Source organism: Malania oleifera, chromosome 11, assembly GCF_029873635.1.
Source record: "Malania oleifera isolate guangnan ecotype guangnan chromosome 11, ASM2987363v1, whole genome shotgun sequence".
In the NCBI taxonomy this organism is placed as follows: domain Eukaryota; kingdom Viridiplantae; phylum Streptophyta; class Magnoliopsida; order Santalales; family Ximeniaceae; genus Malania; species Malania oleifera.
In genome coordinates, this window is record NC_080427.1 from 83090326 (window position 1) to 83162414 (window position 72089).

Consider the following 72089-nt stretch of genomic DNA (forward strand, 5'->3'; position numbering starts at 1 on the left):
CATACATTTCATAGTTATACCGAATCATATTGTATTTCACTGTTCATAAAATCATCGGATATAACTAGTAATTCTAAAATTTACCCAGCATGAATAGCTAGCTAATGTTATGTATTACCCCCCATGACGGGTTGTGCAGCCCAAAGGCAAGACCCGACAATGGTTGGCCTACCACTGCTGAGTCAAACATGTTTGTAAGTACAATGAGCCTGCCACACCCTGATTCGGATTGTCGGGTGGACGTCTACAACTCTACACTGGAAGCCACATCGACTATCCATCTCCAACCCCCTTTACTGGTAGGGGCGGTTAGCATAAGTCTGAACTGAACTGAATTGTATAGCTATAGTACCATGCTCTTGATAACTGATCTGAACTATCATTCTGGTTCTGATAACATATAATACATGATAATATAGTGTTTAACGTAAATAGATTAATAGCATTTTTGAATTCTATAATAACATAAATAATTACGGTCTTGCATCGAATGCAATTATATCTGTGGCCTTGCGCCGAAAACATGCATAACTACGGTCTTGCGCCGGCTATCAATCACGGCCTTGTGCCAAACATATCATACATACTAATATGAATAAATGTACTATTTATCATATATTCTAAAATCATAGTTTACTGTATTATCACTTTATTCCTGAAAATAACTGAAACATTCTAGTTCTGTAAAATTGGCCTAACATAATACAATATGCATAAAATAATATTCATGCCACACAATACTAAATAAAATCATGAATTCTGTTCTAAAATCACATTTCCTGTCATTTGATACTTAAAAATATATACATTCCTTTGTAACAGCAGTATTTTACCAAATATACATTTTCACAAATATACTCATATATAATACATGCTTTCTGAAAATTAATCTGCTATTAAATAATAATGATTTTTATAGAAAATTACTACTTTAGTTTACTCCCTTACCTGACTACTGAAAAGCCCCTACAATGACTAGTCTTACACCCGCAGGGTTCCCCATTCAACACCCTGAAAACAACATCTCCCTGAACAAAACTTCAGTATTTCTTCGAGTACTACATTTTCTACAATTATAGGAAAGTAAAATACTAAATAAAAAGTCTTACCCTAAATTTGGGATGGAATCCAAGTTAGTCCCACCAACGATCCACTCCAGCAAACTTGGAGAGAAACTTCCCAAGAGCATTGTGGCGGCCTCGGATCGTCGAACCGGCGAGAGACTGGCCCAAAATATTAGAGAGAAGGGAGAGGGGATGAATAGGAGAGAGAGAGAGAGAGAGAGAGAGAGAGAGAGAGAGAGAGAGAGAGAGAGAGAGAGAGAGAGAAAGAGAGTGAGAGGTTCTTTGCGTGATTTCTACAATAAAAATCGAGTTTAGGGTATTTATACACCTGCACTCGTCGACGAGCCACATCACTTCATTGACGAGGCCACAAAAAGAGTTCTTCGATGAATGCTTATTCCTCGTTGATGAAATTGAGAGATGAAAATAGCCTCTCGGTAACTTCTCATTGACAAGACACGTGTCCCCATCAACAATCCCATCAAGCGTGTTCGTCGACGAGACCCCTGTTTGAATTTCCAAATTACAATTTATCTTCCTCGTTCCTTTCCCTTATTATTTAATTATTATAATTTCTTTGTGTCTCTACATTTGTCCTCGTCGATGATCCCATCAAGCGTGTTCATCGATGAACGTGTTGTGTTCGTCAACGAGACCCCTGTTTGAATTTCCAAATTACAATTTATTTTCCTCTCTCCTTTCCCTTATTATTTAATTATTATAATTTATTTGGGTCTCTACAGACCGTAGGGAATCAAAGGCCATAGATTGACCTTAGGGCACTTAAAGTTTAATAAACAATCCTTTTCCTAAAAGTTAAAATCGAATAAGATTTTTGAAATATCTATAGGGGCAAATTAGGGCTAGAATTAATTTTACAATGGTCGACCGACGTTGCATTTTTAGGCTTAATTAAAAAGTCTCGGTCGACCAACCCTTCATGCTGTATAACACCTTAGTCCACCGAACCTTGGAAAATTCAAGGTTTGACTTAGCTTGATCGACCGAACATCTTTTAACTTAGCTTCCATAGTCGACCGACCATGAACTTGACCCTTTCTACCTTCCTCGGCCGACAAACATTATAGGTCAAAAGGGCTCTAGGCAACCAACCATAAAGAATCGACAGACCAACTTTAGGCCCGGTCGACTGAACCTACAAAGGTTCAGGAAATCGGCTTGCACAGCCTACCAGACACCTCCCACGGCAAATTGAACCCAAAACCAAATTCAAAATCTCTGTGTGTGTTTGGTCGACCGACATTGAAGGTCATCCAACCGAACCTCTCGAATTGGGTTAATTTTTCAGCGCTAATCACATTTTAATTTTAATTAAACATTGTTTTAAATGATGAGCGTGTCCCCAATGGTCATCTTCTTCATAAAAACTATAAATACCCCTTCCATTTATTTAATTAGAAACTTTGACTAGCTTTCAAAACTCTCTAAAATATTTTTCTAATCAAAGTTCCCCCATATTGTTTTCATTACAAAAATTCTTTTTAAGGAAAAATTTTCACTCTCTCAAAACTCTCTTTCATTCATTAAAAATTTATTTTACAAGAGAGTATTTTATTTGGGCTTTCAGAAGCACATACTCTCACTCTCTTTTTTATTTTGAAAATCATTTTGTGAAAGTTAGCTTACTGGTTCTCCACATTGCATGTTGATAAATATTTTAGTGGAGAATTTCATATTGGTTGTGAATCTTTGCATACTCATTGTAAGTTTCACAAGCTCACTTGTGTTTATTGACAAAAATATTTTTGAGCTAAAAACCCAAGGTTCTCCTTGTTGGGAATTAACATGAAATTCCCATATCCCGTGAGACACAAAAATAGAGAAACAATCCACGCCAAAGAAAACAATCGCACGCACAAGACAATATTTATGTGGTTCGGCAATTTTGCCTACGTCCACAGAATTGCAGGGATTTCGCTATTATCAGGAAGAAAACTATAAAGAGTGCGTTGTACAATGATTTTCTCTCTCGCTCTCCAAATGAGGGCCTAACCTAATCAACCCAAAAATAATTGTTTTATATGTTGTGCATAGGGTTCTGAATAAGCTACGAAACGGGCCCAAAAATTTTTCCCGAGGGCACCCCCATGAGTACAGCTTGGGTCACTTAGTCCATGAGCACTGCAGCTTGGGCCTCGCTCCATGGACTAAGCCTTAGGATAGAAATCTCTTATTAAAATCCACGCAACATTAATTCGGGTTGGGTCATCATCTTCCAGATCAAACGAAACTAGGCTCCACAAAGCCCAACACTCCTATTATTCTTAAAAAAGGTTTTTGGGAGAAAATGTTTATTATAGTTAAATCTTTGAGTGTTTATCATATGCATATTTTCAAATATTGAAATATTATTTTTGAAGAGCACCCTTACTCTACTGAGCACAATTTCATATCATATTAGAGTGCATGTTTTAGAACTTCATTGCTGTACATCCTTACTTATTTGCAGAAGCATGTATTTTGTACAAAACTGTTTTATGTATTGGTTGGGTTCAGCCCGTTAATTAAACTAGGGAGTCTCCGCCCTGTAAAGGAGAACAGTTCGGGTCAGCTTGGTAATTGAGCCGGGGTATTCCTCGCCCCATAAGGAGAGGTGTGTAGGTTGGGATTAGCCCTATAATATGACCTGGGGTATTCCTCGCCCACTAAGGAGAGGATTGTAAGTGGCGTCGCTCCACCCGATTTAAGTGAGCATTTAGTGGAATCCTTATGGGATATGCCCAAGGCGAGGATGTAGGTTGGTTTGGCCGAACCTCGATAACAAATTTTTGTGTGTGTGTGTGTGTCTCTATCTTATTTAAATTCCCACACTTTAATTTTTACACGTGTATGTCAGTTTATATTCATTGTCATAATCATCTGCATACACACATTTAATTTAAATAAGATTTATAGCATACGTGTATGTTTGTGTTCACTGCTAAAGTTATTCTACGTACACGCATGTACTTTGAATGGGATATGATCTGTGGTGAATCGGAGAAATGTTTAAATTAGCCAAAAAGTTTTTTAAAACCCAATTCACCCCCTCTTAGGAATACACCATTTCCAACACATTGGATCCACCTCCCTTGCGACTTAAACAACCATAACCCATCGATCTTCCTCCATAACCCTACAAAAAAAGCTCACCATTCTTATACCATAAACCAATCGTTCCCATTTGTCACCTCACTCATTCCCAACTCCAGTGCTTGCCATTATCCCAAACATGTGAATCACATGTTGATGAATGATAAAGATTCAAGAAAATAGGTAAAGGTGATACTTTCCCTCACTAATGCATACTTTCCGTTGAGCGTACACCCTCCTTGTTATTTTTTTTTTAAAAAAAATAAAGGGCTAAAACAATAAATTTGGAGCAAAATTTTATCTCAAACCCGAGATGCACTCATGAAAATCTAGAAGGGGACTAAGAATACTCAAACCAAGTCATCTTTAACTAAATAAAAGCTTTGGAAGTTATTCAAGTTTCAACCAGTTAACACTAAAAGGCCCCTTAAGACTAGTCGTATTTTGGTAATTTTCCCCAATTAAGGGTTAAAATAAGAAGCTCCAAAATTTAGCCTAGCATAAATGGTCATCAACAACCTTTTATAAGTTGTACAATTTTCCCGCTGCACTTTCTAAGGACACAATTTTCCTATTAGCTAAGTATCCTTCATTCTTAGTTTTAGCAATTCTATGTTTTGCAACTTTGATGGAGTGGCAATAGGCTCATGAGCGATTTATGGGTGTTTGTGGGGCATAGAATTTTTTGGGTTGCCTGCACATAGGTTAAAACATATAAATAGTCACAAGTAAAGAGGAAATGGTAAAAGAAAAAAAAATGCACAAAGCAAAGCTAGAGATATTATTGCATTCATTATGACCACAAAATATCCTTGGATCCTTGATTTTGTAGTCCATATGAGGGCTTTTTTTTTTACCCAACGGGGAATCAACTACTAATTTTTTCATGCATTCAAGAGCGTTGGATATTACCTACTAGCATCACATTACTTAAACTTAATGAAGGTATGGGAATAGACTCCTTCATTGACTATTTTAACTTCATTATGATAATTGATCATTATGGAAGAGTTCTTGATTTTAAGCTTCAAACACATTTGTTTTTCCTTTTAAATAATTCATTACATGTGATAATATGGAAAAAACTCAAGTACATGGTGTCGGTGTTAGCTAGGCTCTGATGGGGTTCAACATGCCCTACTTGTGTCTTTTATCGACATGGTGACACGTGGACAGCCTCCTGATATCCATTCCTTTACTGACATGGTGACACGTAAACAACCTCCAGATGTCCACTTTAGTTCATAACTGTTTTGTAGGAACACATGAGATTAATGAAAATCATACTTGAAGACCATCTAACTATTTGGATGGAAGCCTTGTTTTGAAGACTTTGTTATTATTGTGTTGACTTTATAATTTTCTTGGATATGTTATTACAAGACTATTAGGTGCTTAAAGATCATATTCGAAGATCCAAGAGAAGTGTTGAAGTAAGAAGACCCATGTGGACCCGACACGAATTTGGGCCCCTCTTTTGACACATGTATTCTATTTAATTTATAAAATTGCAACTTAGCTTGCATGTGCTCCTTAGTAAGTTGTGAGAGTGTTAGTAATTAAGTTGTGCTAGAATTTAATGTGTCTAGTAAGTTGTTAGTATTTATTATGTTGTCTCCCATGCTTGTGTGGGGAGTGTAAGGTAGTTATTGTCTTGTCTCCCTTTGCTAAGTCTTTATATGTCATTGTAAGAACTCAGATAGGAGTTGATATTGATATTGAATAGAAATCCTTTTGTTGAAGTTTGTTTTCCTTTGTCCAATCTTACGATTGTGTAGTGTGAGGCTACGTCATTCTCTTCGGAGATCAAGTGGTGAGAGACCACAATCTATCCAGCGAGTTCATCATAATAACCCCAGTCATCCCTATTATACAGGTCAAACTTGTTATAAAAATGATAAAAATATTTCCAATACATCCAACTAATTCATTTCCTAAAAAACCCTTTCTACTTTAAACCTCCAGTAATCCCTCTTATGTGGGCATATGCTTTATGGTGTGGCTATTCCTTGCAACTCTCTCTTGCGACACTTCATGACAAAACAAGATGGTATTGTGCAAGTGGATCACCTTAAGATATATATTAGTCTGCACTCATAAAAATATCATCCCTTCCAAGGGTGGTTCAGGTACGTGATAAATTCAAGACTCTTCTAGTTAAATAGTCACATTTATATTGTTGGGAGCTATGATTTTTTATTTGAAATAATACCTTGATATTTAAGTGGATAAAGACAGAAATATAGGTCCATTATTCCAGTGGATTAGTTGAGTGTCAAAGGATTTTGGATACTGTCATTTCAATATATATATATATAATCCCTTCCATAGAAACAATACATTTAAAGAAAGGAACCAGCAGAGGGCAAAGAAACAAAGCTCCTAAAATTCTGTAATAATTAGGCATAAAGTAAATTCTTACAAAAATATTAAAAGAATTATTAACGAAGATATCATGTTTGATTAGAATCCTAATAATAATATTTATTAGTTTGGAGATTTGAATGATTGGGATAGCATTTAAATCTTTCCGTAAAGTGTGCAGCATTTATAGTTTAGGTTGACTTTTGTCCTCCATTAGTGTGCTACAAATAAAGGGTGCAAAATATCATCTCTAAAAATTTAAGGCAATAAGAGATAAATGAAAAGTATTCATGAAATTACTAAACTAAATGGGATGAAGAATAGTTTGTCCCAAAAAGTTTTATACGGTTCATGATGAAAGAGTTCATTCCTCAAACATAGGCTACTTAAGATTTAATAAAATTTTAATTTTGTTAAAAGATAAAAGTGAATATTTTCCCAATTAATTTTGCTCCAAATTTTTTAATTGAGGGAATTCTTGGCATTGAACATTGTGTCACAATGTAATTTAGTGACTTCTGAAATTTTCATCTTGTGTAACTAATTTTGAATGAAAAATCTTACTTTTTGGTTAAAAAAGTTTGTTTATCAAAGACTAATTTATTGTAGTAGTTTGTAATTTAATTCTTAGTGTTTGTACTAATTAGAATTTTTTTTTATTACATAGGAACTCCAACCACCAACGACCCCTTCGGATTCCCTAGTACGACACCAAACTTACGGATCAGCATCCTCCGCCCCCAGGTCTCACGATCAGGGTAAAGTCTGAATGTGGACACGACTTCTGTGCATCAGTTGGATGTTCGGCCAACCCGACTCCCAGGACACATCTCCATTACCATCCACGGTCCCCGCTGGCTCACAGAGAATTCTCACCATCCACGGTCCCCGCTAGCTCATAGAGCGAACTCTCACCATCCACGGTCCCCGCTAACTCACAGAATAAACGCTTACCATCCACAGGTACCGCTGGTTTCGTGAGTTTATCTACCTGGAATTGAACCCCCGATACTCCTTCTTACTTGCCGATGCCTTTCTACCGTGCCATGCCGTGGGGGCACTAATTAGAATTTTATGTTTATAATTTGTGTTTTATTTAATAAATAAGATATTATCCATTTGTCTTAAACATGTTTTATGTTAGATGCTATATTGAAATTTTAAAAAATTGTGATCACATTTAAATTATATTTTATTTGGTTAGTGTTTTTTTTTTTTTTAAAAGGTTGCCGCAATTGTGGTGACAAGAATATCTTCTTTTCTATTTTCGAACAAGAGTAATATTTTCAATGCAACAATCTTATTTTTTATGAAATCTATATAATATGTAAAAGTAGGGAGTTATGCAAACATCTAGTTAGTGGTGAAGTCATCTTGTTATTTATTCATTCAATAAAATATATAAAATTAATAATTTTAAATGTCCAAACTATTGTACTTGAAAAAATAATAATTGCTTTATGCCTAACTACTATCTTATTTTTATGAAGTCTATATAATATGTAAAGTAGGAATTTATGCAATCATCTTGTTACTAGTGAAGTCATCTTGTAATTTATTAAATCAATATAATATATATAGGAATTTATTAAAAAAACGATATAAGGCCACAATCTCCGGAGCAACCATCGTCATCTAATTTTATTTTTTATTCCTTACTTTTGTAATATGCACAAAAAGCTAACAATCAAAAATAATTTTTTTTAGAATTTCATAATATTTAAAAAATTCAAATAATTTTTTTTTCATTTTATCCTTTTAATTTTGTAGTATATAGAAAATCCATGAAAATATTTTTTTTCTGCTTTTAATCTCATAATATACACAAATAAAAAAAATAAAAAAAGTTTTGCCTATTTATTTCAAAAAAAAAAAAAGAGAGGAAAAAGTATTGTAGATCAACAGATCTGCCTCCACACACATTGGATTCACCTTCCTTGCAACTTACATAACCATAATCCATCAATCTTCGTCCATAGCCCTGTAGAAAAAACTCATCATTCCTATACCAAAAACCAATCGTTCCCATTTGTCACCTCAATCATTCTGAACTCTAGTGCCTGCCATTATCCCAAATACATGAATTACATGTTGATGAATGGTAAAGATTCAAGAAAATAGGTAAAGGTGATACTTTCCCTTGCTGATGCATACTTTCCGTTGAGCGTATACCCTCCTTGTTATTTAAAAAAAAGAAGAAGAAGTAAGGTTGGTCCCACATCTCTTTATATCATGAGCACGTCTAGAAATAGAATTTCCAGCTTGCCCTCTAGGATTTTTGGGTAACACTCTACCCCCAATCTTATAAAGGAAATGCTATTAGAGCTAGGGATAGCCATCTATTTCAACAATAAAGGGCTAACACAATAAAATTGAAGCAAAATTTTATCTCAAACCCGAGATGCACTCATGAAAAATCTAGAAGGGGACTAAGAATACTCAAATCAAGTCATCTTTAACTAAATAAAAGCTTTGGAAGTTATTCAAGTTTCAACCAATTAACACTACCCCTGAAGACTAGCGTATTTTGGTAATTTTCCCCAATCAAGGGTTAAAATAAAAAGCTCCAAAATTCAGCCTAGCATAAATTATCATCAACAACCTTTTATAAGTTGTACAACATTCTCGTTGCCCTTTCTAAGTACACAATTTTCCTATCAGCTTAGTATCCTTCGTTCTTACTTGGTTTTAGCAATTCTATGTTTTGCAAATTTGATGGAGTGGCAATAGGCTCATAAGCGATTTATGGGTGTTTCTGGGGCACAAAATTTTTGGGTTGCCTACACATAGGTTAAAACATATAAATAGTCACCAGTAAATAGGAAATGGTAAAAAAAAAAAAAAAAAAAAAAAAAACAAGGCACGAACCAAAGCTAGAGATATTATTGCATTCATTGTGACCACAACATTTCCCTGGATCCTTGATTTTGTAGTCCATATGAGGGTTTTTTTTTTCCCAATGGGGAATCTACTACTAATTTTTTCATGCATTCAAGAGTGTTGGATATTACCTGCTAGAATTACATTACTTAAACTTAACGAAGGTTGACTACTTTAACTTCATTATGATAATTGTTCATTATGGAAGAGTTCTTGATTCTAAGCTTCAAATACATTTGTTTTTCCTTTTAAATAATTCATTACATGTGATAACAAGGAAAAAACTCAAGCATAGGGTGTCAGTGTCAGCTAGGCTCACACTTCTCTGATGATCATATATACACGGCTTGAGTGGACCTACTAGCTAGTTGGATTATAAGATCTTGTGTCATCAGGTTGTTGTGCATGGTGTGGAAAATAGTTGTGACTATACACTACAAAAATTGAGGTTATTAGTGAAAGATCAAAATCGTCACTATTAATCAAAAAATCGTCACTAATAGTATCAGTGACGGTTTTATAAGTATTAGTGACAGTTTTAAAATAGTCGCCATAACTGCCGTTACTAACAATTATTAGTGACAAATTTTAAAGTTTGTCACTCATACTAGAGTATTAGGGATGGATTATTACTGTCACTAAAACCCTAATACTATCTCTATAAATTATACATCAGTTCGACTTAAATTCGTCACTAATAGTAGACTAATAGTGACGAATTTAGAAACCGCCACTAAAAGCAAAACCGTCACTAATAGTGGAGTAGTAGTGACGAATTTAAATCTTCACTAATACTTGGGCTTTAGTGACGGTTTTGAAATTCGTCACTAATATTGTACTATTAGTGAAGATTTTAAAATCGTGACTACTACTCTACTAGTACTGACACTTTTTAAATTCGTCGCTATTAGTCTACTATTAGTGAAGGTTTCAAAACCATCACTAATAGTAGAGTAGTAGCGACGAATTTAGAATTTTCACTAATACTTTGGTTTTAGGGACGATTTTGAGATTTGTCACTAATATTGTACTATTAGTGAAAGTTTTGAAACCTTCATTAATACTCTACTAGTAGTGATGGTTTTTAAATTTGTCACTATTAGTTTACTATTAATTCTTTTTTTAAAAAATAATTAATTCTCGTAAAAATATGTAATTATATTTTCCTATACATAACATTAAACCAAAATTACTAAAAAATTCATATATCATTCAAATTTATAAATAATCCCAATTCATATTCAAATACATTATACAAATTTAAATTCAAGTATAGAAATTCCATCTGTTCGGATGAAAAAAATACAAAAAAAACTCAGAAGCTGCATCCGATTGTAGCATGTCGTCGTGCCAATGTCATCAAGAAAATTCTTGGGACACATGAAAACACTTGAATTATATAGCTTTAAATTGAAGGAGTTAACTAAAAACTGAAACAATTAAGAGAATTTACAAAAGCTTTAAATGCAGGGCGATGAGCGGCCATCTCATACATATAGCAGCCTCGAAAATAAGAAACAAATTAAACCGAAAAATTAAATAATTGTAACTATAATAGATATGCCATAAAAACACATACCAAGTGACCAAATATCAGATTTGAAGCCAAATGGAATATCTGCGAGTAGTTCAGGACATATGCATGTTTGACTAGCATGCAATATAATAAGTTCTTAAGCATCAATTCATTAGAGATGAAGTTCAAAAGTAAAACAATCAAATAATATGTTAGAATAAGAGGTGTATAGCAAGTATTTCATTACAAGCATGCAACATTCTATAAAGGAATTTCACTCATCCTTTCAAAAACAGTTTTAGCAAAATTATTTCTGATTTCATTTTTGGGAAAAGTTTAACAAAATTTCGGTAGCATGCCGACTGTAATTTGAACAATTTTCCAAAAAAATTTGACCTGAAAAGGAGTTCATATATATATATTTCGGCAGCATGCCCACTGTAATTTGAACAATCTCCCAAAAACATTTGACCTGAAAAGGAGTTCATATATATATAGAAGGACATGCGAGAATCCTAGATTCACTACTAGCATGCAATACACAAATCTACATCACCCATATATATATAGAAGGGCATGTGAGAATCCTAGATTCACTACTAGCATGCAATACACAAATCTACATCACCCATGCAGATGACATTTATACAACCAGTATCAACTCAATCCAGTATAATCACAAGATATTCAATGAACATGCAATAGTTGTGACTAACATGCAATATAATAAGTTCTTAAGCGTTAGTTCATTGGAGATTGAAATTGGAATAACTTTACCAAGAGGGGGGTGAATTGGGATTTTTAAAAATTTATCTACCTTTTTAATACTTTTGTGTTATAACAATAATCAATGCTCAACCACAATCACAAAATTGAATCAAAGAAATTACAACCAAAACAAAATGATCAATCACTTAATAAAAACCATGTAGTAATGTGAAAAGCTTGCTGAATTTTTATAAGCCCTGTTGTATAAATTTAACAAACAACTTTCTTCCCAATGTTCAGATTTTAAATAAACTTTTAGTTTAATAAGTCAAGGATGATCAACCAACGTAGTCCCTTTCGATTTTTGTAATCAATGTTGATCAAACCAAAACAAATTAACTTCCGGTCTATTTAACAACCAAACACTTATAATTTAGAGTTTGATATAACATCCACACAGGTTGTCAATTTTTCTGAAAATAAAGAGTAGGGAAGAAAGAAGAACACAAGATTTTACGAGGTTTGGTTTCAACACAGCCTACGTCCTCGCCCTTGGAAAAACCACCTAAGGATTCACTATCACCGTTCCTTTACCAGGTAGAACAATACCGATTACAACACTCCTTGGTTAAGGCTAGGGCCCGCCTTCTCCAGACAATATCCCCTTATTTGGTCCAACGATTCTACACTTGAATCGTCTATCAATCTGCTGCAAAGATTTAAATCAAGGCATACAAGAATTGCTCCTCAAGAGCTGATTAGTACAGATAAAAATTATATACTTCAGTAAATTCACAGAATGAAACTCAGATTGAAGCTCTAGATTTTTATCACCGTAGGAATCTTTCAATAGATGAAAGAATTAGCAATTGAAACACGATCTCAGTGAGACAATCGGCAGAACTTCTGAGAATTTCGTGGATGTTGAGAGCAATAAAGAACTTTCAGACTTTCAAAGTGCTTGAGAGAGAGTTTGATTGCTGATTCAAAATCTTGGTGTGTAAATCAATGCATTTTGAGGGTATTTATAGATGAGGAAAGGTTTTTAGCGTGATCCTCAAGTTTACTTGGAGTAGGGTCCAAGTTTTAAAATAATTTAAGTTTCAAATAACTAAAATTTTAAAAATATGCCTGTTGAGAAATTTGAAATTTGCCGTGAGCCAGACGACTGTGTGCACTCTGGCAGTCGTCTGTCCATGTGTTTCTAATATAATTTTCATAAACAGATGGGTGGCAGTCGTCTATCACTAAACAACTCAGTTTTAAAAACAACTCATAATGGTGGCAGTCGGCTGGCAGAACACACACAGATGTCTCATTTGTCACCGGAAGTCGTCTGTCAAGACCTTGACAGTCATCTATCAGGCTTCTGACTTCTATTTAAAATCTTTTAAAAATATACTAGTCGTCTATCACTAGACAGACAGTCGTCTGTCTAGTAGACCTTCCTTTTTTAAAAAACATTTTTAACTCTCTCATTTATGCTTAGATATTCTTGGAATATAAACTTTTTTAACTTTGAAAAACATGTTCCAATACTTTAAAACTTCAGGTTTCTAAGTGTGTCTTTTCCTAATGAGCTTAAAAATGAAATTTCATACTTGAATCAACTTGAAGTACTTACAAAGCTTTGTTCTAAAAACAAATTTGACGTTTTCTTTTCTTTGAGACATTTCTTTGCTTTGAGTTCTTTTTGTCATTGATCTTGGATCTTTCAAACTTCTCTGAGCTTTATGGATCACTTTATATGAGTCTTTCCTTGTTCCTTGATCCTTGTGAGCTTTTATGCTAGGGTATTTGAAGTTTGAGCAAATCATCTTTGCCTGAAATAGTATCACTTGGAACCACATTAGATAACCTTACTTTGTTATCATCAAAATCAAGAACTGTAAGCCTAGTTAAGCTAACAGAGATGAAGTTAAAAAATAAAATAATAAAACAATATGTTAGAATAAGAGGTGTATAGCAAGTATGGTACCTTCAAGCATGCAACATTCTATATAAGGAATTTCACTCGTCCTTTCAAAAACAGTTTTAGTAAAATCATTTCTGACTTCGTTTTTTAGAAAGGTTTAATAAAATTTTGGCTGCATACCGACTGTAATTTGAACAATTTCCCAAAAATATTTGACCTGAAAAGGAGTTTATATATATATATAGAAGGGCATGCAAGAGTCCTAAATTCACTACCAGCATGCAATACACAAATCTACATCACCCATACAGATGACATTTATACTACCAGTATCAACTCAATCCAGTATATTCATAAGATATTCAATGAACACACAATAGTTGTGACTAGCATGCAATATAATAAGTTCTTAAACGTCGGTTCATTGGAGATGAAGTTCAAAAATAAAACAATAAAATAATGTGTTAGAATAAGAGGTGTATAGCAAGTATGGTACCTTCAAGCATGCAACATTCTATATAAGGAATTTCACTTATCCTTTCAAAAATAGATTTAGCAAAATCATTTATGATTTCATTTTTGAGAACAATTTAACAAAATTTCAGCAGCATGTCGACTGTAATTTGAATAATTTCCCAAAAAAATTTGACCTGAAAAGGAGTTCATATATATATATAGAAGGGCATGCAAGAATCCTAGATTTACTACCAGCATGCAATACACAAATCCTGCATCACCCATGCAGATGATATTTATACTACCAGTTTCAACTCAATCGAGTATATTCTTAAGATATTCAATGAACACGCAATAGTTGTGACTAGCATGCAATATAATAAGTTCTTAAGCGTCAGTTCATTAGAGATAAAGTTTAAAAATAAAACAACAAAACAATATGTTCGAATAAGAGGTGCATAGCAAGTATGGTACCTTCAAGCATGCAACATTCTATATAAGGAATTTCACTCATCCTTTTGAAATCAAAAATTTAGCAAAATCATTTTTGATTTCATTTTTGAGAAAAATTTAACAAAATTTCGGCAGCATGCCGACTGTAATTTGAACAATTTTCCAAAAAAATTTGACTTGAAAAGGAGTTCACATATATATAAGGGCATGCGAGAATCCTAGATTCACTACTAGCATGCAATACACAAATCACCCATGCAAATGACATTTATACTACCAGTATCAACTCAATCCAGTATATTCACAAGATATTCAATGACCAAGCAATAGTTGTGACTAGCATGCAATGTAATAAGTTCTTAAGCGTCAGTTCATTGGAGACGAAGTTCAAAAATAAAACAATAAAAAAATATGTTCGAATAAGAGATGTATAGCAAGTATGGTACCTTCAAGCATGCAACATTCTATATAAGGAATTTCACTCATCCTTTCAAAAACAATTTTAGCAAAATCATTTCTGATTTCATTTTTAAGAAAGGTTTAACAAAATTTTGGCAGCATGTCGACTATAATTTGAACAATTTCCCAAAAAATTTGACCTGAAAAGGAGTTCATATATATGTATAGAAGGGCATGCGAGAATCCCAGATTCACTACTAGCATACAATACACAAATCTGCATCACCCATGCAGATGACATTTATACTACCGGTATCAACTCAATCCAGTATATTCACAAGATATTCAATGAACACACAATAGTTGTGACTAGCATGCAATATAATAATTTTTTAAGCATCAATTTATTGGAGATGAAGTTCAAAAATAAAACAATAAAATAATATGTTCGAATAAGAGGTGTATAACAAGTATTTCATTTCAAGTATGCAACATTCTATTAAGGAATTTCACTCATCCTTTCAAAAATAGTTTTAGCAAAATCATTTCTGATTTCATTTTTTAGAAATGTTTAACAAAATTTTAGCAGCATGCCGATTGAAATTTGAACAATTTCCCAAAAATTTTTGACCTAAAAAGGAGTTCATATATATATATATAGAAGGGCATGCAAGAATCCTAGATTTACTACCAGCATGCAATACACAAATCTGCATCACCCATATAGATGACATTTATACTGCCAGTATCAACTCAATCTTGACAGGATATTCAATGAACACACAATAATTGTGACTAGCATGCAATAAATAAAATATTAGTCATACGCAACCTAATAGGTAACCAAAAAGAACTTAGTCATCATTTCGGAGCACTTAAAAAAAGCGCTTATAAAACTTATCACTTAAAATAAGCACTTTTGTAAAAAAGTAGCGTTTGTTTATACTACAACAAACACTTATTGTAGAATATATCAAAGTTACTCATACCTTATGCACTCCAGTTAAAATTTCAATGATGCCTAGGCAATTCCATATTGTGAACCATTCATTTGTTTTTCAATGTGTTATCTTCTTTACATGCATAACGTTGTAAACTATAAATTGTAAGTCTGCTTGGATTTCAGACTTTTGAAGCAAGGAATATAAGGAGGTTCAAAAAGACTTAAATTTTTCAAAAATTGATTTGCATTGTTAGTATTTTGAGCTTCATCTTTCCCTCATAGGCTCATACTTTCCAAGACCCACATAAATGCTAATTATACCAAGTAATATTAAAATTCAGAATACAAATGTACTGATTTCATATTATTACTACGAAACCCCATGATGGCAAATATGTTGCAAACTCAAACTACCTTTTACATACCTTCTAATGAGAGGAGGAGCCACCTATATTATCTCGATGAGATTAGTGCATCATTTGTTCGAGCTACGCTTGCCTGCTCATAAGGAACTCCAGCTTGACTTCAAAGTTGGACACCTTTTTTAGCTTCTAGTTCTCAAGGCTATAGCTGGACATGGTATCTTTCAATTGATGGTTCTCCATTTCCATCGTCTGCATACAATGAACCATTTGATCCGCTCGATACTCGGCGTCTCGACGCGCTCGTTCAAACTTAGCTTGAGACACCGCACTCATAGAAGATTATGCTGTTGGGGCGATGTATCCACTCCCAAGACCTTGCACCCAGCCCCCCCACTCGTTCCCTAAGCACCTGAGTGGAGATATCGTAATCCATCAATGGCTGACTCCCCTCTAGAACGGGTGCATCCCTCAGCTCAAGCATCTTCTCCTATTTTCAGTCATGAAAATGATAAGAAAGAAGAAATAAGAATACAACGTCGACGTTTTGAATAAAATAATGAACTAAATAATATATTTGAATTACATGTATGCCCTACGCACCTTGGTACCACTGCCCCAATCACCTTTGGTGTGTTTTCTGATAAAGATCCAGATTCGGCTCCTCTGCGCCAGTCTCAGAATCACACTACATTATCATATAAAACATTATTAATATTAATTTGGCAGTGTAAACATAAATAACACTCGTCAGGTAATAGTCATATAGTTTTATCCCAATTATCATTTGATGATTTATGAATGACCTCGACCAACTGCAATGCATCGTAGGGAGTTGGCTGCGGTTCTCAACATTTTTTTCACATATACTCTAAAAAAATATGTAATGACTTTTTATTAGCTACATCAATTTGAAAAAGTAGTTATTATAACACAAACACATCACCTGATAGTGTGGGTCGCGGAAATGGCGACACACCACCTCCCAATCCACTTAGGTTATCTTATCGTAAACGTGCACTTCTGCCTAATCACCCATCGCCCTAAGATGTTTGCGCATTTTGGCGCGATAGGTCTTAACTTTGTTGTAGAGTTGCACGTTGACCACCTTTTTTACATGGTCGGCAAGGAGAATGTCCATATCGAACTCCTCCTGCATATGAAATACAGTTAGAATGTTAGACAGTTATTTGACTAGTATATTAAAAGTAAAAAAAAAAAAAGTTTGGAATTACTTACCAATATGCGTCTGTACAAGACCATGCGCTAAGCCTTTGTCACCTATGACCAGCCGAATGCGGTGACTGGAGCATATTATTGGCATATAATGCTGAGCTCCCGGGTCCAAGCTTTGCACCAAATGCTGCCACGCGGGGCCGTGAAGTCTGGAGGAATGTCAATCTGTATCCGCTCCCTAGTCCTGTGTAGGTGCTTTTGTAACTTGGTGTTCTTTGCTACACCACGACCTGACCTCATTGTTTGTGTTGTAGAGGTCGAAATTGAAAGAAGAGTTAAAAAACAAAATCATTCATACACGTAAATGACCATCAATAGTTTAATTTATCCTAACTCAATTACTCGTAACCTTACCAACATTGCTCACTATGGTGTGCAACTCACCCTAAGTTTGATCCCCAGCTGATGGATCCATGTCTGGACAGGGTCTCGAGGGCTGAGATGGTGATGGTGCCACATGAGGACCAACGTCCTCCGCTGGTCCCAAGGATGTCGGAACATCTGCCGGCGACGATGTAGTAGAAAGTCTGGACTGAAGTAGGCCTTGGCGATCTCCTGGTGCCATGTCTGTAGAATATTACACAAATAAATATAAGAAGATTGGATATTATATGGATCCATAATAAATATATTTTCAGTAGAATACACATGTCAGATACATGGTGACAACATCACATGCGTACCTAAACCTATACGTCCTCAATATTGGTATCATCCTCACTTTCCAGAGTGTCTTCCTCTTCACTACAGTACTCAACTACAATTTCATCTTCCCCATCAGTTTCATCATTGTTGATGAAGTCAACATGTATAGATTGTTCAATTTTAATGTCAGTAGTCCCTATGTGTTCTGCCATAGCACCAACCCTATTCAATGGTATAAGATCGGCTCCTTCCTCGACAACATTAAAAGCAGATTACATTGTTGCACTAACAGATGGCTACTCTTCTTGGTAAGCCTCATCGTTGACACTTTTCTCCCCATCTACAACTTCTTTAATATCATATGAACTTCGAGGAGGAATTTTTTGGGGCAAAAGCCATTCACCCTTCAATTTTGTGTCCTTAAGGTAGAACACTTGTTCTGCTTGCGTTGCTAGCACAAAAGGGTCATTTTGATACCATGTTTTGTTAAAATTGATACTAGTAAAGTAGACATTCATTTTTATCCCACTTTTTTTATTGCTAAGGTCCCACCATGTACACTTGAACATGTGGACAAGTCTGTTAGCTCCATACTGAAGCTCTATAATATTATCCAAGACACCAAAGTAGTCAATTTCTTCATCTTCTTATGTGCCTAGCAACGCAACCCCATAATTTTGGGTTCTTCTATGTAGTTTGAGAGATTTCGGATGAAATCATAAGCCGTTGACAATACAACCACTGTAGTGGTTCACTCGTTGATCGGGGCCATATGCCAACGTATACAAATCTTTATTCGTCTTTGGTTCTTTATTATAATACATGACTTTCATTTATTAATTAGAAGTAAGTTTAGATGAGTAAACCATCGGTATTGAAAATATACATTGCGTACAAATCACATAAAATTTGTTACTTACATAGCTCCCAAACCAATTGACAAATTCCTTCTTATGTCTTTCCTCAACATTCCTTTCATTTTGTGCCAGAAGTTATCGTAAGCCGTTGACAATACAACCACTGTAGTGGTTCACTCGTTGATCGAGGTCATATGCCAACGCGTACAAATCTTTACTCGTCGTTGGTTCTTTATTATAATACATGACTTTCATCCATTAATTAGAAATAAGTTTAGATGAGTAAACCATCAATATTGAAAATATACATTACTTACAAATCACATAATGTTTGTTACTTACATAGCTCCCAAACCAATTGACAAATTCCTTCTTATGTCTTTCCTCAACATTCCTTTCATTTTGTGCCAGAAGTTATCATAGGCCGTTGACAATACAACACTATAGTGGTTCACTCGTTGATCGGGGCCATATGCCAACGCGTACAAATCTTTACTCGTCGTTGGTTCTGTATTATAATACATGACTTTCATCTATTAATTAGAAATAAGTTTAGATAAGTAAACCATCAGTATTGAAAGTATACATTGCTTAAAAATCACATAAAATTTGTTACTTACATAGCTCCCAAACCAATTGACAAATTCCTTCTTATATCTTTAGTCAACATTCCTTTCATTTTGTGCTAGAAGTTCAGCTTTATGTTCGCTGTATGTAATAATATTACATGTTAATGTCAACTAAGTATATATACATACATACATACATATATATATATATATATATATATATATATGCATATGTAAATACAATGCAAAGTAAGGAGTTTGGAACCACGTACTCGATATATGGAATAATTACATAGCCTTAGTGACTTCTACGTACAAAGAAAGTGAGGAAATCACGTGAACATTGTAGAAGGAATTTATAATTTACTTCTCAATAGATACATCCAACGATATTGCTCCAGTCCTCCAATAATAGCCTCCTTTGGTAAATGGATGGCTAGGTGGACCATCACATTGAAGAATGCTAGCGAAAATACTTTCTCCAGCTTGCATAGTATGATCACGATGTCCTTCTCTAACCGTTCAAGTAAGTTTATGCTCAATTTCTTGGAGCACAACTGTCGGAAGAAGATCCCGCTCAATTAGCACTGAGCAAACATCATCAGCCAAGTGTCCATGAAGGAAAATGGGTAGAACCCGTTGCAGAAGGATGTGATAGTCATGACTTTTCATTCCTACAATCTTCCCTTCTTTTGTGCTTATGCATCGAGCTATGTTTGATGCATATCCATTAGGGAACTTCACTAATTTCAACCATTTGAAGAAATTATTCTTCTTGTCCTTTGAAAATGTGTAACAAGCTGATGGCTTGAGAAGTTTGTCCCCATCATGAATCAGATGCAACTCAAGCCGTATTCCTATATCTTCCATATCCCAATGAGCATTTGCGGTGTCCTTTGTCTTCCCATTTATATCCAACAATGTACAAATGACATTCTCAAAAATGTTCTTTTTGATGTGCATGACATCCAAGTTGTAGCGTAGTGGAAGATCTTTTCAGTATGGCAACTCGAAGAAGATGCTTCTCTTTATCCAATTCAACTCCCACTCAACACGTTTTCTTTTTCTACTAGTCAGTGGTCTCCCAAATTTCACATCTCCGATCAACCTAAGCTGGTTTAATATCTCTTTCCCACATAGTCTCTTTGGCTGCAACTTTCATTCAAGTTTTCCATTAAAGCCTTTGACGCCATGAGTCCTCCAAGGATTTCCAGGTCGAAGAAAATGACAATGACACATAAAACATAACTTATGTCCATGCTTTAAGGATAAGGACCCAGTATCCTTATTACAAACTTGGCATGCTAAGTAACCCTTTGTGCTCCAACCCGATAGGTTGCCGTAAGTGGGGAAATCATTAATTTTCCACAACACTGTAGCATGCATTCGAAATGTTATCCCGATTTTCACATCGAATGTCTCCACTCCTTTTTCCCATAGTTCTTTTAACTCATCAATTAACAGACTCAGGTAAACATCAATATCATTACCAAGCGCCCTTGGTCCGGGAATAAGCAGAGACATATAAATGAAGGGTTCTTTCATACATCGCCATGGTGGCATATTGTATGACATCATCATAACCGGCCACATGCTATATGAGTTTTTCATGCTACTGCAAGGATTTAACCCATATGAATCAAGGTCAAGTCTGATGTTGCGAGGATCACAAACAAGTCATGGATGCATTTTATGAAAATTGGCCCAAGCTTCGGAGTCCACTGGAGGGCTAAGGGTGTTTCAATCTTGAATATGTTTCTCTTGATGCCATCTCTTATCTGCAACAGTCTTTTTGCACATGTACAATCATTGCAGAAGTAGTATTAATGGAAAATATCACAAAAATTTTTGGGGGATCTTTTTACCCTTCTTCTGATTAGTTTTATACCTTGGTTCACCACATTCTGGGCACTCGTTCACATTTTCATGTTCACCATAAAAAAGTGCATAATCATACCTACACGCATGTATTGGAGTGTAATTGAGACCCAATTCATGCATGTATGTCTTCCCACATAAAAAGACTTCGAAAATGTTTCACCATTAGGCAGGGCCGCCCTGATGAGGTTTAAATGTATGTTGAATGTACTCTGAGATAACCCATGCATTGTCATTGCATGAAGCAACTTTATCGGGAACTCTAATTTTGAGAGCTTTGTATAGTTTGGATATAGAGGCACCTATGCATCCCTCATGAGATTAGGCAATGGTTTACCAAGTCAATTTAATGTACTAGGATTGCAAGGTATGGTACCTTCTAAAGTAGATCCATCACCAGTACGCACCACACTGACATCGCCCGTGTCCACTTTAATTGTAATGACCTGCTTTTTCATACCATTTTTTTCACTTAAACATATATAGCAAATCTCTCTGTATTATCTGCTAACACATCTTAGGCCTCAAGGGAGCACTGAGGAAAATTTGTTCACATTACATTTCTAGGCAGCGGTAAACATAAAACTTACAACTGTATTTACAATACCAGAAATCTAAAAGTCCCAAAATATACATCACAAAATACCCAGTGACATCAATCAAAAACCCTGGGATCTACCCAAACAACCAACACCCCAAAAACACTCACTCTCCAAAAGGGAGCAGCGCAAGAACCTCTCTACCTGCGAGCTTGATCAGCTCGCCTAGCCAAGTCACCTAAAAAATGTTGAGTCACTGGGATGAGACAACGCTCAGTAAGAGAAGATATGCTATCACTAGTGTGTGGCTACCAAGTTACACATTAAATATACTGATATAATACTGAAACTGTAAAATTGTTAGTCTAGTATACTGTACAAAGTACATTTATTATAATTTAAAATACAACTTTATATCAGAGTTTTCTAGTTACACATAATTATAGTATTATAATAAATCTGTTGTTGTACTTTAAATCTGTTTATATATAGAAACAACTGGGATAATACCCTGGGAACTGAATGTCATGGTTTAACCTCTCATGACAGGGTTGTGCGGCCCGTAGGCGAGACTTAACTCTGGTTGGCCTGCCAGGTAAGTCAACCTGAAACTCTACCAATCAACAATTTGGCCGACTGCAGTCTCTCTGGACACGATACTAATCTTTACCTCGTCAAACCAACCACCTCAACCCAGCTCTCTAGGGAGACTGCAATCTCTCCCGACACAGTAGGTTGAATCCACACACTATTTGAGATATGTGGTTGCACTCTGATCTGAAATAGCAATGGTACCATGCTATGCTGTCTAAATTTGACTGAATATCTCCTCAGGGTCTGATACTATTTAGTACTAATATTTATAATTATCTTATTGTTTTTACCATGATTTTGAAATAACCATAACATTTTTAAACTGATCTGCATAATCTGTATATCTGACTGTATAACTGAATAACTGAGTGTTATGGTTTTGAAGTTGTGACATTCTGAAAAATACTATAAATCATATTTTCTGAAAACTACATATTGATATTTTCTCCTTATATACTGTACAACATGATATTTGTAAAACTGTATAAATACCATACTAAATTGTAATGAACTCATGCCACACAATTGAGTAATCAAAATCTCATGCTCTAAAATCTGCATCTCCTAATATAATAATAATATTTTGGAAAAACTGAATAACAAACTGATATATATATATATATATATATATATACATAATTTTCTGGTAAACTTTAAAAAAAAAAAAAAAACTCCTAGCATAGCATATCTCCCTTACCTATCTGACTGGGAGGCTGGCCTCCACCCAAATCTCGCACCCTTGGTGTACTAACCCCAAAAACCTGCATTTACATATACAAATTCTCTAGTAAATCAGTACATCCATATTTCCTGAGATTGCCTAGTCATAATTTCTTGAACTATAATTTACCTGGACTCCTGAACAGATACTTGCTGGGGTCCTCAACCCATGACTATAGGTGTAATGACCTGCTACTTATTAAGCATTTTTTTTTTCATCTGCATATGATAATATCATTTGTTTGAACTAGAACTAAAAATAACTCAGGCTCAAGAGAGCACCGGAGAAACTCTGTCTGTCATACATAACTAAGCAGCGGTACATAAAACCGGGAACGACTAAATACAATACTAGATAACTACTCTGTTATGAAATATACTTTACAAAAATACCCAGTGACGCCACTACAATCTGAGAACAATCCCAAAACTATGATATCTCAAAATACCTACCCTTTCCTGTATGGGCAGCACTAGCTAATCTCTATTCGCAAGCCTGATCTGCTCGCCTAGCTGGATTTCCTAAAAAACAGTAAGTCACTAGGATGAGACAACACTTAGTAAGTGGAAATATGCTATTACTAGTGTGTGATGGCTGATTTAATCATTTAAAATACTGTAATAATATTGTAATCTAAGAAAACTAATAAATTGTAGAGAATATATATCTATCAAGTAATCTTTAAAATATAACTGTGTATCTGAGTTTATTATTTAAAGGTACTAGTAATATAATATTATAAACTGCTGCTGTGTGATATATCTGTACATAGAAACTTCTGCTATACCCTGGGATCTGTATATTATGATATATCCCCTCATGATAGGGTTGTGCGGCCCGTAAGCTGGACTTACTTTGGTTAGCTCTCCAAGTAACTCAATCTCTATCATCCGTCAATCTGTATCGATCTATGTAGATCCTAGCCCACTGCAATCACTCCGGGATGTCTCAAACCTCTGTCATCGTCTAACCGGCTACCTCAACCCAGCATGCTGGGGAGACTGCAAATCTCTCCTAGCACAGTTAGACGGAACCCACATTCTATTTGAGTCATGTGGTCTCACGTGTCTGAAACTAGCATCGATACCATGCTTTGTTGTATACATATCTTTCTGTAATTTCCCCAGGGATCTGATATCTTGTAATACTATATACACATATATAAATATATAATCATCTTGCTGCTTTTAACATGATTTCAAAAACAACCGTAACACTATAATTCTGAACTGTATTATCTGAGATATCTGACTGAAATATAAATATTATCTGTCTGTAACATCTGTGTTTTCTGTCTGTACTATCTGTATAAAATATCTGTAATCTTTGAATAATCTAGTGTAGTATCTTGATGCTATCACTGTATAATCTGTCTGAATAAATTTTCGGAGTGCTATGGTTTAGAAATCATGTTTTTCTCTGGGAAATACTATTAGTCTCATTCATTGCTAATAATCTAAAATATCGGAATATCTGTATATCTGTAATATTGTAAAATCTATATATTGTACTGTAATAAACCCATGCCACACATTTGAATAAACACAATCTCATGCTCAATTTCTGTAATTTTGCTATAAAAATAATATTCATAATTCTCTGGAAAAATAATCCAATCTGCATGCTTGTAAATACACATTCATAATATTCTGTATACATATTAAAACTGCTAGCATAGCATATTTACCTTACCTTAAATTTGAAAAGCCCCCACTAAATTCTAGCCCTATACCCGCAGGGTTCCTAACTCAACATCCTGAAAACAATATCCCCTAGAACAAAATATCAGTATTTTTTCTATATACAACACTTCTTATAACTACAGGGAAAGTAGATTCTAAATAAAACACCTTACCCCAGATTTGGGATGAATTTCAAACCAACTTTCCCCACGATCAGCTCCGACAGACTTGTAGAGAACTTTACTAGGAGCGCCGTGGTGGCCTCAGATCTTCAATTCGACGAGGAATGGGGCTAGGATTGAAGAGAGAGAGGGAGGGGGTCGTGAGAGAGAGAGAGAAGGGTTTCTGTGTTGAATATTTGATTAAAAATTTGAGTTTTAGCTATTTATAGGGTGGGATTCATCGACGAGACACGTCACCTCGTCGATGAGTCCTATAGAAAATTCTTTGACGAACCCGCACCCTCGTTGATGAGTTTCAGTCTACTTTAAACCCTCTCTCAATATCTTTTCATTGACGAGACAGGTCTTCGTCGATGAGATCCTGACCCTCATCGACGAATCCCCTGTGTTCGTAGACAAGGCCTAGAAGAATTTCTTGGGTTATTACATTCTCCCCTCCTTATAAAATTTTGTCCTCAAAATTTACTTTCTGTATTACCTTTTATCATCCCATAAAAGAAAATGGTCTACTTATTTTATTACTTACCCTCACTTATGGCGGAGGAATATCGTAATAACATACTATGTTCTGGGAGATTGCATATATAAAACTAAAACTATCTACTAACTAAATCCATACATGTACCTGCAAAAGAAACTTATCTAACTATTATACTTTACCTGATTACCTCTATACCTCTTGAAACAACTACGAGTATCTCTATCTGATTTGCTCCTCTAGTTCCCATGAAGCTTCCTCTATAGCGTGATTCTTCCACAAAACTTTCACTAACTGAATTTCTTTTGTGTGTCATTCTTGTGTCTTTCTGTCTAATATTTGTACTAGTGCTTCTTCATAAGCTAATGAATCCTTAAGCTCTATCTCTGCATAGCTAATGATGTGGGATGGGTTTGGAACGTATTTCCTCAACATAGCAACATGAAACACGTCGTGTATTGTGGATAAAACTGGCGGCAAAGCTAGCTTATAGGCAACTGACCCTAGTCTCTCTAGTATCTCAAAAGGGCCAATATACCTAGGGCTCAACTTGCCCTTCTTTCCAAATCTTATAATCCCTATCATAGGAGCTACTTTCAAGAATACTTGATCACCCGCTTCAAACTCTAACTCCCAACAGTGAGTGTCTGCATAACTTTTCTGTCGACTCTGTGTAGTACTGATTCTTTCTTTAATTAGTCGGATCTTGTCACAATCCTATTGTACTATCTCTGGACCCAGAACTCGCCTTTCACCTACCTTGTCTTAGAAAAGAGGAGAAAGAAATCTCCTACCATACAATGTCTCGTACGAAGCTATATCGATACCAGACTGGTAGCTGTTATTGTAGGCAAATTCAACTAGTGGTAGAAACTGAGTCCAGCTACCCCCAAAATCTAAAACGCATGTACGAAGCATATCTTCTAAGGTCTGAATTGTCCTCTCAGTCTGACCATCTGTATGGGGATGGAAAGCATAATCGTGAAGTAAACCAAGGATCCCGGTCTGAGACTATGGATACCGGTATACCATGGACGCGAACTATCTCCTGAACATATATCTCTGCCAGTATATCCATGGAATAACCAACTTTAATAGGGATAAAATGGGCAGTATTTGTCAAACGATCAACAACTACCCAAATTGCATTCAATCCCTACCGCACTGGTGGTGACCCTGTAACGAAATCCATGGAAACGTGGTCCCATTTCCACTCTGGAATAAACAACGGCTGCAACTATCCTGCTGGTTTCTAATGCTCGTCCTTAACCTGTTGACATGTCAAGCACTACTGAACAAACTCGACTATCTCCCTCTTCATTCCACTCCACCATAAGTACTCTCGTAGATCCCTGTACATTTTAGTGCTGCTGGGATGTGTATAGTGATTTGTGAGCCTCCTCCAATATAGTTCTCCTGATCTCGGTTTCTGTAGGAACACATAGTCTAGTATGAAAATCAAGGCTTCGTCATCTGATATGTTGGACTCCACTCCCTGACCATCCTGCACTCTAGCCATAACCTTTGCCAACTTAACATCATCACCCTGAGCCGCTTTAATTTTTTCATATAGGGTAGGCTGTATAACTAAGCTGGCAACAAAATCTTAAGGACTATCCTCTACCAACTCTATGCCGAGTCTCTCCAAATCCATCAGGTTCGGGTGCTGAATCTCTATGGTTGCTAATGCTGATTCAACTAATTTCCTGCTCAGCGCATCTGCTACCACATTTGCTTTCCCTAGGTGGTAACTAATAGTACAGTCATAATCTTTGATAAGTTCTAACCACCTTCTTTGCCTCATGTTCAATTCTCTCTGGGTGAAGAAATATTTCAAACTCTTATGATCTGTGAAGATTTCGCATTTCCCATCATACAGATAATGCCTCCAAATTTTAAGAGCGTACACCACTATAGCTAACTCCAAATCATGCACATGGTAGTTTTTCTCATATTCTTTAAGCTGTCTAGAAGCATATGCAATGACCCTGCCATGCTGCATCAGTATGCACCCAAGCCCCTTTAGGGACGCATCCCTGTGTATCACAAACCCATCCTCCCCCGATGGGATAGCCAACACTAAGGCTATAACCAATCTCTGTTTCAACTCTTGAAAGCTTTTCTCAAAGTCATCAGTCCATTCAAACCTTACATTTTTCCTCGTAAGTCGCGTCAACGGACTTGATAAATTGGAGAAACCATCCACAAAATGTTGACAATAACCTGCTAAACCCAGAAAACTTCGAACCTCTTGAACATTTCCAGGCCTCATTCAATTTACTGCCTCTATCTTACTCGGGTCAATAGATACACCTGTCTCAAAGATTACATGGCCAAGAAAAGAAATCCGCCTCAACTAGAATTCACATTTCTTGAACTTTGCATATAACTTTCTCTCTCTTAATGTCTTTAATACCAGCCTCAAATAATGCTCGTGCTCCTCAAAATGCCTCGAGTAGACCAGTGTATCATCAATAAATACAACCACAAACTGGTCTAGGTACTCGGTTCATTTAAATCCATGAATACCGCTAGTGCATTAGTCAACCCAAATGGCATCTCCAAGAACTCGTAATGCCTATATCTCATACGAAACGCCATTTTTGAGACGTCCTCTGCCCTCACTCTCACTTGATGATAACCTGACCGCAGGTCGATTTTAGAATAAACCTGGGTCCCCTGGAGTTGATCAAACAAATCTTCGATCCTAGGAAGAAGATATATATTCTTAATTGTCAATTTATTTATTTCCCTGTAATCTATACACATCCTCATGGTCCCATCTTTCTTTTTCACAAATAAGACTAGTGCTCCCTAGGGCGACACGCTAGGCCTGATGAATCTCTTATCTAGTAATTCTTGGAACTGATCTTTTAACTCTTTTAACTCGGCTGTGGCCATCCGATAAGGAGCTTTAGATACTGGTGCTGACCTTGGTAGAAGATCCACTGTAAACTCTACTTCATGGTTTGGGGGTAAACCCGGTAATTCTTCTGGAAATACATCTAAAAATTCTCTAACTACAAGGATATCAGCTCGTTTCGATTCTTCTTTCGGCGATTCCTTAATGTAGGCAACAAATCTCTGGTAGCCTTCTTAAATCAGTTTTATTACCTGAATAGCTGACGCAAGATGTGGCGAAGAACGTACACGCAAACCAAGAAATCTATATTCTGGCTCACCTAGAGGTCTGAAAATCACTTCTTTCAAGTGACAGTCAATACTAGCATGATTATCTAGTAACCAGTCCATACCCATAATTATATCAAATTCTTGCATATCTAATATCACCAAATCAGCAGGTAATATTTTCCCCTAAATAGTTACTGGAAAACTCCTGAATACCCTTCTATATCTCACTACTGACCCAGTCAGCGTAGCTACAGCTAACCCAATATCTAACAATTGTGCCTTATACCCTAGTAATTTAGCATACACTGCGGAAACAAAAGAGTGGGTGGTACTTGTATCAAATAAAACAATAGCTATAAATGAGAAAGCAGTAAGGGTACCTATAATTACGTCTCTAGCTACATTAGCGTCAAAGCGTACACTCTCGCCGGTGCCGTATTCCTCTACTGTCCTCCACGGGGTGCCTAATAACCACCCCGGTGTGGTCTAGGAGCTAGTGCCTGAGCTATCAATCCCTAACACAACCAGGATCTGTGCCCGGGTCTCCCACAACGGTAGCAGACGTCCTCACCCATCCTGCATTCACTTGGATGTCTACGGCCACATCTAGGACACGTAGAAGCAGCCCGTCCACCCTAAAAGTCACCACAGCCTATCCTCCGTCCCTGAACACCTCCATAGCAATCTCCTCTCCATGGCCTTCGGCTAGAGCTCGCCTATAAATCCTAAGGCGCAGACCTCTTCCTATGACCTTGAGTTGTAGCGCTCCTCTACATACCACTCTCAATAACAACAGCTTTATCCACCACCTCAGCAAACGTATGAGCTCGAAAGCCAATAACCTTCTCAAATAAACTCTGCTTCAATCCCTCTTCAAACTTCCTGGCCTTTTTCTCTTCGTCTGGTGCTAAATGTGGGGTGAAACGGTATAACTCAAGAAATCGTGCAGCATACTATGTCACCGTCATCAACCCTTAAGACAAATACAGGAACTCTGCTGCCTTTGCGCTCTGAACGATAGCAGGGAAATACCGCTCGAAGAATAATTCCTTGAACTGAATCCATGATATTGGCACTAGATCCGGTCTCTGCTCCTCAATCATACGTGCTGATCTCCACCAGTGCTTTGCCTCTCCTGTTAGTTTAAACGTCATAAATGCCACTTTCTGCTCGTATGTACATGCCAGTATTGCTAAAATCTCCTCGACATCCTGAACCTAATTCTCAGCCACAATCGGGCCAGGTCTTCCAAAAAAAGTAGGCCTCATCCACATAAATTGCTCGATCGTGCAGCTACGCTCTCCTCCACTCCTAGTCATCTCAGCCATCACCTGCTGGGTGATGCTGCGTAGTACAACATCTATATCTTCACCTCCCATACTGGAGGGTCCTGGTTTGTCACCTCCATAATCTGTACCACTACTACCCGGATCAATCCTAAAAATACACAAAACACTATTTTAAAATCCTATGCAGATCTACTTTACTTCATCCGACTAAAACCTCAAATTCACTGTCAACTATTTTCCTTGTTCCTGCCCCAAAATCCAATCCTACGACCAAAACATACGACTCGTCGATAGTTTACTATGATTTTCTTGAAATCGTCACCCTAGGAAAAACGTAGAAATCACCACGATAATCCTATATTCATACCACAGAACAATTCCTCAAATTCTTTTCCTATATTCTGGTATTGTATCCGCTGCATTCTAGAGTCTACAAAACATAGCAACTTATGCTCTGATACCAAACTGTAACGACCTGCTACTTATTAAGAATTTTTTTTTTCATCTGCATATCATAATATCATTTGTCTGAAATAGAACTGAAAATAACTCAGGCTCAGGAGAGCACTAAAGAAACTCTTTCTATCATACATAACTAAGCAACGGTACATAAAACTGGGAACTACTAAATACAATACCAGATAACTACTCTGTTATGAAATATACTTACAATACAAAAATACCCAGTGACGCCACTACAATCTGAGAACTATACCAAAACTCTTATATCTCAAAATACCTACCCTTTCCTGTATGGGCAGCACAAGCTAATCTGCGAGCCTGATCTGCTCACCTGGTTGGATCTCCTAAAAAATAGCAAGTCACTGGGATAAGACAACGCTTAGTAAGTGTAAATATGATATTACTAGTGTGTGGCGGATGTGTTAATCATTTAAAATATTGTAACAATACTTTAATCTAAGAAAACTGATAAATTGTATAGAATATATATCTATCAAGTAATCTTTAAAATATAATTGTGTATCTGAGTTTGCTATCTGAAGGTATTGCTAATATAATATTATAAACTACCGCTGTGTGATATATCTGTACATAGGAACTCCTGCTATACCCTGGGGTCTGTATATCATGATATATCCCCTCATGATAGGGTTGTGCAGCCCATAGGCTGGACTTACTTTGGTCGGCCCTCCAGGTAAGTCAATCTCTATCATCCACCAATTTGTATCGATCTATGTAGATCCTAACCCACTGCAATCACTCCGGGCTGTCTCAAACCTCTATCGTCGTCTAACCGGCTACCTCAACCAAGCATGCTGGGGAGACTGCAAATCTCTCCTAGCACGGTTAGACGAAATTCTCATACTGTCTCAATCATGTGGTTGCACGTGTCTGAAACTTGCAATGGTACCGTGCTCTGCTGTATGCATATCTTTCTGTAATTTACAGAGGGATCTAATATCGTGCAATACTGTGTACACATATATAAATATATAATCAACTTACCACTTTTAACATGATTTCAAAAAGAACCATAACACTATAATTTTGAACTGTATTATTTGAGATATCTGACTAAAATATATATATTATATGTCTGTAACATCTGTGTTTTTTGTTTGTACTATCTGTAATATTTGTATATAATATCTGTATACTCTGTATATAATATCTGTATACTTTGTATATAATATCTGTAATCTCTAAATAATCTGCTGTAGCATCTTGATGCTATCACTGTATAATCTATCTGAATAAATTGTCGGAGTGTTATGGTATAGAAATCATGTTTTTCTCTGGGAAATACTATAAGTCTCATTCATTGCTAATAATTTGAAATATCTGAATATTTGTATATCTGTAATACTGTGAAATCTATATATTGTACTGTAATAAACTCGTGCCACACATTTGAATAAACACAATCTCATGCTCAATTTCTGTAATTTTGCTATAAAAATAATAGTCATAATTCTCTAAAAAAATAATTTGATCTGCATGCTTGTAAATACACATTCATAATATTTTGAATACATATTAAAACTGTTAGCATACATATTTCCCTTACCTTAAATCTGAAAAGTCTCTACTAAATTCTAGCCCTATACTCGCAGGGTTCGTAACTCAACATCCTAAAAACAGTATCCCCTGGAACAAAATATTAGTATTTTTCTATATAAAACACTTCTCATAACTACAGGGAAAGAAGATTCTAAATAAAACACCTTACCCCAGATTTGGGATGAATTTCAAACCAACTTTCCCCACGATTAGCTCCGGCAGACTTGTAGAGAACTTTCCCAAGAGTGTCGTGGTGGCCTCAGATCTTCAATTCAACGAGGAATGGGGCCAGGATCGAAGAGAGAGGGGGAAGGGGTCGTGAGAGAGAGAGAGAAGGGTTTCTGCACTGAAGATTTGATTAAAAATATGAGTTTTAGCTATTTATAGGGTAGGATTCGTCAACGAGACACGTCACCTGGTCGATGAGTCCTGTAGAAAGTTCGTCGACGAACTCGCACCCTTGTCGATGAGTTTCAGTCTACTTTAAACCCTCTCTTGGTATCTTCTCATCGGCGAGAGGGGTCTTCGTCGATGAGATCCTGAAGAACCCTCGTCGACGAATCCCCTGTGTTCATCGATGAGTCCTAGAAGAATTTATTGGGTTATTACAATAGGGGCCCAAAACACCCTATTCCTGAAAATATGACACCCAAAATATATTCCACAAAACACCAGTATATTCTCATGGTATACAAAATCTAGCCCCAAATAATACTAGTAATACAGAAAATACCTTAAAATTCACTTACCCAAATTTTAGGATGGTTCCCAAACTGCTCAAATTGAATTTTTGCTCCAACTAGATTGTAAAGAATATCCCCAGGATCATCATGGTAGCTTCTGATTGTCGAACTGAGGAGAATCAGAGATAGAAATTTAGAGAGGAGTGAGAGGGTGCGTTTTCTAGAGAGAGAGAGAGAGAGTGAGTGAATAGGATCTGAAATTCTCATAGGAAAAACAATTTACAACTTCATATGGAAAGCTGGTCCTCGTGGCCTCATCGACGAGCCACATGGCCTCATCGAGGAGTCCAAGTTTTAGTCTCATCGACAAACGCCTACTCCTCTTCAACGTGATTCAAGCCCTGAAAATGCCCTCTCGGTGATGTCTCGTCGATGAGACAAACGTCCACATCAATGAGCCCAATAAGACTTTTCGTCGACGAACGGCCTTGCTGCGACTCCCTTTAAAATTATTTTTCCCTCTCTTTTCTTTATTATTTAATTCCAATAATTATCCAAGTTATTACATTCTCCTCTCCTTATAAAAATTTCTCCCTCGAAATTTACTATCTATATACCAAATACCTGTATTGAACACTATCCATTAAGGAAAATAGGCTACTTATTTTATTACTTACCCTCATTTATGGCAGAGGAATTTCATGGTTACATTCAAGATCCTCGGAGATTACAATTATACTCATAAAAGAAAATTCTCCGAAAACCAAAACATTACCTATCCTATAATCTAAAATACAACCATATACATATCACTCTATACTAAACAAACTTTGTCTTTATCTAAAAAAAACTGAATAATACTATAATTCATTAAATAAATATGGGTACTTATGTCTAATTTCTTCCTTAAGCTCCCACGAAACTTCTTCTATAGCATGGTTTCTCCACAAAACTTTCACCAGCTGAATTTCCTTGGTACGCAATTCCAATGTCTTTCGGTCTAAAATTTGTATTGGTGCTTCCTCATAGGCTAATGAATCTCTAAGCTCTATTTCTGAATAACTGATTATGTGAGACGGGTTTAAGACATATTTCCTTAGAATGGCAACATGGAATACGACGTGTATTCTAGACAAAATTGGTGGCACTGCTAGCCTGTAGACAACTGACCTCACTCTCTCAAGTATCTCAAAATGGCCAATATACCTAGGGCTCAGCTTGCCCTTCTTCCCAAACCTCATAACCCCTCTCAGAGGAGCTACCTTCAAGAATACTCGATCCTCCCACATCAAATTCTAACTCCCAACAGTGAGTGTCTGCGTAGCTCTTCTGTCGACTCTGAGTTGTACTGATTCTTTCTTTAATTAGTCAGACTTTATCATACACCTACTGCACAATCTTTAGACCCAAAACTCGCCTCTCGCCTACTTCATCCTAAAAAAGAGGAGAACGACACCTACTAACATAAAGCGCTTTGTAAGGTGCCATGCCGATGTTGGCCTAATAGCTGTTATTGTAAGCAAACTCAACGAAAGACATAAACTGGGTCTAGCCATCCCTAAAATCTAGCATGCATGCACGAAGCATATCCTCTAATATCTGGATCATCCTCTTGGTCTGACTATCCGTTTGAGGCTGAAAAGCAGTGCTGAATGCTAACTGTGTACCCATAGCCTCCTGAAAACTTTTCCAAAATCATAAAGTAAACCGGGGATCTCGGTCTAAGACTATAGATACTGGTACACCATGGATGCGAACTATTTCCTAAACATATATTTCTATCAGTTTTTTTATGGAATAACTAACTTTAATAGAGATGAAGTGAGCGGTCTTCGTCAAACAATCAATGATCACCCAAATAGCATTCAACCCCTATCGCACTGGTGGTAGCCCAGTAACAAAATCCATAGAGATGTGATCCCATTTCCACTCTGAACTAAAGAGTGGCTACAACTGCCCCACGGGTCTCTGGTGCTCAGCCTTTATCTTCTGGCACGTCAAGCACGGCTTTACAAATTCAGCGATATCCTTCTTCATGCCGCTCCACCAAAGGGATTCCCATAGATCCCAATACATCTTAGTAATTTTTGGGTGTACGGTGTATAGGGATCTGTGAGCTTCCTCCAATATAGTTCTCCTAATCTTGGCATCTACAGGAGCACATAGTCTAGTACAGAACTGTAGGGCTCCGTCATCTGATATGCTGAAATCCTCCTCCTGTCCATATTGCACTTTCTCTATCAACTTCGCTAACTATGGATCAAAATTTTGGCTAGCTTTAATTCTCTCTTGTATTATAGATTGAGTCACCAGGTTAGCAATGAATGGCTGGTGATCACCCTCTATCAGCTCCACACCTAGTCTCTCCGAATTCATCAAAATAGGGTGCTGAATCTCCACTGCTGATAATACTGCTCCCACTGACTTTCAGCTCAATGCATCAGCCACCACGTTTGCTTTCTCTGGATGGTAGCCAATAGTCCAGTCATAATCTTTAATAAGTTCCAGCCATCTTCTTTGCCTCATATTTAACTCTTTATGAGTGAAGAAATATTTTAAACTTTTTTGGTCCGTAAAAATTTCACATTTCCCTCCATACAAATAATGCATCCAAATCTTGAGAGTGTACATCACTGCAGCTAGCTCCAAATCATGCACATGATAGTTTTTCTCATATTATTTAAGCTGCCTAGAAGTATATGTGATAACTCTGCCATGTTGCATCAATACGCACCCAAGTCCCTTCAGGGATGCATCACTATATATCACGAACCTGTCCTTTCCTGATGGAATAACTAACACTAGCACGGTGATTAGCCATTACTTCAATTCCTGAAAGCTCAGTTCACAGTCATCAGTCTATTCAAATCTCACATTTTTCCTCGTGAGTCGCATCAGCGAACCCAATAATTTGGAGAAACCGTCAACAAAGCGTCGGTAGTAGCCTGCCAAACCCAAAAAAATCCTAACCTCCTGGACATTCCTTGGTCTTACCCAGCTCACCACTGCCTCTATCTTACTCGGGTCAACTGATATGCCGTCCCCAGCGATCACATGGCCGAGAAAAGTAACCTGCCTTAACCAGAATTCACATTTCTTGAATTTTGCGTACAACTCTATTTCTCTCAATGTTTGCAATACAAGCCTAAAATGATGCTCGTGCTCCTCAAAACTCCTCGAGTAGGCCAGTATATCGTCAATGAATACTACCATAAACTGGTCTAAGTACTGATGAAACACCTGATTCATTAAATCTATAAATACCGCTGGTGCGTTAGTCAACCCAAATGGCATCACTAGAAACTCGTAATGCCCATATCTAGTTCGGAATGTCGTCTTTGAAATGTATTTTGTCCTAATTTTCACCTGATCGTAACCCGACCGAAGGTCAATTTTAGAATAGACATGGGTCCCTTGGAGCTGATTAAACAAATCGTCGATCCTGGGAAAAGGATATTTATTCTTGACTGTCAATTTATTTATTTCCCTATAATCTAGGCACATCCTCATAGTCCCATCTTTCCTTTTCACGAATAGAACTGGTGCTCCTCAGGGCAACACACTAGGCTTGATAAATCCTTTATCCAAAAATTCTTGCAATTGATCTTTCAGTTCCCTTAACTCGGTTGGAGCCATTTAGTAAGGTACTTTAGATACCGGGGCTAACCCCGGTTGAAGATCCACGGTGAATTCAACTTCACGGTCTGGTGGTAAACTAGGTAATTCTTCTGAAAAAATATCTGAATATTCTCTGACCACAAGAACATCGATTTGTTTCAGTTCTTATTTTGGTAATTCTTTTATGTAGGCGACAAATCCTTGGCAACCATCTTGAATTAGTTTTCTCACCTGAATAGCTGACACAAGCTGTGGCGAAGCACGCACATGTGAATTAAGAAATCTGTATTTTTGCTCACTAGGAGGAATGAAAATCACTTCTTTCAAATGACAATCAATACTGGCATGATTAGCTGCCAACCAATCCATACCAAAATTATGTCAAACCCCTGCATGTCTAATATCACAAGATCAGCTGGCACTACTCTTCCTTGAATGACCACTAGAAAATTCCTAAGTACCTTCCTACACCTCACCACCGATCCAGTCGGCGTAGCTACAACCAAGTCGATATCTAACAACCATGCCTCATACCCAGTTAATTTAGCATATCCCGATGAAATAAAAGAATGGGTGGCACCTGTATCAAACAAAACAACAGCTTTATAAGAAAAAGTGGTAAAGGTACCTGTAACTACGTCTCCAGCTGTCTCGGCATCACCCGACTTCAACGCATAGACCCTCACCGATGCAGTGTTCCTCTATTGGCCTCCACGGGGTGTCTGATAACCACCCCGAAATGGTCTGGGAGCTGGGGCCTAGGTTGGCAATCCCTGACATGACGAAGACCTGTGCCTGGGTCTCCCACAATGATAACAGATGTCCTCTCCCATCCTACATTCACCTGGATGCCTCCGGCCACATCTGGGACAAATAGGAATAGTCCATCCACCCTGAGGACCACTGTGCCCCATTTTCCATCCCTGATTACCTCCATATCGGTCTCCCCTCCATGGCCCCTGGCTAGAACCCGCCTGGAAATCCCAAGGCGTGGGCCTCTTCCTCTGACTCTGAGGTGCGGCACCCTTCTACATGCCACTCTCGATAACGGCAGCTTTGTCCACCACCTCCATGAACGTCTGAGCATGAAAATAGATGACTTGCTCAAACAAATTCTACCTCAAACCTTCCTCAACTTTCCTTGCTTTCTTATCCTCATCTGGTGCCAAGTGTGGGGCAAATCGAGACAACTCAATAAATTGTGCTGCATACTGTGATACTGTCATCTGCCTCTGAACTAAATGCAGGAATTATGCTGCCTTTACACTTCGAACGATAAAAGGGACATATCGCTCGAAGAACATCTCCTTGAACCGACTCCACATCACTAACACAAAATTAGGCCTTTGCTTCTCAATCAGCTTTTTCGATCTTTACCATTGTTTTACCTCCCCTATCAATTTAAATGACGCAAATGACACCTTCTGTTTGTTTGTACATGAAAGCACCGCCAAAATCTCCTCAATGTCCCAAACCCAATTCTCAGCCACAACTGGGTCAGCTCCTCCAACAAAAGATGGGGGTTTCATCCGCGTAAACTGCTCGATCACGCAGCCACACTCCCCTGAGTTCCTAGCCATCTCAGCCATCACCTGTTGGGTGATGCTGCGCAACACTACATATGTATCTCCACCTCCTATAATGGAGGGTCCTGCTCTATTACCTCCAGCATTCATACCATTGCTCTCTGGGTCCATCTTGAAAATACAAAGAACACTATTTAAGGATCCTATCTCTCGTACAGATCTAATTTATTTCATTCAACTAAAACCTCAGATTCACTATTAACTATTCCCCCTGTTCCTAACTCAAAATCTAATCCTGCAACCTAGACAAATGACTCGTCAATAGTTTACTATGGCTTTCTTGAAATTGTCACCCCAGGAAAGACACAGAAACCACCACGAAAATCCTATACCCAGACCACAGAACAAAACCTCAAATCCTTTTCCTATATTCTGGTATTGTTTCCGCTGCACTCAAAGGTCTAGAGAACCTAACAACCTAGGCTCTGATACTAAACTGTAACGACTGGCTTTTTCATGCCATTTTTTTTTCCACTTAAACATATATAGCAAATCTCTCTGTATTATCTGCTAACACATCTCAAGCCTTAAGGGAGCACTGAGAAAACTTTGTTCACATTACATTTCTAGGCAGCGGTAAACATAAAACTTACAACTATATTTACAGTACCAGAAATCTAAAAGTACCGAAATATATATCACAAAATACCCAGTGACATCAATCAAAAATCCTAAGATCTACCCAAACAACCAACACCCTGGAAACACTCACCCTTCTGAACAGGGCAGGACAAGAACCTCTCTACCTGCTAGCCTAATCTACTCACCTAACCGGATCACTTGAAAAATGTTAAGTCACTGGGATGAGACAACGCTTAGTAAGAGAAGATATGCTATCACTAGTGTGTGGCTACCGAGTCACACATTAAATATAGTGATATAATACTAAAACTATAAAACTGTTAGTCTAGTATACTGTAGAGATTATATTTATTATAATTTAAAATACAACTATATATCAGAATTTTCTAGTTACACATAATTCTAGTATTATAATAAATATACTACTATACTATAAATCTGTATATATATATATATAGAAATAACTGTGATAGTACCCTTGGAACTGAATGTCATGATTTAACCCCTTAGGATAGGGTTGTGCGGCCTGTAGGCGAGACTTAACTCTGGTTGGCCTACCAGGTAGATCATTTATCATGTACTTCAAAATTATAACGTACTATATTATTTCATAATTCCTGAAAACATGCTTATTCGTAAAATTGTTATATCATAATACTTTTCATGAAAAATAACATTAATGCCACACAAAGCTGAGTAAATCCGTACTTTTCATTCTAAAATCACATTTTCTGTATAACAACAGTATTTTCCCAATAATATACTTTTTATCAATAATATTCAATTATAATACATGCTTCCCTGAAAATTAGTTTGCTGATAATTAATAATAATATGCGTGGAAAATAACTACTTTAGTTTATTCCCTTACCTGACACTGGAGAGAAACCCCTTAAAATTTCCGGTCCTGCACTCGAAGGGTTCCTCGTTCAACTCCCTAAAAATAATAACTCCTAGAACTAAACTTGTATTTTCACGTGAGTATCATTTCCTATAACTGCGAAAAGATCAAATTTGACATAAAAAACCTTACCTCAACTCAGGGATGAATTTCAACTCGCTTCGACCAACGATTCGCTCCGGCAGATTTGGAGAGAACTTCCTCAAAAGCGTTGTGGTGGTCTCAGATCGTCGATCCGGTGAGCGATGGAGTCAAAATCAAAGAGAGAGGAGAGAGAAACCATTGAGGAGAGAGAGAGAGAGAGAGAGAGAGAGAGAGAGAGAGAGAGAGAATGATTTTTCCCCAATTTTCTGCATTTAAACCCAAATTTCACACAATTTACTCGTCGACGACGTCAATAGGAAATTCGTCGACGAGCTCTCTCGTTCGTCGACAAAATTCAGAGTCTTCCCACATATCCTCTTGGTATCTTCTCGTTGACAAAACATACCCTCGTCGATGAGGCCCTATGTTATCCTCATCGACGAATCCCCTGTATTCGTCGACGAGTCCTTAATTAAATTCCTCAGTTATTATTCCCAACATGCAATGTTGTCTTCTATAAACTAAAAGTTATGCAAATTAATAAGTTATGCAAATTTGAATGAAAGTGATCTAATTTTGGCAAGGTACTCAAGCAAGCTCTATGTTAGGACTGGAGGAGCTCATGGGTAGGCTTGATACACATGGGTAAACACCAACTTGACCCAAAAGCTTAAGCCTATTGGGTCTTGGGCCTAACCATATATATAAGCATCCATTATCCACTCAAACTTTACAATGTGGGACAAACTCACAAGTGGAATTCTCAACAATCTCCCCCTCATTTGTGAGTTCCAACTACTCCCCTTTGAACAGAAACCATCTCGCTTATGGGAGTAAGCCCAATTCTCCAACAGTTGCTCAAGTGGGCCTTACCACTGGCATCTTACATGCGTCGAATTGCATTCCACATGCCTCTGAACCAATCCTACCTCTCACGTCTTGACCTTATTCGGATCCATCCGCAGCCTAGATGATCCTTATTGGCCTCAGCCACACACTTGGTCCTCCAACTATTAGCACATTAGGAGAATTAGCTTCATATCTCGACTTTTACGATGTCGCTCACCCATAGTTACGAACCATTGCTCTGATACCACTTGTTAGGACTGGAGGAGCTTATGGGTAGGCTTGATACACATGGGTGAACACCAACTTGACCCAAAAGCTTAAGTCTATTAGGTCTTGGGCCCAACCATGTATATAAGCATCCATTATCCACTCTAATTTTGCAATGTGGGACAAGCTCACAAGTGGAATTCTCAACACTCTATTTTAATTTAAAGTATGAATTATTGATGCATTCCATTTATTCTCTTAGAGAAGTGTATCAATTGACACTCAAGGATAAATAGAAGAACAAATTGGGATTTTTTTAAAAAAGGAGAAAACTTTAAGGCTACAAAGGAGAAGCTATTGACTCAAGGAAAGAAAAGAATAGCATTGGAGTGTACAAACCTATACATTAAGAGAGGAAACAAAGAGCAAGGAAGCTACCCGATCTTCAAATGCAAAGTGTTTCAGATGTTGTGAAGTTGGTCATTATTCCTAAAAATTTCCTAAAATGAAGGATGAATTTATTCTTACACAAAAGGACCATGAAGAGGAGAAGGATCTTATATATGATGAGGAACCTAAAGAAGACACAATTGAAGAAGAAAGTTATAGACTAGATTTTGATACTGAATGCTTGGTTATCCAACATGTCATGGTTGTTCAAGAGGATGATCAATGGTTATGGAACAATATCTTTTGGAACTATTTCTTGTCTCATGGGGATAAATGTGTTCTAATGATGTGCGTAGGTAGAATTGAAAATAAGGTCTTAAAGGTTATGGAGGACAAGTTGAAGATTGTCCTAACCTTACAAAAAGTGTCAAGATTCAAGAAAGAAGGGGAAATTCCACTAACTCAAAGGTGCAAAATCAAATTCTCCTTTGGAAAGTACAAAGAAATTTAATTTGGCATTCTTCCCATGGATGTAGGTCATTTACTTCTTCATACACCATGGAAATTTGATCGTGATGCTCAGGAAGAACACTTATCCTTTTATTAAGGATGAAGTGAAATTTGTCTTCTAGCCTTTGAAGGTAGCCTATGCTAATGTGCAACTCAAAAGCTCAATTAACTTGATCACTTCCAAATAATTTGAGATATTTTTGTAGAGAAAGAATGAAAACTTATGCATTGGTTGTTGTGTAAGATAGTTAGAATCATGTTCAAGAAGCTCGTAAGTAAAAAAGCTTACTTGACTGATATAAAGGCTTAGCTCCTGAAGAACTTCTAGCTAGTTTGCCTCCTCTCTATGATGTTCAACATCAAATTAACTTCAATCCAAGTGCTATCCTTCCTAACTTGCCTTGTTATCAAATGCCTCCTAAAGAACATGTTGAATTGCAAAGGAAAGTAGAACATTTTATCTGTAAAGGACTAATTACAGAGTTACATAGTCCTTGTGGTGTCCCAAAGCTGTTAACACCCAATAAAGATGGAGCTTAGAGAATGTGTGTTGATAGTGGGGCCACAAACATAATCACAGTAAAGAATAGGTTTTTGATTCCATAATGACTCACTTCTAAAAATGAGCAGTGCTAAGGCTCTCCCGAGTATAGGAATTACATCGTGTAATAATTAGCCTAAAAAGACCAAATCATTTCCTTAAGGAATGCAGTTCAGTTTCAAGCTCGAGTAAAACACAAAAAGAAGAAAATAAGAAAACATTTTACTGAACATGGTTCAGATTCAATTTCTGGGGTTTTTGGAGAATTTGTGGCAAAATGAAAACAAATTGAAACCTAAGACAAGAACATAACATGCCCAAATAGGAAAATACTACCGTGCAATTAAACATATAAACCAACTAAGCCAACTCAGTATAATTCATTCAACCATCCAAATAAATTATAAAAAAAAACCAAACAAGCAAATTTACTGAGGGTCTAAACAAAAGTCTTTCAATAATAAAATAACCTAAACACGCTACTTGAACAATTATTTAAATTCGGCATTAATTTTAAATAAACGCAGCAAAGTAAACTTAACAAATAATATAGCTCAAGCAAGATTTAATAAAGGAAAACAAACTGATTTTAATAGTAAATATTAACCCAACAAGTATTCAAGATTCTAAACAAAAAGAAAGAGAGAAAGAGTAAAAGAAAATACTACAATTAACCTAAATAGAATTTAAATTTAGCAATGACATTAAATAAAAAAAAAGGATAAAATGAATTTAACAATACTCTAACAAGTATTAAAATAACACAAAGAGAGAGAGAGAGAGAGAGAGAGAGAGAGAGAGAGAGAGAGAGAGAGAGAGAGAGAGAGATGTATGCCCAGTTAAAACAATAAATTAATTCAAACTTGAAGCATTCAAAATAACAAATTAAAGGACAAGAAATCAATTAAACTAATAAACTACTCAAATAGTGAAGTAAACATTAATTTAACGCAACAATAATTACCCAAACAATGTATTCAAAACAAACATTAAAATAAAGAAAACAAGAAGAAGAAGAAGAAGAAGAAGAAGAAGAAGAAGAAGAACAAAGAGAGAGAGAGAGAGAGAGAGAGAGAGAGAGAGAGAGAGAGAGAGAGAGAGAGAGAGAGAGAGAGAAAGAGATGAAGAAATAATAGAGAGAGAGGTGGCTAGCCATGAGGAGGGAGCTCGGGTCTTCTCCAGGAGCTGCTATGTGCAGCGCCCCGTCCAAGAGAAGCAAGCCCAAAAAAAACTCCCTAGAAAACCTATTTTAAAAAACTAAAAGCAACAAAAAGTAGCCCACAAATGTTGACTTTTCAAAATGCCCTTCCTTTCTTTGTTTGAGTATTCAGTTGCTCCCAAGGAGCGCACCTCTCTTGCTGTGCTTGGGCCTTGAGCCCCTCTCACGTAGTCACATCAACTTGATGGGCCTTTATTCATTTTTTTTTTCTTTTGTTAACACATAACCGGTTTTTACACTTTCAAATCCTATTTTAACCTTCCTATAGCCCATAGCTCTCAAAACTCAAAGTATGAAAGTTGTAGAGCGTTTTCTTGGCTTTCTACAACACTTTGAATCATCTCAATCGGAACTCAGATGAGAGAGTTATGATTAAAATACAAAGATTTCCCTGAATAAGCCCGGAGAAACGAGATTTGACATTCAAAATCAAGGTTTTTAAAATTCCCAACCGAGTCCTTTACTCTCAAAAAATCAAGCCCTTTAAAATGAAACGCCTTAGTTTTGGAATTTTCAAGATTGAGCCTACTAGTTCTGGAACCTCTAACTTTAACTAGTTTTTCATTATCAGATTAATGGAAAAATGGGTCCTCCTTAGGAGAAATTCCACAATAAGTCTCCCTTAATCACAGTCTGAGTGTTGAGATCAAATCCTCTTGAGTTCAGGTTCTTCAACATTGGTTAATTCTAGAACCCTTTCATCAACTATAGGTCCTGTAATTTTGTTTCCTGAGCAAATGCCTAAATTCAAGTTTTATAAAAAAAAAAAGCCTAATTGAGTTTTAAAAAATTGATTTCATGATAAACTCAATTGCATCCTTTGTCAAAGAGGTCAATTTCTGAGAAATTCGGAACCGCCTGGTCAAAATTGTGAAGTCAAAATTTTGTTTCACTCAAGGAGACACGTGTAGTAGAGTCGCATTTTCAGAATACTAATGGGTGAACTTAAAAGGAAAGTGTAGATTTACATTCAAAATACAAAGATGATACAAGAAAATGGAAGGCATACAGGGAAATAAACATGAGTGTACAAATTTAAGTTGCAGGAAGAGCAACTTCGGGGTACATAAAAATTACAAAAATGAATAAAAAATAAAAGATGCCTTGCCCTCCATTCTCCAGCCGCCACCTGGACTTCTCACTTTTACCTACACATAGAGGAAAGAAAAAGGGTAGTTGGTCAGTCCAGAAGAAGGAAAATAAAAAATCAAAATGCAGGCAGCAGATGCCATACCCTCCATTTTGCGCCTGCCAGCTGGAATCATCCGAAGGTTCGCAAATCCTAGATAGCCACCTGGACTTTTACCTACTCACAAAATGGAAAATTGGCACGGTTAGTTAGCAGAAAAAGGAAATAATAATAAAGGAAATCAAATGAAATCGTAAAGAATCATTCCCTGATAGACCGTTAGTGGGGAATTGAGCAGGGAATTGGCGCCAAAACGCACCCCTGGACTCCCTATAAATAGGGAGTCCCGGCACTATAGCGAGGAAGAAAAAGAGCTTAGAAAAACTCAAAAAAAATAATATAGTATAGAAACCCTGCGGGAATCGAGAGAGGGTAGAAATCGAGAGAGCATCAGATAGTAATAGAAACTCTACAGAATTTGAGAAGAAAAAAAATCAGAGAGAGTTTTCTAGAGGGGTGAGAGTAGGCAAGCTATGCAGTACACAACGTAGAGAACAGAGAAGAAGAACCTGCAGAATTCAGGGACAAAAGCATAACCAAGAAACCAAGCATTCAAGTCAGATCCACCAGGAGCTTAGGAAAAGAAGAAAGAAGAAGAGAAGAGAAGAAGCAATCTCTAACTGGGTTTAATTCTACTTAATCTATTTTTGTACTCGAATGTGGTTGCAGGTGTTCGCTCCTAAGCTTCGGATACAAATTCGAAACTAAAGCTTATTTTGAATCTATTTGAGATTCAGATCTTCTTATCCGAACCCAAATCCAAACATGTACCCTGGTCTGTACCCATAGTCAGTTATTTCAAACCCCTCGACCCAAACTCGACTTCGAGTTCAGACCCATTTTGAACCAACCCAGGAAGCCCATTTTAAAAATTGGTCTGACCCAACCCATTTCCAAAGTCTTAAGGGGCTCTTGTTGTTTCTAAAATGAGTTTGGTCGGCCCTGTTTTGAAAAAGTAATTCTGGCCCTATTATTTAAAAATCAGGTTAGGCCCCCGTTTTTTTTTTAAAAAAAAGGGAGAGATGGGCCAACTTTCGTTTTGAAAGAAGCTGGGCCCTTTTTTAAAAAGAGAATTGGGTCAGCCTTCATTCTTTTGAAAAAAGGCCAGGCCCCTGTTTTAAAATTTAATTGGGCCAGTCCCAGTTTCAAACATGACTCGAGCTTATTTTAACACTGAATTGGGCCGGCCTGTTTTCAAAAATGACTTGGGCTTATTATAAAATTTAATTGGGCCGACCCGTTTTCAAAAATGACTTGAGCTTATTTAAAAAAAAAAAAATTAAGTGGGCCAGTCCATTTTCAAAAACTAAACACAGCCCACATCGACTCATTCCCACTCGTGGTTGCAGGCACGTAACTCACCCAGGTCTATCCAAGTTCCCTCAATTCACTAGGTTGACTCGCAAGAGTCAACCCGTTGTTCACTTCCCCCCAGATTCGAGACAAGTTGGCTCATCCCCCCATCTTCAACCTAAGACTTGGGACCAAACCCCATCTCTCACAATTCTAGAATCAAAACCAACACAAATCGGGATCATAACAATCATCACAAAGCATATCAACATACCTTCACACACATCCAGATCCTAAACAAAGAAGTAAAAATAATAAAATGAATAATAAATAAAATAAGATAGAGAAGGAATGGGGAACTCAGCTTTCGTCTTTGGCTACCCGAACGAGCCTCGGATTTCGCCCCCTTCTAGATCACTCACTTGGCCATATGCTCTTCGAGCTTCATTTTTTCTCCTACCATAGTCTTCTGCTTCATAATGAGGAGATTGGAGCCACGAAACCTGAGCCACGATCCTCTCAGTGCTTTATAGGGCTGAGATTAGAACGTGATGAGAAGGAGGGATCGAGATTGCATGCTTCGAGAGTGTCAGGTTTCAGACCCATGATAGAGAGAAGAGGGTGGGAGCTGAGAAGGCAAGTAGGTCCAAGAGAACGCAGAAACTACTAGGGTTTCTGGTTCAAAGAAATAGAGAAAGATGAAAGAGGGAGACTGGGAAAAGTGATAGGCCACGGATTTTAGGGTGTTGGTGGTGGACTTACAAAGTACAGGGGTAGAAACTTAGGGTTTTTATCTGGTTCATAAAGGAAAGCGGATCAAGGGGGAGAAAAGAAAAGAGCATCCGGGAGAGTGAGGAACAGAAATGGGTAAAAGCCAAAATTTTTGGCTTAAGTATCCTAGCCCCGAGATCCATAGGATTTCTCCACGTGTCGACTTCCCCCTGCTCTATTAAGTCACATGTTAGAACCCTCTTTGAGCCATTAGATCTCTAATCTATACCAATGGCAGGGATCGCCTTGCAGAAATCATTAAAGGCAAATGGAAAAGCCCCCTCATAAATGCTCCCTTTCCTTTTCTCTTCCTGGCAACACGTGTCTTAGTAATCAGGGTCAGTGAACGTTGGCCATTCGATCGAAATAGATCTTTACGATTTGGATCTATCCACGTTAACGGCCTTGACTCAACTTTTCCACACCATTGGATCTCCGCTCCAACCGACGATCGTGATTTACCACGTCAGAAACCTCAAGAATGCTCGCAGGGGATCTCTGTTCGGTGACTGAAACGTGGTAAGCTAGTCACCGCTGTAATCAATGTTGTGAGGCATCTCATCTCCCAACCATTCGATCCTCCATGCATCAACGGCCATAGATCCAGGCGCGTCAGATAGCATTCATTGCCCGTGTCCATCTTATCCGCACATCTAACGGGATCCATAGTCGTTAGATCTCCTTACCCACCAACGAATCAGATCGTTCCACACAGGTGATCGTGATGCGCCTCGTTGACCCCCATTGGATTGCTGATCCCATCAATGACTGTGATCATGCCACGATGAGCATCTCTTCATGCCTCGCACGCCTCCCTGCATGTGTCTTGACACGTGGCACTTGACCTTGTCTCTTTGTTATCACTTGACGGTCCCTCCCAGCCGTTGGATCTGCACAGACCTCAGAATGACCCAAATCACGCCATGTTAGCCATTTGCACCTCCCCGTGTTCATCCACTCGCATCACGCCATGCGGCGGTCTGGCCCTAATTAGGCCTTAAATTGGTTCTTGTTGGACCGGTCAACGTTTGACCGGTCCTACCCCCTTCCCGAACTAGTTCTCACCGGTTTATTCCATTTTATTTTATATTTTACCTTATTTCAAATAAATCTTTTTTTCTCTCAAATAAAATTCCTTAAAAAATTATTAAAAATTCAAATAAATACCAAAAATGAGGAAAAAATCCAAAAAATATTTTACCCACTTTTCACACACACACATGAATGTACACGCTCGTGCGTGAGCACTTTCATCACTACATTCATGCATCCTAACACTCCCACGCACGTACACTTACGCATGTCCACATTTGTTCATGCTCACACGCTCACATACCCATATAGACCCACATCCATACACTCACTCATGCGCACACACAACACACGCGAATTCACCCTCTCATGCACATACTCGTATGCACATGCATATCCACGCCGCCATGCACATATGTACTTACATGCAATTCCACATATGCGCACCATTCATGATCCTATGCATGCATGCATGCAGTCACACATAAACACACACTTTCATTTATATACATGCATGCATGCATTCACACCCAAATGCACACATTTGCGTGCTCACCCATGTACACACGTGCCATTCCACACATGCTCACACATGCATTCATACCCCACGCATGCACGCTCACACTCGTCCATGCGCGCACGCACACTCATGCACGTGCTCATTCGTGTATGCTAACTTACACCTGAACATACACCGCCCACGCGTTAGGAAACGCGCATTGATTCTTGGTCTCAACCAAGACCTTAAACCAGTTTAATCCCGTTTTGGTCAACATTTGACTAGTTCACCACCCCCGGGACCAGTTCACCCCGATTTTCTCCATTTCTCTTGTATACTATTATTATATCCAGAAAATTTACAAAAATCACAAAATTCTCAAAAATCCCAAAAATATTTTCATTCTTTGATTTCCATTGAATTTATTTGTGTTATTTTTGAAGTTCGGGAAAAATCACAAAACATGTTTTCACACTTTAGAAAAATCACAAAAATATTTCCCATCCCGAACAAACTTCAAAAACCTCCCAGAATAGTATTTTCCCTATTTAGAAAAACCTACAGCTTTCAAAACCCCCGGGAGCGTATTTTGTATCCTATTTTTTATTTTCCTTCCCGATGATTGCAACCAAGGGCATAAAATCTTCCGAGTATTGGATTGCCTCGATTTTGAGGGAATACCTATATAGTATTTTCATTCTTTGATTTTTTTGAAAGGGAGTAATTTTGACAGGCTTATTAGATTTATTTTGGGGATAATTTTTTATTAATCTGGTACCATTCGTAAGAATAGGCATGTAAGGGGTGCTAATACCTTCCCCTCGCGTAACCGTACTCCCGAGCCCGACTCTGGTGATGTAGATTGATTCTCCCCCTAACGAGGTAGCAATCAAGTGTTCTAACCACACTTCAAATGGTTTGTGGTGACTCCATCACACATGTTTTCCACGAAAAAAAAAATCACATTTTCAAAATACACATCCACTTTTCCCAGTTCGCAACTGCACCCACTTTTGTCAAAAGAGTGGTTCTCTCAAGGTCGAGTCTGGGACGTCGCAACAGCTTGGCGACTCCACTGGGGACTTGAGAGTTGAGCCAAGTGATTAATTGAGAATTATCCCGATCCCAAATCTAAATGAGCCTTTTGGGCTCCCTTTCATTTTGTGTACAAATTAGTAACTTGGTCTCATGTACATTGTGAAGACCTTGCTTGCTTTGGTACTTGAATAAGTATGTGATTAGTTGAATAAGCATGATGTTTTGTCTCCTTAGCTTTTTTTGTTAAGCATGTGTTTAAATTTTGAATAATGGATGGATGTGGGGTAGAGGGTGTAGGTTGAAATGGTTAAACTCACACACCTTCACAACTCTATACTCGAGCTTTCCCTTGCTAGAATTAGAAAGGAGTGTAATAGTGTCAGTTCCCATGTGGCATAGCCTATGGGGACACACGAACCACTCCGCTCAGTGTGAGCTTTCTCTAGACCTCTGTGCGGTAGGATGACGTTTCAATCTAGGGACCTTTTCCAATAGGGATTAGAGCTTAACCACACATGATTGACCATAATCCCTTGCCTAGGTTAAAGCCTCAGAAAACCCTTGTACATACTTACCCCAAGGTTGGGATAGAGGCTCCATCCTTCTCCTTGTGATCTTATATGTCCATGACCCGAGCTTTAAAATGTATTGCATGCTTACTGACATCAGCATTTCATGCTATGCGTTTCCATCTACTTGGCCGAGGTTCCGGTTAAAATCCGACTCACCCATGGAGAGCACAGTAGTACATCATGAAACTGAATCAGTAGTGCAGCTGTACTCCAAAAGTCAACAAAAGAAAAAGGGTGACAGTGCGAGCAAGGAATCTGTACTTGAGATACCAGACAGGGTTAACATCAATACTCGATCCAATTCCCTAAAGGAGCTGAGAGATATTTGGAAGGGGTGGATGCCTCAGAGACGTTTGACATTTTTTCCGATATACTGACACATCGGCTTTTTGTTGCATGTTTCCGTAGACTCTCACATAATTGAAGCATTGGTGGAATTTTGGAATCCGTCGTATTGCTGCTTTACTTTGGATGGGGTAGACCTGGCTCCCACGATAGAGGAATACATTTCACTATTGCATCTGGCTCAACTACTGATGCCCTACAGAAAGTATGCGCCCACTCGAACAGCTGTCATCAAGGATCTGTTTAGGGCCACCGAGGTTAAGGTCCAAAATCTGGGAGACTCAAAGGTCACTTGGGAATACCTGAAAGAGTTGATGAAGAAGGAGGAAAAGGAAGAAGCCCAGCTACACTTGTTAGCATTAGCCATTTATGGCCTGCTTATCTTTCCAAAGGAATTGGGAACCATCGACCATGCAACCATTGCCTTCGTGGCCCAGGTGAGGGAAGGGGTTAACCTAGTCTACGGTATTCTGGCAGAAACATTCCGGTCTCTTAACAGATGCCGGACCAGGAGGCATGCCAAGTTGACTTGCTGTGTGCCATTGCTCTATGTTTGGATGATGAGTCATTTTCCATGCATCCAAGGATACTTTCGTGCTTCTTTCTCAATGATCGGAATACCTTTGGCAGAGTTTGAGGCAGCTCATTGGGAGGAACATGCCAACAAGACCGAATGGAAAGGCAGGCTGCAAAATCTAGTCAGTAAAGGGATCGTATGGCAGGCACCGTGGATCGACTAGTCCAAAGTAATATACAGATGTGGAAACCTTCCCTGGGTCCCACTGCTAGGCCCTTGGGGTGGGATATCCTACGCACCACTTATGTTTCGAAGGCAAGTAGGTGCAATACAATTTGAACCCATGACCCATGGGTTGGAAGATGGTTAGTTCGCATATGAGGCTGATGATAGCCAAAGGAAGATTCGAGAGTTTGTTGTATCGTGGAAGCATATGCACATAGTCGAAGCCAGCGGTCAGAACTTGGGAGCCTAGGAAAGTTATGAACTATGGAGGCATAACAGGGTGAACCCTTGGGTCCTATACGAGACAATAGCTCCAACAGTCAAGAAACGGCTGAAAGAAAGCATACATCCGTATGGAAGAAAGACCTTCGGAGAACAATTACCACAACAAGGAAAGGAAGATACGGCAAATCCTCAATGCGAGCCAAGCAAGCGGCCGAAGATTCAGAGCTCGCAATCAAAGAAAGCATTCGCAGTTTTGAGAAGGGAGAAACAAAGACTTCAAAAGGCACTTGGTCAAAAGGTCTGACAGCTGAGAGAGTCAAAAGCAGAAGTTGAAGAAAAATCTCAGTATATATAAGACCTGGAAGAGCGGTATGACAAACAGAGATACCATTTTAACAAAGTGCTTGAAAAGCTGGACCCTTGTGTGACAAAGGCTAACTACTGGGAAGTCCGATATAAAGCACTGAAACAAAAGGTGGACAGTGTAGCACTCACGGAGTCAGAGCCAGCCCCAGAAGATTCAAGCTGCCTTGATGGGAGCAGACCAGGGAATCAGAATCCGACACCTGTGTAGACTAGTTGGGAATTTTCTGTATTTCTCGCTAAAAAATGTATGAAAAGTTGAAATGAAACGATGGGGATTTTTTCCAGAACCTTGGCTAAAGCGCATAGGACTGCATAAGTGTACTTTTTCATCCATAATTTCATGCATACTCATAAGCATCCATTACATGCATTTTTCCTAAAAGATGCGGGTTTTTCATGAACAAGGAGTGGAAACAAGCGGGACGTGACCAAGATCCAAAAAATTTGAGGCAAATATGCACCCTTACAACAATCGTGTGAAAGCCAAAGCCATGGCAGAACAATTGAAGAGCTGTGTTTTGGGGATCGAGCATGGGCAAAAAAGAGCTAAGAAATTAGATGAAAAGGATATTGGACATAATGCTAAACAAAGGAAAGATAGTCCAAGACCAGGATCATGAAGAAGAAACTGATCTTATCTATCCGCTAGGTTTTATGTCGATTCACGGGCAGTCTTTCGGACCGCTGCCATTCGCCTTGGAGAAACCACCGCATGGCATACCACCTTTTATCCCTGTAGCAACAGGAATGGGGATGCCCTCATTGGCAATGGCGGGCATAGGGACAAGCAAAACCGTGATGGAATATCGATGTGATGAGCTAGAGGAACGGCTAAGGGCTACAGAAGGGACTCGGACCTCCAATACCACCAGACCCTCAAATTACTGCATGGTGCCTATTGTAGTCCTCCCTCCAAAATTCAAAATTCCAGACTTTGAGAAGTTTGACAGGACCACATGCCCTCAGACTCACCTCCGCATGTATTACCAGTCGATGGCCGTCTATGTTGATAATGAAAAGTTGATGATGCACTGCTTCCGAAGTAGTCTTACCGAAACAGCGGCTAGATGGTATGTCCAGCAAAATAGGGCCCAATATCGATGTTCGTAGGGACTTTAAAAGATCCTTACCATTCACACCTGGTAGGATCCACCCCCCATAACTTCATGGACATTGTGGCAGCGCGGGCCAAAGTGGAAGCTGACGTTAAAGGTGGACGAATAAAGGCTAGCAGTGTCGATAATGGCCCAAGAAAGAAGTGGGTCAAAGGTAGGAAGGAAAAAGAGACCCAAATGATACAGGGGTTTATCAAGAGCCAAAGGTAGAGAAGTCAAAGCCAACGATATAGGGAAAATTTCTATATGGAACCGGTAGTGAACCAAACGCTACATGTGGGCCTGAGGCCCTAGTTCGCAAGCCCCCCGACCAAAACCGACACCAACAAGTAATCAAGTCCAAGAAAGGGATATGCCAAGTAATGCTAGGAGGATTGATCCAATCCCAATGCCCTACATAGATTTGTTTCCTCAGCTGTGTGAAAGGGGAATGGTGATGACCATACCAGCCATTCCCATCACCAATCCACCCCCTCGATGGTTCGATCCCAACTCCCATTATGCATACCACGCAAACTCTTTAGGTCACTCCATCGACTAATGTTGGGCTTTCAAATATAAACTTCAGTCATTGAAAGATGAGGGGTGGCTTGCCTTTGATGACAAACCAGCAGGCAACCAAGGAAATTTTTTACCAAACCATAGGGGAGACCACGTCGGAATGGTCAATGCAAGACTCGGGGGGACACAAGAAGCCAACCTGGATCGTGTAGCTTTGGATTGGATATATCAAAAGCTCAGGAAGGCAGGCCTAATGGAATCAAAGGCAACTTGTCCCGAAGGCTCACGTTGTGAATGCCAGATTTTGTCGAAAAGGACCGTTTAGGGCTGCAAAACCTTCAGGAGGTTCTTATGTAAAATGTTGGATGACAAAGTTATAGAAGTCGACTCCATTCAAAAAGACGGGGAAATTTCAGCTATAGGAGATAAAGGGCAAGAGCATCCCTCGTGCCTGCACCAACCCTTCATACCCTTGGCAAAGGGATCCGACTATGTCCCCAAGGCCCCAACCTGTTTGGTTATCTCGGTACCTCGGCCGTTCCTGTATCAAAATGACAAGGCGGTACCCTGGAAGTACGATTACCAAGCCTAGGGCATGGAAGATACAGAAAATGTCACGAGTATAACCCACAGTGGCCGAGTATATGCGCTGGCACAGTCAGGGAAGCCAGATACAGAACATATTAGGGAATCAAGTAGGAGCATTAAAAAGGCAGTTCAACCGCAGAAGGCCGAAGAATTTTTTAGGCTCATCAAACACAGTGAATATAGCGTGGTTGACCAATTAAACAAGATGTCAGCACATATATCTGTTCTATCCCTACTTTTAAACTTAGAAGTTCATAGAGAGGCACTGTTGAAACTACTTAAACAGACGTACATACCCCCAAATATCAGTGTAGAAAAGTTCAGCCGTGTGAATGGAGGTTTGTCCGCTACCAATTATATTACCTTCAGTGATGAAGAAATCTTGTCAGAAAGGAGAGGGCATAACCAGGCACTGCACATATCGGTCAAATGCAAGGACCATATGATAGCTCGGGTGTTAGTTGATAATGGGTCGTCCCTCAATGTCTTGCTAATGACCACTCTTCAGAAGTTGCCGGTAGACCCTTCATATGTCAAGAAAAATAATCTGGTGGTAAGGGCTTTCAACGAAACCCGTAGGGAGTTCGTATGGGCAATTGAGATTCCCATACTGATTGGGCCAGTCATTTTCGATGTCACATTCCAGGTTATGGACATCACACCTTCCTACAGCTGCTTGTTGGGAAGGCCATGGATCTGTAACACTAGGGCCGTCACATCTTCACTACACCAAAGGCTGAAGTTTGTAGTAGGGAATCAGTTGGTCTGTGTATATGGTGAAACCGACGTAATGATAACAAAGCCCACTTCCACTCCTTATGTGGAAGCTACAGAAGAGGCATTGGAGGTCTTATTTCAAGCCTTCGAAATCGTAAATGTCATGACTATGACAAAGAGATCTCCAATCCCACGTCCTCAAATCTCCGCCGCAGCATATATGATGGCATCTGAAATGATTAGGCAGGGGTACCGCCCGGAAAAGGGGCTCAAAAAATGCCTACAGAAAATTCGAAGGCCATTAATACTCAAAGAGGTGAAAGACATATATGGCCTTGGCTGCGTACCCATGGTGGCAGACCAGAGGAAGAAAGCTGAAAAGAAAAAGATGCAGACGGTAGAAAGGCTCACCAGTGAGACAAGCTCCAATGGAGGTTTGGTTGTCCCATCCATCAGTTAGACCTTCGTGAAAAGCAGTCAATCCAACCTAGAGGCAGAATTGCAGCAACTAAGCATATCAATGTTAGATGCTGAAGTCCCCTCGAACACTTCTACAGAGTGGATCCGTCATCTCCAACTAGGAGTACAACTTCAAAACTGGAGTTTTTTGATTTTCTAGATATCATTATGTAATGATCTTTATTCAGAATTTGTTTGGTTTTGTCTTTTTGTATTCCCCCGGCCACTAAAAAACCGAGGAAGCTTCTTAATGAAAATCAATTATGCATTTCTTGTCATTTATGTGCATCTTGAAAATCAATTGTCAAAATTTGTTTGTTAATTTCATACAGGAATAAAGAAAATAATAACACTAGAATCCCTTTGCTAAGTAATTGACATTAACTTTGAAAATCTAATCCATGAAACCGAAGTTGAAGATCAAGAAATAAACTTATCCCCTGAAATGGAAAGAATGTTAAAATCAGATAAAAAACCGACCTTGACCAGTAGCGATCCCACCATCATCGTGATTAATTTGGGAACCGAGGAAGAACCCAAGCAGGTGAAAATTGGGGCACTACTAAAGGGTGAGGAAAAGAACAAAATGATTAAATTGTTAAGAGAATACCGGGACATGTTTTCCTAGTCGTACCAAGACATGCTAGGTCTAGACACGAATTTAGTGACCCACAAGATCCCACTTCACCCGAATTCAAAGCCAATAAAGTAGAAACTGAGGAGAATGCGGCCAAAGATGTTACTCAAAACAAAGAAGGAGGTACAGAAATAGTTTGAGGCAGGATTCTTAGAGGTAGCCCAGTACCCTGAATGGATGGCCAACGTTGTCCCAATAATCAAGAAGAATGGTAAAGTACGAGTTTGTGTCGACTACCGGGATTTAAATAAAGCAAGCCCTGAGGACAACTTCCCTCTTCCACACATTGATGTGCTGGTAGACAACACTGTAGGGCATGCTTTATTTTCATTCATGGATGGTTTTTCTGGGTACAACCAGATCAGGATGGCACTTGAGGACAAGGAAAAAACCACCGTCATCACATTATGGGGGACTTTCTGCTATAGGGTCATGCCATTTGGACTAAAGAACGCCGGAGCCCCTTACCAAAGGGCTCTGGTAACCCTCTTTCATGACTTAATGCATAAGGATATTGAGGTTTACATCGACGACATGATCGTTAAGTCACGAAATGAGAAAGACCATGCGTTAAACTTGGAAAAGTTGTTTAGGAGGCTCCGGAAGTGCCAATTGAAGTTGAACCCTGAAAAATGTACCTTCGGTGCTATGTACAGGAAGCTATTGAGGTTTACAGTAAGTGAGAAGGGGATTGAGGTAGACCCTGACAAAGTCAAGGCCATTCGAGAAATGCCTAGCCCAAAACCCAAAAAGGAAGTGCAAAGTTTCTTTGGAAAGCTCCACTACATCGCCCGGTTCATTTCTCAACTAACCGCCACTGGCGAACCCATCTTCAAGCTGTTAAGGAGAAACAACCCAGAAAAGTGGAACGAAGAGTGCCAAGTGGCCTTCAAAAAGATAAAGGAGTACCTCTTGAATCCCCCAGTACTAGTACCACCAGTTCCCGGAAGGCCGTTAATCTTGTACTTGTCGATTTCAGAAAACTCCATGGGTTGCGTGTTAGGCCAACATGATGAGATAGGGGGAAAATAAAGGGCCATTTATTACCTTAGCAAGAAGTTCATAGATTACGAGTCTAAGTACTCCGATCTGGAAAAAATGTGTTGTGCGTTGGTATGGACGGTCAGTAGGCTGAGGCAATACACATTGTATTACTCCACCCAGCTGATCTCCAAAATGGACCCAATCAAGTACGTATTTGAAAAGCCCACGATAACCGGACGAGTAGCATGATGGCAGATGTTGTTAATGGAATATGATATTTCTTATGTCACCAGGAAAGCTATCAAGGGTAGTGTCATTGCGAAATACCCAGCTGAAAGGGCCGTGGAGGATTACCAACCTATGGAGTTCGAATTTCTAGACCAAGATATTAACTCCATAACCCAAGGGGAAGAAAACCTCAAAGAATGGATGATTTTGTTCGATGGGTCAGTCAATGTTTGGGGACATGGAATAGGTGCGGTGCTTATATCACCGGATGGGAAACATTATCTAGTGGTAGCTAAGCTCACCTTCCCTTGCACTAACAACATAGCTGAATATAAAGCGTGTATACTGGGTTTGCAGGCTACTATGGATCGGGGTGTCAAGCGATTAACAGTAAGAGGAGACTCGACCTTGGTCATCCACCAGCTAACCTAAGAATGGGAAACTCGGGATTCCAAGTTGGTATCGTATCGAGAGTACATTCAAAAGAAGATAGAAGGGTTTGACAGTAGCAGTTTCTCTCACATGCCAAGAGAGAACAATGTGATGCTTGATGTGTTGGCTACACTAGTGGCTTTATTCAAAGTGGAAGAAAGCGTGAAGATCAAAACTATCCAGATCAAAGTATAGCCCAAACCTTCCCACTGTACGGTGATGGAGGAGGCCAATGGAAGATCTTGGTTTTAAGATATCAAAATGTACATCGAGAAAAGGGAGTATCCCGAAGGGGCAACCAGTAATGATTGAAAGACTATTAGGAGGTTGGCCATGAGGTTCTTCCTGGATGGCAAAGTCTTGTACAAAATAAATCATGACATGACCCTCATACAGTGTGTGGAGGCACAAGAGGCCCAACAAGTCATGCGTGAGGCTCATGAGGGAGTCTGTGGTACCCATGTTGAGGGGCCATTCAATGGCACGGAAAATACTTAGGAGTGAGTACTACTGGATGACCATGGAAAGAGATTGCATTGACTATACTCGAAGTGCCATAAGTGCCAAATTTATGGGGATCGAATACAAGTCCCACCGGCCTCGCTCCATGTCCTTTTTGCACCTTGGCCCTTTTTAGCCTGGGGCATGGATGTGATCGGGCTGATAAGCCCAAAGGCCAGTAATGGACATTGTTTCATCTTTGTGGCAATTGATTATTTTACTAAATGGGTAGAAGCCGCCTCGTATTCTAGTGTCACACAGAATGTAGTAAGTCGTTTCCTCAAAAGAGAGTTGATCTGCCAGTACGGAATCCTTGAAAGAATAATCACAGATAATGCCAAGAACCTGAACAACGCAGTAATGACCAAGCTATGCAATTAGTTCAACGTCAAGAACCACAATTTAGGGCCGTATAGGCCATAGATGAATGAGGCGGTGGAAACGGCCAACAAGGACATTAAGAACATCTTGGAGAAAATTACAAAAGCTTACAGAGACTGGCATGACAAGCTTCCATTCGCTCTGATAGCTTATAGGACTACAGCCGAAGCCTCCACAGGTGCTACTCCTTTCTCTTTGGTGTATGGGAAGGAGGTAGTGGTCCCTGCAAAAGTTGAGATCCCGTCTTTGAGAGTTTTGAAAGAAGCAGAGTTGGCTGAGGCATAATGGGTACAATCCCAGTATGACCAGTTAAACTTGATCGAGGAGAAAAGGATGACCTCTATAGCCCACAGAAAACTGTACCAAAGAAGGATGATACGAGCATTCAACCGAAAAGTGCAGCCCCGGCAGTTCCAAGAAGGGGACCTAGTGTTGAAGAAGATTTTACCGATCCAAGCGGAACCTCGCGACAAGTGGACAATGAACTACGAAAGGCCTTATATGGTGAAAAAGGCATTCTCAGGAGGCGCCTTATTGTTGATGGATATAGATGGAACTGACCTATTACATCCTGTTAATTCTGGTGCTGTAAAAAAGTATTATGCTTGATTGCCATGTACAGTTTCAAAAGAAATTAATAAAAGGATTATAGTGTCATTTCATATTTTATCTCTTTGCTCATGGCTTTGATTAAATGACAGATGGCCATCTTTGGACCACCAGTTTTCCTGTAAAGAACCCGATGTCTTTGAATCATTTGATAAACCTCTTTGAACTTCAAAAATTAAACCATTTTCTTAAAAAAAAGTCCTTTGCAAAATCAAACCGAGTTGGGGTTTTCAAGGGTTTGGCAAATCATGCGAGACAACAATTGGTTACCAAAGTGATGGCAAGTCATTTCTTCTGCTACCCAAAAGAAGGACCGAAGGAACCCTTTGTAAGCCCCTTTGAGCCTAAAAATTTTCAATTTTTGATTAACCTGTCAAATGATCACACCCCAAACTAGGGCAGTTTTAAAAGAGATTTGGTCCCCAAATGGAGTCCAAACTAAAATAGAAATGAAGGATCCTCCATAAAAGGGAAAGCAAAAATAAGAAAATGCAGAAAAAATGTGAAAAAGAAAGAAAACAAAAGGGGACGTACTTAAAATGTGATCTTTGATAAGGACTACAATTTAAAAGATCAGCGAAATTCAAGCCACATTGTACCCTTTTCTTCTCTAACCAGTACTTGGAGCCTACATTACGGACCAAACAAAGTCTTGACCAGATCGGCACACTCTGTTGTCTCAAATGATTTATCAGACTCAATAATTGAGTCTGAACTATGTTATGACCTGATCTTGAAAAAGGTATGTAGGCAGCTTGTTCAAAAGGATGAGTTTGGTCAAATTCTTGCAAAAATGTCTCACCCCAAACTGGGGCAGAACTTGTTGCCATGGGATAGGATTTTTGAGCCTTGGTTTCCTTATTCTTCTAAAAATGTAAATCCCTCAGCCTACATTTCGTCCTGAGTCTTAAATACCATCCAGAGATCGAAACGTGAGCAAAGCACCAAAATTAACCTTGAGCAAACAATGGAATTAAGGGCACCATTCAACCTCACAATACCAAAAGGATCGGTCTCCTTCTAGTTGAAATTGGGGCAGTTACCGCGGGAAAAGGAGGGTTAGTTTTCATAAATTAATGTCACCTTGAGGACTGTTGTGAAATTTATCTTTTTCCTAGAATAAATTTTGAATGTAACAAAACAACTATTTTACACAACTTGACATCTTGACCCAACATATTAATTACATAAATGCATAATTATTCTCATTATTAGGAGTCCCCCAGTTATTGAAGTCCAAAATCAAGAACCCAATACACCAGGAGAGTGTTCAGGCACCAATAAGGAACCTGAAGCATGTTAAGCATCAGTAATGAAGGAATACCGGGTCAGATTCAGATTACTCTTTCAAGCTTTAAAGCATTGGTGACCAAATACTGGGACGGATTCTAAACACTCTCTAAGTTTTGAAGATCACAGAAAGTACCGACAGCCAGACACTAGGGCAGATTTTGAGTATCTTTTGGATTTTGAAGAGAGTACTGACAGTAGACACTGGGGCAGATTTTGAGTACCTATTGAATCTAAAACATGGCCAGCACCAGTGGCAAGAAAACACTGGGATAGATTTCGAGACCCTGTTGGAATATGAAACACAAGAAAAGGTCAGTGGCCAATGAATGTAACTGGGGCAGTCCCATTGGATCCAATTCAAGCGTTTCCCTGTTAGAATGCGAATTGAGCACATAGCAAAGATCAGTAGCCGATGAATGAAACCAGGGCAGTTTTTGAGTTCCATTAGAGCGAAGTCAGGTGCCTTGATATCAGATTGGGACCTAAAAGTGTGGCCAAAATCCAGGATTAAGTTGTGGACCGTGGTCGCATTGGGAGTTGAAGACCATGCATCCTCATGCATTTCACGCATCCTCATGCATTTCATGCATTTAAGGAAAGGCATTCGCCTTATAGGCAACGGCATACAGACATATCATGTGACAGGCATCACGTACATATGATAACATGCCCCTGCATTTAAGCATCACAATTTAGCAACATGCATACATATAGCCATAAAAATCATTTCATCCATACTTATTTTGTGGAGTAGGCTTTTGAATAATCTTTTTGATGTCCCCTACTGAACCATCCTTGTCTTGACAATGCTTAAAATTGGGAAAACAAACCCCGGACGCCAATTGACATATTTAGAGACTGGGGTAGCCGACCCCAAGAACCAATTGAGGCATTGGTTTTTGAGCTTCAAATCGTGAAACCTAAAATGGCTAAAGAACTTTGGGATTTGACTCCCAATAAACCATCCCCAATAGGGCAAATTTTTGGGACTTAGAACCCCGCACTTGAATGCTTGTGGCCCAAGATATCTCAGGATTCAGCTCTCGATCGATCATCCCCAGTGGAGTAACTCTGGGCCCTGCGATTGAGAACATTTTCCAAGAGATCTTGGGATTTCATTCCTAATTGATCATCCCCAGTGAAGTAATTCTGAGCCCTACACATTGAGAACATCTTCTAAGAGATCATGGGATTTCATTCCTAATTGATCATCCCCTGTGGAGTAACTCAAAGCCCTACAGTTAAGGACATTTTCCAAAGGATCTCGGGTTTTGATCCCTATTGATCATCCCCAATGGGACAACTGTGTTTCAAACCTAAAAAGACATTTTTCCAAAGAGAAAAAACCTAAGGGTAGCCTATGCCTGAATGATCATCTATCACTCATGGCATAGCCCCAGTTACCTTCTTGAGGCGCGGAAACCTGGATTGAATATTCCGAGGCCTGTTACCCTCTTGTGATGCACCAGCCTGAATGGAATATTCCAAGGCACGTCATCCCCCCCCCCCCCCCCCCGAGGTGCAAAAACCCTAATTGAATATTCCGACACCCATTACCCTCTTGTGATGCACCACCCCGGATGGAATATTTCGAGGCATGTCATCCCCTACTGAGGCGCGGAAACCTGGATTGAATATTCCGAGGCCCGTTACCCTCTTGTGATGCACCAGCCCAGATGGAATATTTTGAGGCACGTCATCTTTCATGAGGCGCGAAAACCCGAATTAAATATTTTGAGGCCTATTACCCTCTTGCGATGCACCAGCCCAGATGGAATATTCCGAGGCACGTCATCCCCCTCTGAGGTGCTGAAACCTGGATTGAATATTCTGAGGCCCGTTACTCTCTTGTGATGCACTAGCCCGGATGGAATATTTTGAGACCCGTCATCTCCCCTGAGGCGCAAAAACCTAAATTGAATATTCCGAGGCCTATTACCCTCTTGTGATGCACTAGCTCGGATGGAATATTCTGAGGCACGTCATCCCCCTCTGAAGGGAAAAAACTCGGATTGAATATTTCGAGGCCCGTTACCCTCTTGTGATGCACCAGCCCGGATGGAATATTTCGAGGCATGTCATCCCCCCTAAGGCGTGGAAACTTGGATTGAATATTCTGAGGCTTGTTACCCTCTTGTGATGCACCAACCTGGAGGGAATATTCTGAGGCACGTCATCCCCCCCTAAGGCGCGGAAACCCAGATTGAATATTTCGAGGCCGGTTACCCTCTTGTGATGCACCAACCCAGTTGGAATATTCTGAGGCACGTCATCCCCCTTTAGGCACGGAAACTCGGATTGAATATTCCAAGGCTCGTTTCCCTCTTGTGATGCACCAACCCAGATGGAATATTCTGAGGCACGTCATCCTCCCTTGAGGCGCGAAAACCCGAATTGAATATGTTGAGGCTCGTGACGCACAATCCTTAACTAAATATCACGAGGCGCATCATCCTAAAAAATAAAAATAAAGGGAAGACCCTTCATACGCGTATCTCCACGTTTTCATCATACTTTTTCCTCCCCTGGCTGGCAAGTGTACCTAAAGGGGCTAAACATTTGTGCCACCTGGTTAAAATAGGTATCTTTTATCTTTGCAGATTTGTTGCTTCAGGTAATGTAGGACACTTCCTACTATTACATTAAAGCAACGAAGCCTACAAAGAAGGGCAACTGTCAACACCCCAATTTTAACCAAGTTGCCCTTAACAAGCCCGGACAAACAAGATTTGACTTTGAGTACCAAGCCACCCTGAATTTTAAAATCAAGGTTTTTAAAATTCCTAGCTGAGTCCTTTGCTCTCATAAAATCAAGCCCTTTAAAATGAAATGCCTTAGTTTGGAATTTTCAAGATTGAGCCTACTAGTTATGGAACCTCTGACTTTAACTAGTTTTTCATAATCAGATTAATGGCAAAATCGATCCTCCTTAGGAGAAATTCCACAATAAGTTTCCCTTAATCACAATCTGAGTGTTGAGATCAAATCCTCATGAGTTTAGGTTCTTCAACATTGGTTAATTCTAAAACCCTTTCATCAACTATAGGTTTTGTAATTTTATTTCTTGAGCAAATGTCTAAATTTGGGTTTTATCAAAACAAAGCCCAATTGAGTTTTAAAAAATTGATTTCATGATAAACTCAATTCCATCCTTTGTCAAAGAGGTCAATTTTTGAGAAATTAGGAACCGCCTGGTAATAATTCTAAAGTCAAAATTTTGTTTCACTTAAGGAGACACATGCAGTAGAGTCACATTTTCAGAATACTAATGCGTGAACATAAAAGGAAAGTGCAGATTTACATTCAAAATACAAAGACGATACAAGAAAATGGAAGGCATACAGGGAAATAAACATAAGTGTACAAATTTAAGTTGCAGGAAAAGCAACTCCGGGGTACATAAAAATTAAAAAAATGAATAAAAAATAAAAGATGCCTTGCCTTCCATTCTCCAGCTGCCACCTGGACTTTTCACTTTTACCTACGCACAGAGGAAAGAAAAAGGGAAGTTGGTTAACCCTGAAGAAGGAAAATAAAAAATCAAAATGTAGGCAGTAGATGGTGTAGACACCTCATTTTTACCCAGGCCCAATATATGTATTACTATTATTATTATTATTGTTATTTTATTATTATTATTATTATTATTATTATTATTATTATTATTTTATTTATTCTTATTATTATTATTATTATTATTAATTTTCACTAATCTTATTATTATTATTATTATTATTATTATTTTCTTTATTATTATTATTATTATTTTTCATTAGTATTATTAATATTACTTTTATTTTATTTTTATGTCTATTTATTATTATTATTATTTATTATTTCATTATTATTTTTTTTATTTTATTATCAGTATTATTAGTATTTTATTACTATTATTACTATTATCTTATTTATTATTATTATTATTATTATTATTATTATTATTATTATTATTATTTTTCATTAGTATTATTATTATTACTTTTATTTTTATTTCTATTTATATTGTTTATTATTATTATTATTATTATTTATTATTTTCATTATTATTGACATTATTTTTAATTATTATTATTATTAGTATTTTTACCTTTATTATTACTATTATTATTATTATTATTTTATTTATTTATCTTTGTTATTACTATTATTATTATTATTTTATTATTATTATTATTTTTACCTTATTATTATTATTATTATTATTATTATTATTATTATTATTATTTCCTTATAACCATAATAGTAGTATATATTATTTCCAAAAAAAGAAAAATACCAAAAACCGAAAAAGGAAATGTTTTTAGGGTTTTTTTTTCAAAAATTATTTTTATAAGAGGGGGGCGCTGCACAAGGGGGCTGGGCACAGCTGAGCATAGGAAAAACACACAGCGCCGGGGGGCAGGCATAGCCGAAATAAAAAAAAAAACTCTGTGCTTTCTTCTTCTCCATCATCTTCTTCCCTCTGCCCTCACGAATCCCTTGTGCATGCCTTTGCAGTCCCACGGCCAAACCATCAACTTCTTCTTCTTTTTTGCTACACCACCGGGCCTCTGCAGCACCAGCGTTTCTTCTCTGTAACACCCGACCACCAGCAGGCAGCCATCACAGCAGCCATCTCCGGCGGCCACCACGGAACCACCACCCCACTCCTCACCTTCTCACTGCTCACTCTCACACACACTCACGGATTCCCACTGGCAGCAGCTGTGCATGCACAGCCACAGAGAATAGCCTCTGGGGGCAGACAACACACACACACATACTAAAATACACACTCTCTAAAGGTGTGCTTTCTTTTGTTTTCCCCCTTATTATTATTTATTTAATGATCTTATATATTCATATTTGTCATACTACATTTAATATTTTACCATTTTGCAAACACATTCATGTTTATTCGTTTGTATATTTATTTAAGGCAGTTTTATTGTTAATATTTCATCATTGTTATATATGTATTTTTTTTATTGTTTGTATATTGTTTAGGGTGACTTAGTATTTAATCATGGATATTTATTCGTTTGTATATTGGTTAGGGTGGTTTAAGGTTATTAAATATTTTTATTCGTATGTTTATTTAAGATGCTCTAATATTGTTGTTATTCTTTCATTTTTTTTTATATATATATTGTTTGTATATTAATTTAGGACAGTTAATTTTGTTGTATTATTATTATTATTTTTTTTTATTAAATATTCACTGTTATTGTATGGGGCATTTTCAATGTTATGGTATATTTCATCATATATATATATATATATATATATATATTTTTTATTTGTATATTTATTCAGGATGTCCATATTTATAAATACTAATTTGTTTATCTTCATTATTGTAGGATTTTTCTTTTTATTGCCAAGGTAAGATTTCAATTGTAATATTTAAATGTAATAATTTATGTTGTCATTTTTTTTAGTGCGTAATATTTAAATTGTATGTGTAATATGTATTCTTAGGTTTCGGGTTTTTTTTTTTTTTTCTTGTTGTGGTTCATATGTGTAAGATTTTTTTTATATATATTATTTTATTCATGGATATGTCGTAGGTTAACTTTATAGTACATTATTAGTATTTTAGAATTTTGGTCGTGTTATATATCCTGTTAGGAGTTTTAGTAGATTAGTTGTAGTGGTATTTTGAAACTATAGTTGTATGTGCATTCTAGGATGTTAGTCATATTAGGTATTTAATAACTTAGGATTTATAAGTAACATCATGCATATAATTTAGTATTCTAGGTAACTTTTAATATAGCATCTTGGGTAATACTATATATTTATTATTATGATACTTTTAGTATGTTGATTATTATGGTAAGTTTAATATTTTAGGTAATATAATATTTTTGGTGTTTTGGTATCATGCTATTATATGGTATGTTTAGTATATATAGTATTATAGTAATTTATTACGTATTATATTATTTGTGGATATTTATTATTGTTATCATCGTGATTATGTTTATTATGGTATGTTTGAGTATTTTTGTTTATAACGCACATGTAGTATTTTAATATTATGATATGCTCATTATCTTAGTCTATATTATATGTTTATATTCTACTATTATTGGTATGTTAGATATTTTAGCTTCTATTATATATGTTGATTAGTACATATTGTGGTATCCTAATACTCTAGTTTATTATTATTTTATTCATTTATTTATTATGTTTAAATTATTATATCTATTATCCAAAACCTCCCAAACTAGTATTTTCATACTTAGGAAAACTCATAAAATTTCTAAAATTTGGGAGCGTATTTTATAAAGTATTCTTGATTTTTAATCCCTATGATTTTAATGCTAGGGTATTAGCCTTCGGGCTTCACGTACCTTTAAGCTCTGAGGGAATATATATGTATATATTATCTTTATTTATTTATTTATTTTTCACATGTAATTATAAATTCATAAAAATGAGTAATTTAAAGAATTATTAGATTAACTTAGGGATAATTTCAAATTAATTAGGTACCGTTCGTAAGAACGGGCGCGTAGGGGGTGCTCGTACCTTCCCCTCGCGTAACCGAACTCCCGACCCCAACTCTGGTAATGTAGACCGATTCTACCCCTAACGGGGTAGTAATCATGTGTTCTAACCGCACTAAAGGTTAGTGGCGACTCTTATTCCATGTTTTTCCTTAAAAACAAAAAATTGATTTTAATTTCGCCGCCCGGGGCACACGCGCTCCCAGGACGTCGTGACAGATGGCATACCATCCATTCCGCGCCTGCCAGTTGGAATCATCTGAAGGTCCGCAAATCTTAGATGGCCACCTGGACTTTTACTTGCTCACATAATGGAAAATTGGCATGGTTAGTTAGAAAAAAAAAGGAAATAATAATAAAGGAAATCAAATGAAATCGTAAAGAATCATTCCCTGACAGACCGTTAGTGGGGCATTGCTCGGGGAATTGGCACCAAAACGCACCCCTGAACTCCTTATAAATAGGGAGTCCTAGCACTGTAGCGAGGAAGAAAAAGAGCTTAGAAAAACTCTGCAAAAAATAATATAGTACAGAAACCCTGCGGGAATTGGGAGAGGGCAGAAATCGAGAGAGCATCAGATAGTCACTGAAACTCTGCAGAATTTGAGAAGAAAAAAAATCAAAGAGAGTTTTCTGGAGGGGTGAGAATAGGCAAGCTATGCAATACACAGCGTAGAGAATAGAGAAGAAGAACCTGCAGAATTCAAGGACTTAAAAGCAGAACCAAGAACCAAACATTCAAGTCAGATCCACCAGAAGCTTAGGAAAAAAAGAAAGGGGGAGAGAAGAGAAGAGGTAACCTCTAACTGGGTTTAATTCTACTTAATCCATTTTTGTGCTCGTATGTGGTTGCAAGTGTTCGCTCCTAAGCTTTAGATTCGAATTTGAAACTGAAACTCATTTTGAATCTGTTTGAGATTCGGATCTTCTAATCTAAACCCAAATCCAAACCTGTACCTTAGTCTGTACCCATAGTCAGTTATTTCGAACCCCTCCACCCGAACTCGACTTCGGGTTCAGACCCATTTTGAACCAACCCAGGAAGTTTAAAAATTGGTCTGAGCCAACCCGTTTCCAAAGTCTTAAGGGGCCCTTGTTGTTTCTAAAATGAGTTAGGTCGGCCCTGTTTTGAAAAAGCCCGGCCCTGTTGTTTCAAAATCAGGTTAGGCCCCCGTTTAAAAAAAAAAAAGGGAGAGATGGGTCGGCTTTAGTTTTAAAAGAAGTTGGGCCCTATTTTAAAAAAAGAGGTGGGCCAGCTTTCGTTTTAAAAAAAGTTGGGCCCTATTTTAAAAAGAGAAGTGGGTCGGCCTTTATTCTTTTTAAAAAAGGCCAGGGCCCCTATTTTAAAATTTAATTGGGCCGGCCCGTTTTCAAAAATGACTTGGGCTTATTTAAAAAAAAAAATTAAGTGGGCCAGTCCATTTTCAAAAACTAAACACAGCCCACATAGACTCATTCCCCCTGTGCCTGTAGGCACGTGACTCACCCAAGTCTATCCGAGTTCCCTCAATTCACTAGGTTGACTCGCACGAGTTGACCCGTTGTTCACTTCCCCCCAAATTCGAGACGAGTTCGCTCGTTCCCCCATCTTCAACCTAAGACTTGGGACCAAACCCCATCTCTCACAATTCCAGAATCAAAACCAACACAAATCGGGATCATAACAATCATCACAAAGGAGATCAGCATCACCCTCACACACATCCAGATCCCAAACAAAGAAGTAAAAATAATAAAATGAATAATAAATAAAATAAGATAGAGAAGGAATGGGGAACTCAGCTTTCGTCCTCCTGGATCACTCACTCGACTATATGCTCTTCGAGCTTCGTTTTTTCTCCTACCATAGTCTTCTGCTTCGTGATGAGGAGATTGGAGCCATAAAACCTGAGCCACGATCCTCTCAATGCTCTGTAGGGCTGAGATTAGAACGTGATGAGAAGGAGGGATCGAGATTGCGTGCTTCGAGAGCGTTAGGTTTTAGACCCATGATGGAGAGAAGAGGGTGAGAGCTGAGAAGGCAAGTAGGTCTGAGAAAACGCAGAAAATACTAGGGTTTCTGGTTCAAAGAAAAAGAGAAAGATGAAAGAGGGAGACTGTGAAGAGTGATAGGCCAGGGATTTTAGGGTGTTCGTGGTGGACTTACGATGTACAGGGCGGAAACTTAGAGTTTTTGTCTGGCTCACGAGGGAAAGCGGAGCAAGGGGGAGAAAAGAAAAGAGCATCCGGGAGAGTGGGGAACAGAAATGGGTAAAAGCCAAAATTTTTGGCTTAAGTATCCTAGCCCCGGGATCCATAGGATTTCTTCACGTGTCGACTTCCCCCTGCTCGATTAAGTCACATGTCAAAACCCTCTTTGAGCCGTTAGATCGCTAATCTATACCAACGGCAGCGATCGCCTCACAGAAATCATTAAAGGTAGACGGAAACCCCCCCTTTATAAATGCTCCCCTTCCTTTTCTCTTCCTGGCAACAGGTGTCCTAGTAATCAGGGTCAGTGAACGTTGGTCATTCGATCGAAACAGCTCTATACGATCCGGATCTATCCACGTCGACGGCCCTGACTCAACTCTTCTACACCGTTGGATCTTCGATCCCACCGACGATTGTGATTTACCATGTCAGAAGCCTCGTGAATGAGCGCAGGGGATCTCCATTCGGAGACTGACACATGGTAAGCCGGTCACCGCTGTAATCAATGTTGCGAGGTGTCTCATCTCCCGACCATTCGATCCTCCATGCATCAATGACCATAGATCCAGGCGAGTCAAGGAGCATTCATTGCCCTTGTCCATCTCATCCGCACATCTGACGGGATCCATAGCCGTCAGATCTCCATACCAACCAGTGGATCAGATCCTTCCACATAGGTGACCCTAATGCGTCTCGTTGACCCCCGTTGGATTGCTGATCCCATCAATGGCCGCGATCATGCCACAACGAGCATCTCCTGATGCCCCGCACGCCTCCCTGCATGTGTCCCGACATGTGGCCCTCGACCTTGTCTCTTTGTCATCACTTGACGGTCACTCCCAGTCGTTGGATCTGCACAGACCTCAGAACAACCCAGATCACGCCATGTTAGCCATCTGCACCTCCCCGTGTCCGTCCACTTGCAACATGCCACACGACAGTCTGGCCCTGACTAAGCCTTAAATCGGTTCTCACTGGACCGATCAACGTATGGTCCTACCCTCCTTCCGAACCGATTCTCACCGATTTATTCAGTTTTATTTTATATTTTACCTTATTCCAAATAAATCTTTTTTTCTCTCAAATAAAATTCCTTAAAAAATTATTAAAAATTCAAATAAATACCAAAAATGAGGAAAAAATCCAAAAAATATTTTACCCACTTTTCACACATACATACACACATGAACGTACACGCCTGTGCATGTGCACTTTCATGGCTACATTCATGCATCCTAACACTCCCATGCACGTACACTTACGCATGTCCACATTTGTTCATGCTCACACGCTCACACACCCATATACACCCACATCCATACACTCACTCATGCGCACACACAACGCACGTGAATTCATCCTCTCATGCACATACCCATATGCACATGCATATCCACACCGCCATGCACATATGTACATACATGCAATTCCACATATGCGCACCAATCATGATCCCATGCATGCATGCATGCAGTCACATATAAACACACACTTCATTTATATACATGCATGCATGCATTCACACCCAAATGCACACATTTGCGTGCTCACCCATGTACACACGTGCCATTCCAAACATGCACACACATGCATTCATACCGCACACATGCACGCTCACGCTCGTCCATGCGCGCACGCACACTTGTGCACATGCTCATTCGTGTACGCTAACCTACACCTAAGCACACACTACCCATGCATTAGGCAACGCGTGTTGATTCCTGGTCTCGACCAAGACCTTAAACTAGTTTAATCTCGTGCCGGTCAACGTTTGACTGGTTCACCACCCCCGGGACCGATTCACCCCGGTTTTCTCCATTTCGCTTGTATACTATTATTATATCCATAAAATTCACAAAAATCACAAAATTCTCCAAAATCCCAAAAATATTTTCATACTTTGATTTCCATTGATTTTATTTGTGTTATTTTTGAAGTTCGGGAAAAATCACAAAACATGTTTTCACACTTTAGAAAAAGCACAAAAATATTTCCCATCCCGAACAAACTTCAAAAACCTCCCGAAATAGTATTTTCCCTACTTAGAAAAACCTATAGCTTTCAAAACCCCCGGGAGTGTATTTTGTATCCTATTTTTGATTTTCCTTCCCGATGATTGCAACCAAGGGCATAAAATCTTTCGAGTATTGGATTGCCCCGGTTTTGAGGGAATACATATATAGTATTTTCATTCTTTGATTTTTTTGAAAGGGAGTAATTTTGACAGGCTTATTAGATTTATTTTGGGGATAATTTTTTATTAATCTGATGCTGTTCGTAATAACGGGCGTGTAGGGGGTGCTAATACCTTCCCCTCACATAACCATACTCCCGAGCCCGACTCTGGTGATGCAGACCGATTCTACCCCTAACGAGGTAGTAATCAAGTGTTCTAACCGTATGTCAAAAGGTTAGTGGCAACTCCATCACACATGTTTTCCACGAAAAAAATCACATTTTCAAAATACACATCCACTTTTCCCAATTCGCAGCCGCACCCATTTTTTCCTAGAAAATTTTGGACTTGGATTGCGGCTCACTCTTTTAATGTGTGTGCATGCGGCTTCATTCACAAGTATTCTTACATGGTCCAGCTTCCATTTACCCGGATGCTCACGTTTGGCAAGGATGAAGCCCACGTTAAATGCATGCATGGCACCCGACTCATCTACACACACACATGACTTCTAGTCCTCTTACGCATGCTCACTTCATTCTCATGCATGACTTGTATGAATTTGCATGTAAGACTTCAACCTTCCGAAAATTATCCTGTGATATTAAAACACAAATATCCATAAATATACACAAAAAAAATAGGATAATTATTTTAACATTATCGAATGAGCTCACTAATTAAAATAATGGACATAATCAGACATTTAATTAAAATTATAATCTTTAATGCATGAATTTAAGTGCCCAATTACGCAACTTTGATGCGTAATCACACCCCCCGACTAACGTTTTCTAGTCCTTAATAAATAACGTGAATGCAATCAGACTAGGAGAGTAGCAAACCTAATTCCAATACTCATGAAAACCACATGCCTTAAAAAATGCTTAATGAGTTTAGGAACACAAGAAACAGATTCATCCAAGTTAAGTATTTACTAAGAGATTTGTATACCGATTAGTAAATCAACCAAAGTAATGAAGTGTAACAAAGCTTACGTGCATGGAAATAAGGCTAGAATTCCAAGATTGACTACCAATAAACATTAACGGTTTCAATCACAACAATCAATCTGAGACAACCGCACGATCTTTCTAGTGCATGAATGTACAAAGGTGGCTCTCACGCTACTACACTTTAAAAGGTACCTACTTTTTTGTTTAGTTTGGACCCTGGTAATAGGTAGCCTTTTCCAATCCACAATTATTCCCCTTTGTTTGATTTTTTTTCTTTTCTTTTTTTTCTTTCTTTTTGCAATTGATCCTTGGCTTGTTTCTTGTTTCCTTTGCTTCAAGACTTTTATTTTTGCTTTTATCTTTTCTCTTTTGTTTTTGTTTTTTTAATCCATTAGGATATGGTTCATTAGAGTCCCAAAAAATTAGAGTATGCATCAACCAAAAACAATCTAAGGTAGTCTTTCTAAGTCTTCTAACATGTATAGTGTGTGTAGCAGAACTTCCAACATCTTTCTCTTGGTTACAGCTAAATGAAATGGATAAATCTCTCTTTTGATTTAAACTCTGATTTGCACTACATCCTACATGTTCCATGTCCTCAAA